Source organism: Triticum aestivum, chromosome 1D, assembly GCF_018294505.1.
Source record: "Triticum aestivum cultivar Chinese Spring chromosome 1D, IWGSC CS RefSeq v2.1, whole genome shotgun sequence".
NCBI lineage: Eukaryota > Viridiplantae > Streptophyta > Magnoliopsida > Poales > Poaceae > Triticum > Triticum aestivum.
Window position 1 is genome coordinate 259,971,805 of NC_057796.1, and position 72,089 is coordinate 260,043,893.

The following is a 72,089-nucleotide window of genomic DNA, read 5'->3' on the forward strand; positions in this document are numbered from 1 at the left end:
CTCTCTGGCGGTAGGTTCCTGGATAAGGTTGTGAGGGCAGGGGGATGTGCTGCTCCCCACCCACTCATTCACCCCACTCTTCTTTTCGAGCTCAAGCTCTCTCCCCCTCTTCCCCCCCCTACCAAAACACCCACTAGATCCCCCTCCATTGCTTGAGATTTCGCAGATGGATTGAGGTCATTTGCATCACCCAAGGTATCTCCCCCATCCCCCCTTCATTTGGTTGGTTCAAATCATGCATTTTGCTCATTTTGTTGGAATCACTAGTTCATGATTTTGTTGTGGTGAAATCAATATATATGATGCATTTAGGGTAATGTTTGTGTTTTGACAATGTATTGTGTCACTAGCATTGTTTGGGTAGTAAGAAATATCATTTAAGGTTTTGTTAGGGTTAGGTATAATGACATGGTTAGGGTTAAGGTTATGGTTATGGTTATGGTTAAGTAAATGCCTATATGACAAACATTATGGTTATAGTTTAATTAGGGTTTTGTTAGAGTAGTTACCTCTCGAATTATAGCTCGATCTACTTCTAGGGTTATAGTTTTTGTCAAGAGACGGTTATGATTTTTGCCTTGGATGACCGTTATAGTAATCCCTCGACTTGTAGGATGGGATCGATCATCTTTGTTGAGACTTCCGCGGAGGCGGCGGCGAAGCGTGAACGTGCAGTCATTGAGGAAAAGATGGACTTGTGGGTCAAAGCCGTTGATGCATTGAATGCGGCTTGTAGAGATTTTTCAAAGTATTATGTGTCGAAGTGCGACGATGCCAAAGTTAAGTTATACCAAGCTAAAGAGAAAAACATAAGCAACCTCAAGAAGCAAGAGAAAATTCATAGACGCGCTCTTGCAAGGCAAATTGCATTGTGTGGAACAAGGGATGAAGTGAATGAGATGGACTTTAACAACCCTGGCCAGATCATTGATTGGCTAGTTAGGCAACCATCATTGGCGATACTTAGTCGGGAAACTCATTGGGCTTGGGTCCGTGAAAGAAATGATATCATTTGTTGCAACCCCGGGCCGTACGACAAAGATGTCTTGTTGATGGAGTAGTAGAGGGGGTTGAAACAAATGACGTTGTAGTGTCATTTGGACTGTAATGACATGTACCCTTATCATTTATGTAACCTATGTCATTTGAACCAGTGAGAACATTATGTAACCTAGGTCATTATAAATAAGTTATGCTTTGTGTTTGTATTGTATCATTTGATTTGAGTTATGGTTTGTTCAATTTCATGTAGCATGGAAAACATGACCCCGGAGCAGATGAAGAAAGTATATGAGAAGTGTTGTGACATTGCATCTAAGAGTCTGGCGGTAGCGTCTGAGAAGATTGTAGCGGAGCGAGAAGTTGGTATCAAGAGGGAGCTTGAAGCATGGTTCAAGAGCAATGATGAGGTGTTTGCTGCCATGATGGATTTCAACAAGTATCCATTCATGGAGGAACCTTCTGATCTTAAGGAGAGAAAAGTTTTCCGTAGGCTTGTGAAAGAAAAACAGAAGATACTTAATGAGCTACATGAGAAGGAATATGCTTGCAGACATTCTGTGGCAACGGAGATCTTTTTCTCTGTGAACATAGAAGAATTCCGCGAGCTGGACTTGAGGAAACCCGGACAGGTCATTGGATGGGCAATCACACAAGGCAAGTCAGAGATTCCGAAACGCCGTGCTCGATGGGCCTGGTTCGGCGAAACGAAAGGTGTGTTGGAGAATTGGGCGGGATCGTCGGATTATCAACTGAAGCCTAATCCTGATCGTGATGCACAAATTGAACGTCTTATTTAGATCTTTTTTTCTGAAGTAGAAAATGTATGCTCGAGCTTGAGCTTTGTAGATTGAACTCATGTCATTCGAATCGCTAGATGTTTTAAGTGAGTTGAACAAGTGTCATTTGTGGATGTAATGAACTATGCTCAGTTATGTATGTCTTTGCTACTCGATCATTTGTGGATGTAATTTGTGGATGCTTAGTTCATAAAAGTTTGTAAGAAATGGAAAGGCAAAGGGCTATAAAATAAATGAAGGACATGGATCAGCACCCTACCGCCGTAGGCTCCGACGGTAGGGTGACCAACCCTACCGTCAAAAGAATGGCCTACTTGGTCACAGAGAAAAATGGCTGTTAGGGTGGCCAATCCTACCGCCAGGGCTTATGGCGGTAGGTCGCTACCACCAAACGTGACGGCGGTAGGGTGGCCAACCCGCCAAAAAATGCCCGATTTGGTCATAGGAGAAGCAGCAGAGCAGGCGTTTGGTTGGCCACCCTACCACCGTCGCCCTTGGCGGTAGGATAGCCAACCCTACCGCAAAACAGGGGGGACAGTTTGCGTTCTAGCAGTTTTGCTGTTGGGATTCGTCGCTTACCACCAGGCCTTATGGCAGTAGGGTATCATAACCTACCGCCAGGGTTTAGGGTGGTAGGGTGCAAAGCAGAGCAAAAGTTTACTCTGTTTTCCATCGTGTTCAACATTTCTAATTGACAACAAAAACGGCAGCATAACAGATGTAGTTCATGACATAGTTTCATCACAAGTTTCACAAATCAAAGACACAGTTCATCACATGTTTCTCGAATCGAAGGCATTCTTCATGACTAGTTATTCGAAAGTAAGGCCTTATTGGGTCACACGAGGCCATTTTCCTTTCTTGTCGCGTGCCTCATCCTCCTCTTGGGCTTTAAGAGCCCTTGCAAGCTTTCTTGCTCTCTCCTCTTGACGAGCAATCTTCTCCTTGCGTGCCCTCTCCTCTTCACGCTTCTTTCGCTCCATCCTCTCCTTTTCACGATGCTCTTCATCCAAGCCTCTCTGAAATGCTTCTTCAAACAACCGCTGCCTCCTTAGACAATCTCGATGTTGATCTTTCTTAACATCTTCTGGCACATCTTGATCTATCCATGTGAAGTACTTACAAAGTGGAGGCGGTGACTACGTACGAATAAAGAACAAATGTGGTCATTAGTAAGATGGATTCAATGGTTGAATTCTCTTTGAACTTGAACATGTTGGAAATATGCCCTAGAGGCAATAATAAATGGTTATTATTATATTTCTTTGTTCATGATAATTGTCTATTGTTCATGCTATAATTGTGTTATCCGGAAATCGTAATACATGTGTGAATACATAGACCACAACGTGTCCCTAGTAAGCCTCTAGTTGACTAGCTCGTTGATCAACAGATAGTCATGGTTTCCTGACTATGGACATTGGATGTCATTGATAACGGGATCACATCATTAGGAGAATGATGTGATGGACAAGACCCAATCCTAAGCATAGCTCAAAGATCGTGTAGTTCGTTTGCTAGAGCTTTTCCAATGTCAAGTATCTTCTCCTTAGACCATGAGATCGTGCAACTCCCGGATACCGTAGGAGTACTTTGGGTGTGCCAAACGTCACAACGTAACTGGGTGACTATAAAGGTACACTACGGGTATCTCCGAAAGTGTCTGTTGGGTTGGCACAGATCGAGACTGGGATTTGTCACTCCGTATGACGGAGAGGTATCTCTGGGCCCACTCGGTAATGCATCATCATAATGAGCTCAATGTGACTAAGGCGTTAGTCACGGGATCATGCATTGCGGTACGAGTAAAGAGACTTGCCGGTAACGAGATTGAACAAGGTATTGGGATACCGACGATCGAATCTCGGGCAAGTAACATACCGATTGACAAAGGGAATTGTATACGGGATTGATTGAATCCTCGACATCGTGGTTCATCCGATGAGATCATCGTGGAACATGTGGGATCCAACATGGGTATCCAGATCCCGCTGTTGGTTATTGACCGGAGAGGCGTCTCGGTCATGTCTGCATGTCTCCCGAACCCGTAGGGTCTACACACTTAAGGTTCGGTGACGCTAGGGTTGTAGAGATATGAGTATGCGGAAACTCGTAAGTTGTTCGGAGTCCCGGATGAGATCCCGGACGTCACGAGGAGTTCCGGAATGGTCCGGAGGTGAAGAATTATATATAGGAAGTCCAGTTTCGGCCACCGGGAAAGTTTCGGGGGTTATCGGTATTGTACCGGGACCACCGAAAGGGTCCCGGGGGTCCACCGGGTGGGGCCACCTATCCCGGAGGGCCCCATGGGCTGAAGTGGGAAGGGAACCAGCCCTTAGTGGGCCGGGGCGCCCCCCATGGGCCTCCCCCCTGCGCCTAGGGTTGGAAACCCTAGGGTGGGGGGGGGGCGCCCCACTTGACTTGGGGGGTAAGTTACCCCCCTGGCCGCCCCCCCCTCCAGATGGGTTCCAGGCCGGCCCCCCCCCCTCCCAGGGGGCCTATATAAAGGGGGGAGGGAGGGCAGCAACATTACAGCCTTGGGCGCCTCCCTCCTCCCCTGCTACACCTCCCCCTCTCGCAGAAGCTCGGCGAAGCCCTGCCGAGATCCCGCTACGTCCACCACCACGCCGTCGTGCTGCTGGATCTCCATCAACCTCTCCTTCCCCCTTGCTGGATCAAGAAGGAGGAGACGTCGCTGCACCGTACGTGTGTTGAACGCGGAGGTGCCGTCCGTTCGGCACTCGGTCATCGGTGATTTGGATCACGGCGAGTACGACTCCATCAACCACGTTCATTGGAACGCTTCCGCTCGCGATCTACAAGGGTATGTAGATGCACTCCTTTCCCCTCGTTGCTAGTATACTCCATAGATGGATCTTGGTGAGCGTAGGAAAATTTTAAAATTCTGCTACGATCCCCAACAGAACAACTTACCGGCGGTACACCATCGGTGTGAGCTGGACGAGGACGATCGTAGGCATAGTTGGGACAAACAAAATATCTTCTTCCTTCCGTCCATGATTTCTTGCGGTCGGTGGATACTTAACTTTGCAAACATCTCCACACCAACATGATGGAGTTCTCATATCTTTGTCCTTCACCTTATCCAACTCGGCGTCTGTCCACCTGTCCGGCATGTCCTCGCGGTTAGCACATGGTGGCCTCGTCACGGAACCGGAAGAAGCCATGCCTATAAAGACAAATTTGGTAGTTAGTAAAGTAAAATAACATGTATGTATGCAAGAAAAACAAATAAACAAGACCAAATAACAAGTACCATTCACATTATTTCAACCATCTGGGTTAAGCAAGATGTCAATAGGCCTTCCTCTATCATCCCTTCTCGTCCTACGACCACGGCCACCGGTACCCGACCGTTCCCCACGCCCTCTAATATTGTCTCCTCGTCCACTACCGCCAAGATTCGTCCGTCCTCCACGCGCACCACTCCTGGCTCCTCGTCCACTACCACTCCTACCTCCTCGTGTGCCACCGGTACCTCCTCTTCGGGCACCACTTTGACTAGTGGGATCTGGAGTGTTGGCATCGGTCCGTGGCTTTTTGGCGCATTTCCTAACATTGTGTCCCGGCTCGTCACATTTACCACAACTATTGATGTCCGGTGCCTCCATGAAATGGCCGCTACCAAATTGTTTCATTCCGGTGTATCCAGCTAGGTCATCCATGTCACCCCTAAACCTCTTCTTTCTTCTTCTTCCCTTTGTAGGCACCATGAGTTCGGGGTCGGGGACGATGTGTGGCCCATCATACTCAGGCCACTGTGTCTGATCTAGGAAGGGATGAAACCTAGGAGCCCATGTCAACCTCGTCCGTTCCAATGTAACTCATGCAACCGCAAGGTGGTACCATCGGATACTTTCAAGTTTCTGAACCTTGCGGCGGTCATCACATGCGAGCAAGGCCAATGATACTTGTGAGGTCTCTCGCACTGACACCACTGGGTCTTGAGGCGTACCTCATACGCTACTCCACCGTACGTCATGCCGTCCCTTGTTGTGCCACCCGGCTCATTGACTTGGTAGATTTGTTCTTTTTCATTGAAACTAATGATTTGTTGACGCCACGACTTGCGCGCTTGATGCTTCAACCAATCCTCAACTTTGAAGGGAATTTACATTTTCTCACCTATTCATTTGGCCGTCTCTTCGTAATGCCTTAGAAAATACTCGTTGAGCTTGAAGAAGGTATATTTCACTATTGCAGTGACCGGCAAGGAACGGACACCCTTGAGCACATTGTTGAAGCATTCCACCGTGTTACTTGTCATGTCTCCGTATCGGAAACCTCCTTCGTCGTAAGCACGTGACCACTTATGCTTCTCCGGAAAATACCTTGTCAAGAATTCTCTCCCTCATTTGTTCTTCTCCAACGCCTTGAATAGCTTATCATAGCGGCTTTGGAATGTGTCGGTGTTGAATGCCACACAAACATGGGTAAGATCTTTGCAAAACTCCTTACTCTTGCATGCACGGTAAAAGTTTGCCACGAAATGTCTCATGCACCAACGGTGCTGGAGCTTTGGATAGCCTCGAATGTCAACTTCTATTGCTTTGAGAATACCATGATGGTGATCCGATATGATGCACACCTCTCTTTTGGGGCCAATCACCTTCGTCCTCACATGATCCATAAACCACTCCCAATTATCATCGTGCTCGGAAGGCACCAATGCAAATGCCACTGGCAACACATTGTCATTGGACGAGTGGGCCATTGCTACCATGCATCAACGTGCCCTTGTACTTTCCGGTCAAGAACGTGCCATCAATTGACAACATGGGGCGGCAATGCCTAAATGCATCGATGCATTGCCCAAAGCTCCAAAAAGCTCGATGAAACACTCCCTCGATTGACTCGACCCTATGGCGCATGCCCGGGTTCCGATGAGCAATGGCTCCCAACATTCTCGGAAGAATGTTGTACGCGGCGACATAATCACCATGCAACATCCTTATAGCGTTTGCCTTGGCCATCCACGCCTTTCCATACTTGACCGGGTACCCGAATCGTTCGAAGACCGAACTCATGAGGAACTTCACCTTCACGGTTGGATCATGGGATATCTCATTCAACAATTTATAGCCTAGATACTCGGACGTGAGTTGGCGGTGTCCCTTGCTTCGGTCCGCTTTCTCCGGCGGTATGCACTTGTGGGTGGCCACACAACTCTTGAACTCCCATTGCCCGGTTTCCTTGATCTTTCTTCCATGGACCTTCCATGGGCAACCTTCTTTGTCACATTTGATGGTGTAGCGCAATTTTTTGTTGGAATGACCAACAACGAACGGCCTATGGTTCCGAATGGCATAGTCACTCAACCATATCTTGAACTCTTGCAAACAACCAAACTTGATCCCTTTCTTCAAATGAGCATTCTCATCCTCACCCGGTGGCCTTGGATCACCCATCCTCGGGCAAGGTGATGGTTCGACCAAGCCCAACCTCATGCCACCATCAACAACGGCATTGCCGGCAAGACTAAGATCAAGAAACAAAGAGGGTCCTCTTTCCTTGCCATTGACCTTCTTATAAATTTGATTTTCTTGTGGCATGAATCCATCCTCATCCAATTCTTCCGGTGGACCCTCATCATCCGACTCATACCTACACATACGGCTATAAGGGAGGTTCCGGTCCATGTCTTGTTGATGCACAATGACATCCAAGTCACCAATGGGATGTAATGAATCTCTTCTTCTTCTGCATACACATCATCTTGAGCAATAGCATCTCCATCAACATGAGCAATGGTATCTTCATCAACATGAGCAACGGCCTCATCTCCAACATGATCATCACCTAGAAGAACTATGGCTCTAGCATTGATGTCCTCTTCATTTGGTTGGCTACTTGGTGGTTGGCTAGCCGCACTGTGGTCATACACCACGACAACATCATGTATTGGGAAGGACACATTCCGGTTCAAGTCGAGTAGTGGCCGAGGAACTTCAACCTTTGTGGCAAATAACTCTAATGACTTGTCTTGTGATCCCTCAACTTTCTCCTTATACACATCCCAATGCAATTGAGAGGTGATGGACATACTCTTTAATCGGGATTTTACTCCCACTCCCACATCATATCGCCCAACAAGCTTCACACCATCACTTGGGTTAATCCAATCGAGGACGCTTCTCACTTTCACGACAATATCATCATAGCTCGGGCTTGTGTCAAAAACCATGGCCTCCTCCCCTTCGTCGGCATTTCCATCCATGAAAGCCGCCTTGTCCAAATAATGCACATTCACTAGTTTATCCATCTAAAAACAATGGAAAAAAATTGAGTCATCCATGGACCGGTCATTTCATATGGATGAACTATCTAAAATATAAGATTTTGAATCTAACAACTAGTATACCTGAATCATAGCACTAACCCTAACCCTAACCTAACTAAACCCCTAACCCTAACACTTACGCTAGCTTGCCACAACAAAGAGTGACACATATTACTTAGGTCAACCATAAATACACCATAAATGCACAATAAATGCTAAACTAGAGGAAGAACTAGGGGGTTGCAAAACTTGTTGATTCCAACAAAAGTAGATGATTTGAACCAACCAAATGAAGGGGGGATGGGGGAGGTACCTTGGGTGATGCAAATGGCTTCGATCCAAGGGGCAAATCTCAAGCAATGGAGGGGGGGTCTAGTGGGTGCTTGGGTGGGGGAGAAGAGGGGAGAGAGTGAGAGCTCGGGGAAGAAGATGAGTGGAGTGGGTGGGTGGTGAGTGGACCCCACCAAACCTTATCCTCCAGGACCCTACCGCCAGACACCTCAGCGGTAGGGTGTCGGAGCCTACCGCCAAGGCTGGCGGCGGTAGGTCCCTTTGCCACGTCAGCGCCCGTTAACGGCCAGACGGCCGTCAACGGAACCTACCACCATGAGGGGCGGCGGTAGCCTATACGTACCTACCGCCAGGGCCTTCGGCGGTAGCTAAAAGGGTCAAATCTCAAAAAATTTCCATACCGGGGTCAGATCCTGATTTTATACGCCAAAAGGGTCAAAACACGAAATTTTGCCACCATGGACGGATGACATATGATACGCTGGTCAGTGGTGACGGCGCCTGCTTTGCGTTGTTGGACGTGATGAACAATGGAAGCGAAAAAAGTCATATGCTCGATCAAACATGTAGGCGTGGGAGAATTGAGGCTATTGCTCACATACGTTTAGTCCAATGATGGCTATGGTGGTGCCGCCTCACACGCATCATCCTTGGTCCCCATGTGTTCATCTTTTTCTTTCTTCATCCCCTTCTTTTCCTCTCCCTTCTTACTTTTCCTTCTTTTCCATTGAAGAGCCAACCTCCTCTGCAAGCTTCACCTGATGCATGCAAGCAACGGTCCTGCTGCCACCGTGGCATCCGAGCCTAGTTGCCGTATGGGGCATCACCTTTGAGGCCACGCAATGGCCTTGCCCTTAGACGGCCTGATCACGTCAGTTTTTCTTTAGAGCAACTCCAACGGGCCGACCCAAACAGACGGCGCATTTGTCCGTTTTTTGTCCGTTTGGGTCGGCCGCCCGCCCGGCGTCCGCCCAGTTTTGCATTTGGGTCGGCAGTGCGCCCAACGCGCCGACCCATTTCATGTCCGCATTCAACTTTTAAAAAAAAGGCCCGCGACCGATCATGCCAGCGGCCATGTCTCATGCCGGCACCATGCCAGCGCTGGCATACAATGGCGGCTTCAGAAAATATCACCACAGTTCATGCTGGCGCACTCGCCAGCCAGCCGACACACATGCCAGCACACAAAAAAGGGGCGGGACTTGAGTTTGACCACGCCGTGGTCATGCCGGCATACAAAAAAGATGGCACTCGCCGCCATAGATCACTCGTCGTCGAACTTGAGCATGTCGGCCTGCATCTTCTCGAATCATGGCTTCTTCCTTGGTGACACGGTGTTGAGATCCACCTTCATGATCTCCACCCCGGTCATCATGCTCACGAGAGCCACTTCTTTCTCCTTGGTGTTGGCGTTGGCGGCCTCGATCTCTAGCATCTTGGCTTGCTTCTCCACCTCTAGATCGAACATCTTGGCTTGCTTCTCCACCTCTAGATCGAACATCTTGGCTTGCTTGCCGGCGTCCAGCTCAAGCCTCCTCCTTTGGATCTCCATGAAAGCGTCCATTTGCTCCGCCTTGAAACGTCGGCGCTCCTCCTCCCTTGAGTCCTTCTTATTCATCATGCCATCCACGCTTGCGATTAACTGATGTCTACTATGCAACCTTCCTCTTGTAGACGTTGTTGGGCCTCCAAGTGCAGAGGTTTGTAGGACAGTAGCAAATTTCCCTCAAGTGGATGACCTAAGGTTTATCAATCCGTGGGAGGCGTAGGATGAAGATGGTCTCTCGAGCAACCCTTCAACCAAATAACAAAGAGTCTCTTGTGTCCCCAACACACCCAATACAATGGTAAATTGTATAGGTGCACTAGTTCAGCGAAGAGATGGTGATAAAAGTGCAATATGGATGGTAGATATAGGTTTTTGTAATCTGAAAATATAAAAACAGCAAGGTAGCAAGCGATAAAAGTGAGCGTAAATGGTATTGCAATGCTAGGAAACAAGGCCTAGGGTTCATCTTTCACTAGTGCAAGTTCTCTCAACAATAATAACATAATTGGATCATATAACTATCCCTCAACATGCAACAAAGAGTCACTCCAAAGTCACTAATAGCGGAGAACAAACGAAGAGATTATTGTAGGGTACGAAACCACCTCAAAGTTATTCTTTCTGATCGATCTATTCAAGAGTTCGTACTAGAATAACACCTTAAGACACAAATCAACCAAAACCCTAATGTCGCCTAGATACTCCAATGTCACCTCAAGTATCCGTGGGTATGATTATACGATATGCATCACACAATCTCAGATTCATCTATTCAACCAACACAAAGAACTTCAAAGAGTGCCCCAAAGTTTCTACCGGAGAGTCAAGACGAAAACGTGTGCCAACCCCTATGCATAAGTTCACGATGTCACGGAACTCGCAAGTTGATCACCAAAACATACATCGAGTGGATCACGTGAATATCCCATTGTCACCACAGATAAGCACATGCAAGACATACATCAAGTGTTCTTAAATCCTTAAAGACTCAATCTGATAAGATAACTTCAAAGGGAAAACTCAATCCATTACAAGAGAGTAGAGGGGGATAAACATCATAAGATCCAACTATAATAGCAAAGCTCGCGATACATCAAGATCGTATCGAATCAAGAACACGAGAGAGAGATCAAACACATAGCTACTGGTACATACCCTCAGCCCCGAGGGTGAACTACTCCCTCCTCGTCATGGAGAGCACCGGGATGATGAAGATGGCCACCGGAGAGGGTTCCCCTCTCCGGCAGGGTGCCGGAACGGGTCTAGATTGGTTTTCGGTGGCTACAGAGGCTTGCGGCGGCGGAACTCCCGATCTAGGTTATGTTCTGGGGGTTTCTGTATATACAAGAGGTTTTGGCGTCGGGAACAAGTCAGGGGGGTCTCCGGGCTGTCCACGAGGTAGGGGGCGCGCCCAGGGGGGTGGGCGCGCCTCCCACCCTCGTGGGCAGCCCGGGACTCTTCTGGCCCAACTCTTTTACTCCATGGCCTTCTTCTGGTCCAAAAATAAGCTCCGTCAAGTTTCAGGTCAATTGGACTCCGTTTGGTTTTCCTTTTCTGCGATACTGAAAAACAAGGAAAAAACGGAAAACTGGCACTGGGCTCTAGGTTAATAGGTTAGTCCCAAAAATCATATAAAATAGCATATAAATGCATATAAAACATCCTAGATGGGTAATATAATAGCATGAATACTTCATAAATTATAGATACGTTGGAGACGTATCAGCGATCAAGGCGTTGGTGGCCGCATCTCGCTTGTCCTCCTTCTTGGAGTTGGTCTTCCCCCGCGGCCGTGCCGGCTCGCCCTCCCCAACATCCGCCACGGCTTTCTTCCCCCCACGCGACTTGAGTGCGGCATATTGCGCCTTGAACTTCTCCTCGTCCTTGATGAACTGATAGCAATGGGAGAGGTTGAAGCACTTGCCATTGTGTTGAACCTTGAATGCCTCCAAAGCTTGAAATGCCTACAAAATGTTTCCATGCAAGCATATGGGCAAGTGATATGCAAATGAACACGCAAAGGATGAACTTGAGGACACAAAAGAGGGCGGCTTGCTAGCATACCATGTCTTGCATGCCGATGCCGCTCACGGGGCGGGCCTTGACACTCTCAAGAGTAGCGCAAAACTTGTTGCACTCTTGTTGGATCACCCTCGACCGCTTGAAAATGGAGACCCACTCGCGCGTGCTCACAAATTGGTAAGGCGGAAACTTCTTGCGCTCATGAAACTCTCGGTGAACATGAATCCAAAAGGCTGAATGCTTTTGCTCGGCGCCTGTCTTGGGGTCTTGTCCAATGTCTTGCCAACACTTGCAAAGAAGCTTGTCCTTGGCCGCCGTGTATGCCTTCGTGCGCTTGCTCTTGCACTTTGGCTTAGGACCGGCGGCTCGGTTCGCGAGCTTGTCCTCGAACAAAGGCTCCACTTCGATGTCGCGCTTGTCCTCTTCCTCTAGTCCGTAGTCGTCCGGGAACTCGTGGTCGAGGGGGAAGCCGTCCAGGTCGATGCCGACCTGATCACGCATGAAGGCCGCCTGATCGGGATCATAGCCAGCGGCCGGCGTGAACGCGCCGCGACTGTCCTAGCTTTGTGTCTCGTCGGGATCGTAGCCAGCGGCTGGCGTACCACCCTCGAAGATGAGGTTATGCATGTAGTCCTCGTCGACGGCGGGCAACATTTCCTCGAACAGGTTGCGGGAGCACGGCGGCTGGCATCTGCCGCGCGCGTTTCCTCGCGCCGCCGGATGACGAGCCACCGGCCACCGGGGTGGCGTTGAGGTCGATGGGCGCGAGCGCGGGCATGGAAGGCGTGACCACGCTCACGTCGGGCGAGCACTCCCCGGAGAGGCGGGAGGCCTGCGGGTAGACGTGGAAGCCGGGGACCGGGTTGCAAGCCGACGCGCAGGGCGAGTTGGGCAGCACCATCCGAGGAAACGCCGACGAGCCGGTGCTGGCCGCGGTGACGGCGGCTTGGGCGAGGCCGTGCTGGCTAGGGTTTAACCCTAGCATGTAGAGCGCCTCCCTCGTTGTCGCCGCGACGCGGGCGTTGGTGACCTCCTGCTGCGCGGCGGCCTCATCCCTCGCGTTCGCGACGTGCCTCCAGCCCTTCCTCTTGGCCGACTCCCTTGCCCGCGGTTCAGGCATCAGCGCCTTCTTTGGCTTGGTCGCGGGGGCGGTCTTGCGCGGGCACGGGGCTTGCCTTTCCCGGAGGGGGCGGGGCCGCCGGACGAGGCGAGGGAGGCGAGGCCGGCGGCATCGTCGAGGTCGATGGCGTCGTCCATGGCTGGTTGGGCCGGGAGCGCACACGGGCAGGAGTGTTTTTGGGGAAAAGGGGGGGGGGGAATGGTGATGGCTGCCACCGACCAGCGGGCCCGAGGAGAAGAGTAAGCGCGCGCGCGTCCGTCTCGTGTCCGCGCCGATGCAAATCCGGCTCAAAATTGGGCCGGGAATGGGTCGCCATGCGGACGCCAAGCGGACACGCGTCCGTTTGTGTTGGCACATTGGGCCGTCTTTTCTGTCCGCGCCGACACAAACGGACGGCGGCGGACAAAATAGGTCGCCCCATTGAAGTTGCTCTTACACACAGTACAATCACACATGTTAACAGACATGCACATGCATCCACGTACATTCTATCATTATAAGCACTTATAACATACTGAGACGGCACACCATCTTAAAATTAACAAAGTTATTGCATGCACCTTGTAATCGTTGAGAACATACAATATATGTAGATTCGAGTAGTACAATGATGAAGATGAATTACAAAAGGAAAAAACTAACGCCCACACGTGTGACATCTTGCACATTGGGGCTGTTTGGTTGCTACCCTGAGAAAAATCTGCCTGGCCAGAGGAAAGCCGGACACTAGCCTGAACCTTGTTTGGTTGGCAGCCTGAGCATTCTTATAGCTAGCCTGACCTGAGCACACAGGCACACAATTAGCCGGAGTCAGGCCGCCAAAATCGGAGGCCTGAGCTTCAGGCACGCACATGCAAATATATTTTAATGGTTGATCAGTGGTTCACCCATGTTGCATGCAGCTAGCAATCATTGCACCTACCATTCTTTATTGAGTCAATTACATTGTTGGTGTCACAACTTGTCCTAATGTTCACTTTGGTACTACACGTTGTGAGATACGTCAAAGTGGTGGAAAAACTTGGCTCAATCGTTCGCATACGGTGCTTTTCTCAGCTTCGTACGAATCAAGCGCTGACTAAGCAAGACAGCGTGGCGCGGGTCCCATTGGCAGTGACCAGAGGCCGTGGGCTGATGCGTTTGGCATGAGTTATCTCATAAACCCCCTCAGATTTCACGTCTTTGACAAATAAGCCCCCGGGTTGGCTGTACACAGGTGGCCTTTCCTTATAACTGACAGACAAACAACAAAATATCTTGTTTTAACATAAGAGAGCTTTCAAAGTTGTTCAGAACTTGCATAGTAGCCCACTGGCTACAAACAAAACAGTACCACCTACAGATTCTTGGTTCGAGTCCTAGAACCACCATTTTTTTTATTTCTCATACTGTTAAAATTGTTCTAAATAGAATTTGCATAGCAAGGTTTCTGCACAACAGTTTCACAGAAATCATAGAGCAGAATATAGGATCATATAAAAAACTCCACATTTTTATTTCTCATACTGTTAAAATCGTTCTAAATAGAATTTGCAGAACAGTTTCACAGAAATCATGGAGCAGAATATAGCATCATATCAAAAACTCCACAGGAAGCATTTCTATATGAAATGAAGTAAAATTTCAGAAAAGAAAACAGTTTCACAGAAATCATAGAGCACAGGATAACATCATATCATCTTCACACTAATCATAGTGCAAAGGATAGCATCATATCATCTTCAGAGAAGTCATACATGAACTAATTTAGAGAGGATAGCATCATATTCATTTGAGCATCCTACCAAAAGATATGTTCAGCTCCTGACATGTTTCAACTTAAGCAAAGGGCTAATTTAGTTCTAACAATCCAAAAAACAAAAGTTCATACATGAACTTGATTGCATTTTTTTCCAGTTCATTCATGAACTAATTTGATATGCAGCTTGCTCTATAAGGTCTGGAAATCATCAAGCCACTCCTCTTGTGGTGCATTTTGTGTCACTGGGACCTCCTCGGCTCGCACATATGATCTAGGTTCATCTGGTGGAAACATGATGTTCCACAACCCAGCTCCTGGTCCCGTCCTACCTCCTATGTGACCTCTCCCAGTCCCGCTGGAACGACCTCTCCAAGTCCCTCTCCCACTAGTTGTCCCAATCCCTCTCCCATTTCCTCTCCCAGGTGCTCTGCCTACTCCTGTGACATTTCCCCTGCCTCTTCCAATTGCTCTCCTCTTTCTCCCTCTTGCATTTTCAGCTGCCTGGTAGCTTGCTTCAGGGACATCTTCAGGAATGTCTTCTGTCACCCCTCTTCTTCTAACCCTGCCTGTTGCCATTGTTGTGGTAACCCTGGGAGGGGGTATGCTATCTCTAGCATTTGCAACAAAAGCTGATTCTGGAAGAGGTCCATGATCCATAACTGGCACATATGCTCTCCTCTCCTAAGTATGAAACAATGCAGCAATTTTCAGATAGAGTTTTGCATGGTGAAATCAGAATTTAATGTTTTGTAGAAAAATCCTTACCATTTGTTGCATGAGAAACACCATTGACCCTGGTGTTTGAGTAGGATCCATGTGTGGGTGCACTGTATGTGGCATTATGTTCTTCAAAGAGTGCAAACAAAGTGTCAACGCTACGAGGTAGGGAGTAAAATTTAGAAAACATTATAGTAATTTTAGTTGCTTCCATCTTACTGAAATGATTGAAGGATCGTCATAATACTCTGCATCATCATCATCTCCATCATCTTCTGCAGGCTGAGGTGCATCCCTATTGTTCTCCTCCCACTTGTTGTGCCCTTTCTTATTGTGATCTGCTCTTCCACATAAAGAGCAATGCATGGACACACCATGCTTTGACAGCCTCTTCCCTCCATCTTTCATCTGCTTCTCCTCTGGATCTTTCTTCCTATTCCTCCTTGGTCTTCCCATGACCTTAGTGTACACAGGTGGATATACATCAACTCCATACATCTTTCTCCAATGCTCCTTGTCTCTCACTGGCTTTATGTTAAATCCATAAGCATTTTTGTAAGAATCCAGAGAGTAGCATTCATGTACTAGAGTTGCAGGATCTATTCTCTCCTCTCTAGCACAAGCTATTGCATGGTGACATGGAATTCCGGACAAGTCCCATCTTTTGCAGTCACATGTTTCCATGTTCAAGTCCACAATGTAAGAATGGTTCATTGACACAACTTTGAAAACCTTCTGGCCAGCTCCAAATACCATGCAATTAGCAGCCCAGTCAGTAAATTTGTCAAGTTTTTTCTTAATCTTAGGGCACAATCTACCACTCCATTTCCTATCCAGGGCCACTTCCTTCTGCTTGTTGTAAATCCTTGCTGTTATCTTGTTGTTTATGTTATCCACCATAGATAAAATTGGTAATTCTCTTGCTGGCAATATCCAACTGTCATAAGAAGAAGAAAAAACATGTTAATGCAGTACAATAGAAACTGAAAAAAGGAATATTGGAAAATTACTATTGAAGCACAATACTAAATTAGAAGCTAACCTATTAAATACTTCAGACATGTTATTCAGTAGAATGTCACATTTTGGAAAAGGGTTAAAAAAGGCTTTAATCCATGTCTTTGGAGGCCATTTCTCTACCCATTTGTATGCACCCACACTGTCGGCCAACATCTTTTCCATAGCTTTCATGTATGTAGGATTGTTTGTGGCTCTTGCAATTGCCCAAAGATTGTTCTTCAACTGTTCCCCCTTGTGTAGCTTATGGAAATTCTGGTACATATGCCTGACACAGAACCTGTGTTCAGCATCTGGCCAAACCTTTGCTACTGCTGCAATGAGACCCTGAACATCACATACAAGATTGACTATCAGATCAATATATGGTTTACAAACTTCTAAATTAATAAAGTACATGTAAAGTGAATGAACTCAGGAGCATACCTTCTGCTTGTCACTCATTATTGTGTATGGAGAGGTGTTACATATGTTTAGATCATCCTTTAGGCTTGCCAAAAACCACTCCCAGCTGCTAGTAGACTCAACTTCCACAATCCCAAATGCTAGGGGGTAGATGCAATCATTAGGGTCAATACCCACAACTGTTAGCAAATTTCCTTTGTACCTGGTCTTAATGTGACATCCATCTACAAATATGATGGGTCTGCCTCCCAATAGCCATCCTCTCTTGCAAGCATCCAATGACCAGTATAGAGTTGAAAAGTGTTCTCTTGTCTGCTTAGTCTTGTCATCAAAAATTTCCTTTGTGCATAGGTAAAACTTGCTGCCAGGGTTTGTGGTCCTCAACTCCTCTCCATAATCCCACAAGTGCTTGAACTGGTCATCATCTTCACCTCTAATCTGCTTCACTGAATCTCTTCTAGCTCTTCCTAATTTGGTCCTAGTTGGTATGAGATTGTACTCTTGCTGAACCTTCTCCTCAAATTTCTTCAAAGGCATCTTCTCATTGTCCCTGAACTCATCTCTGAATTTTTTGGTTAAAAATGGAGCAGTTAGACCTTTAAGGTTCCATGACTTAGGGCAAGTGTGCTCATCACAATACTTCTTTATAATGAAGCTGTTTTTCCTGCTGTCCTTCACTGCTTTCATGTACCATGGGCAAGCATTACTGCATATTGCTTCAACTGTAGTGCTTGTGTTTCTTGTCTTTTTTATTGCAACTCTGTTTCTTATGCTATAAGAAGTTATAGCATGTCTGAGCTCCTGCACACTACCAAACACCATTCCTAACTTAAATACAGGAGCATTCAGATCTGTCTCTGGATTGAAACCTTTGAAATGGTACTTCAACTTGTCCCTCTCTTCTTTGGATAACAAGATGTGAGGGTCATCTAGAGCATCCTCTGCTAGCTCTGTTTCATAGTCACATGTTGTAACTCTTTCTCTGTGATCATCCACTTCTTTGTCTACATGATCTTCAAATAAATCATCATCCCCATCCTCTACATCATAGTCACTGTCAAAAAATTCCTCATCAGTCTCAGAATCTACTGCAGGTTCTACGTCTTCTTCGTCAACATCATCATCAGCACATCCCGAAGATGATCCTTCAGAAAACAATCCCCTTGCCCTCCTCTTACTCCTCTTACTTCTCACAGTTGCAACTTTAGGTGAGGTGGCTTGTTCTTTTCCCTTGTCTTTCCCTGGAGTTATGACCTTTGGCAATTCAGGAACCCCTTGAACTACAACATCATCTCGTACCAAATTGTTCAGTGTATCTCCATGGTCTATGATCAGCAATAAGTTCTTGTGTTGTGTACTAGCTGCTATCATTGCAAGGCTGTCAGCATCACATTTCATTTCTTTCATTCCTTCACTAAGTGTCCTTCCAGGCTGACACCAAAACACTTCATGTTGTCCACTATCTCTGTCATACCCAGCTGCTTAAGAAAATCTTCAATCCACAATATAGACCATGTGTCAGTATCATAGCTATCAAACCAATCAACTTGATAGTCCATGTATGTCCTGTTGCTGCCAGCTCCACAGAAAAATCCCTTGTGATGAATCTCAACAGTGAACAATCCATCAAAATCACCTACAGTGCATAAACATATTCGGATAACAAAGAACAGTCCATTACAATTATAATTCTGTTCAACAAGGCAATGCAAATATCTAGTTTTCAATTAACAGAGCAGACAACAAGCCCTGTCAAGTATTTAATTAAAAATGCACATGTTATTTACAGTTAACCTGCTCAAATATTCAGTTAAAACAGTGTCGAAAAATTCAGTTATAGCAGTGTCGAAAAATTCAGTTATAGCAGTGTCGAAAAATTCAGTTAAAGCAGTGTCGAAAAATTCAGTTATAGCAGTGTCGAAAAATTCTGTTAACATGTGTCGACAGATTCAGTTAACAAGTGTCGACAAATTCAGTTAAGTACAGATTGGCAAATACAATGTAGGGTTGTGCGCACATACACTGACTTGACTGAAGCACTCAGATTTTAACTAATATCCGATTTGTTCATGCAGAAAAGAAGGGGCCTTCTAAGCCCGTGCTAAACCATAGAGACAAACGACACTACGGATGAATGCGAGGGGGGATTTTAACGTCACGCCATCTAAAAAGCATCCGCGGACGAAATCAACACAAAACTCAACATTCGTCATCGGCGAACCAACCGATGGAAACCCTACAAAAAAACAGGGGCTACAGAGGGGGAAAGTTGGGGCTGTGCTTACTGTATACAAGGGCTGCCTCGCCGGGAGCTCGCCGGCGGGGTTCCATCGTCGTCGACGTCGCCGATCAACGCGTCCTACAGATCACCGCCACCGCCGCCTTCAAACGATTGACAGGAGGAAAGCTTGAGGCGAGGGAGTCGAACAGGCAAGTCAATAACGCAGAAAGGAAAGGCCACCTGTGTACAGCCAACCCGGGGGCTTATTTGTCAAAGACGTGAAATCTGAGGGGGTTTATGAGATAACTCATGCCAAACGCATCAGCCCACGGCCTCTGATCACTGCCAATGGGACCCGCGCCACGCTGTCTTGCTTAGTCAGCGCTTGATTCGTACGAAGCTGAGAAAAGCACCGTATGCGAACGATTGAGCCAAGTTTTTCCACCACTTTGACGTATCTCACAACTTGTAGCACCAAAGTGAACATTCAGGACAAGTTGTGACACCAACAGTGTAATTGACTCTTCTTTATTTTCTCAGGCTCAGGCACGAACCAAACAACACTTGGCCGGAGCTGCCTAGTCGGGTTAAAAGCACAGCAATCTCAGGCTACACTCAGGCACGTAATTTTCTTAGGCATGGTGCTCAGGGCACCAACCAAACAGCCCCGTTGTCCACACGCCTTCTTTATCACTCATTTTGGTACATGTGAACATATGACATCAGTAGGAATTTTTTTGGTTTTGGCTTAAAAATATTTTATTTCCTAATTAAAAATCCGTTTTCACTATTAAATCTGTCTCGACGAGATCTTTAAAACTAGACCCCATGTTGATATGTTTCGACGAATCTTTTTTCCCAAAAGTTTTCATGATGTTTACACTGTAGTTGCCATAATACTTAAACTAAAGTTGCCATGTGGCAATTTCAGTTTGTAGAGCATGGTAATTTTAGTATTTTGATGATGGCAACTCCAGTACTTTGACCATGAAAATTATTTTTTCTGTGAACCATGGCAATTTTAAGTGCATGTATCATGGCAATTTTAGTTTATGATTCATGGCAAGTCTAGTTTCTTAATCTCCGTTTTATAAATGTCAAAATTTACTTTTAAATGTAGAAGAAAATAGCTGAAACATATCATGGCAACTTCAGTGTAAACACCCTGGCAATTCATGTGCAATAGACATGGTAACTTTTAACCCTAAAAAAATTCGTCGAAATATATTGATATGAGATCTAGTTTCGAAGATCTCGTCGCGATGGATTTAATGATGAAAACGAATTTTCAATGGGATTTTTCATTTAAGAGATAAAACATTTTTAAAAAACTAAAAATCCAAAAAGATTCCCATATGGATGCATGTGGTGACGTGGCAGTAGCCTGTGCTTTATAGTGCGTGTGGGTGGGTTTCGCTTCCACCACACGTGCGGGCGTTATCGTTGTCCATTACAAAAATATAGTATGTTCACCTAGATATCGGTCGTATCCATGTGGGATTGGTCTTTTCTTTTTCCTTCTTTAAATGATAAACATTTTTTTTAAGATGAATTACTAGAAGCTCTCCTAATTTTGTATGGTTTCTTATTTCTTTTAGCTTTTTCAGTCAGTGCTCATTCCGTCTGGATTACTTTTGAAAGATTTTTTTCAAGATTTTTATCCACGGTATTTTCTAGGGACGGGGCTTGCCTGCTCCCAAAACGTTAATTTTGCATCCAACGACCACATGATTTCCCTTCCCCCGTCTTTTCTTTTCTGGCCCAAAAAAGAGACAACGACCCCCTATTTTTGTATTTTCCTCTCCCTAAGGTAATACATTATACAGGCAAAATGTCCGCCAATCCCACTATTTTGTGCTCCAATGTAAATGGAATTTCCGGTGGAGCGGTGAAATGCATTGAGATCGGAAAGAACACCAACGGCGAAAGCACTCTGCTGGGCTGAAGATGACGCGCGGTCAGCGAGGAATGAATTCGAAAACCCGTACTTGGGTAACGAGTACTCAAGGAATCCTCTTGAATTCCAGTCATGATGATCAGGTACCCGGAGTACATCACCCTCATCAGGAAGAATAGAGAACAGGGACATCCATAAAATAGGGGTATGCTAAATCACAGGTGGAAGAAAACTTACAATCTGAAGGCTTACCGCATGGAATAAATTAATTAGAGGCAAAAAGTAAACCCTGCAACTATCAAGCAGACTCGGGCTTTAGTGTCCCCTATGGCTTCTTCAAGCACTAACCCCATGGAACCATGAACGCGGCAATGGATCTCAAGGACCAAAAGTAAGAAATTTGACTTGTATTCTTCTTGATCTCTTTTCGTTGTTCTTATCTTTCTTGTTGAACTGGTTGCTTTTCCTTTTTTGCAAAAAACTTTCGTTCTATACATCTTTAATCATGCAGTAGAACAAACAAAAAAATAATGAAAAATAAATTCAGATCCATATACCACCTAGCGACAACTACAAGCACTGAGCGAGCCGAAGGTGCACCGTCGTCATCGCCCCTCCCTCGCCGGAGCCGGGAAAAACTTATTATAGTAGACAGTCGGGAAGTCGCCGTGCTACGGCCCCATAGGACCATGGCAACAGAACAACAAGCATCGTTGATGGAGAGTACTGTAGATTGGAATGACCCAACCTGAAGACACACCAACGTAGACGAACAACGACCAGATCCAGGCAAATCCACAAAGACAGATCCACCGAAGACACACCTCCACATGCCCACATACAATGTAGACACACCACGGGAATGGGGGATAGGCGGGGAGAACCTTATTTCATCTTCAGAAACCCGTCGCCATCTCGTCTTGAGCAGGACACAAACTCTAACAAAACTCAAAGGAACATCTAAAAACAAAATCCCTCCCGTCAGCAAGGGTCGGGATCCACCACGCCGCCATGGCCCTATGGCCACCAAAGATGAGGCAGACCGGCGGCGGCGCCGGCGGGAGGCACAGATTGCTTTACTTAGGAGATAAAGAAACGATGGATTAGTACATAACTAGTTGCTTTTCCCTACTTACAAACAAATCAAAGACTTTGATCATGATTGTTTAAAACATATTCAGATCCGATTCAAACAACTGTAGAACCATGTAGACACACTAGTTTGTTAGGTGTTTCATGTTATTTCGCCCTTATATACAAGAATCTGGTATTTATTCAAGGCGTATAGTATGTAATACAATTAGATGTCTAATTGTTTTTTATCCATAATCTATATTAGTGTCACAAAATTAACATCATGTCCTTTTCCAGTTGATTTAGATTTTGACAACTGTAGAATAATCTAGTTTACACGTTGTATTCCAGTAGTGCGGCCATGTACACATGGCATGTAGTATGATTATTAGGATTAAAGGGTTACCCTACAAATTTGTAACATCATTTGGTTCCTTGTGGCAAGGGCGACTACAAGGTAAGCTGTCTGTGAACCTTGTTTCATAAATCTAAGTGTCAAGCATATGCATATAAACTAATGTGAATATTGATTCATATAGGATTTACATGAACCTACTCCTAGAAATGCAACAAATTATATTAATCAAAAGGGTACCAAAGCTTGGCCTGTCATTTTTAACTAAAGAGGAAGCTTACGTCCAATAACAAGTATGCAAAAGCCATTGGTTTTAGCATCCGAAGAGGGAGACAACACAAAGTAGAGAATTCTCCTGTGATACAACAACAAACATTTACATGCTCCCATGAAGGTATGGGTTGCTTGTATTTTGTTTCGTTATTTTACTTTTGGATTTACTAAGATACTTGTTTTAATTGACAGGATTCCATGCAGAAGATACGAGAGATGATTCTTTGAATTACAATAGGCCTAAAGCACGATGTGGTTGTGAAGCCCGTATGAAGGTATGTCTAAAAAATGGATTATATTATGTGTACGAATTTGAGGCTGCACGTAACCATAATCTTGCTATCGGAGACATGGCCTTATACTTAAGATCCCGAAGGAAAGTGACGGAAGCACAAGTAGCAAACGCTAAGGTCGCAAAGTTTGTAGGCATTTCAAACAAAGCAACAATTGATCTTATGGCCAAACAAGCATGTGGACTTCCAAATCTTGGGTTTGCACCCGAAGATATGAAAATCGTTTGTACTCTAAGAGAACACTAGAAGCAAAAAAAGGTGACACGTGGGGAGTGTTAGAATACATGAAGAAGAAGGTGAAATAAGATACCAACTTTTTATATTCAATTCAAATTGATGAGGATGATGTGATAACCAATATTATTTGGGCTGACCCCAAAAGATCTCAAACTATGCATTATTTGGTGATGATATATGCTTTGACACCACATATAGGAAACTATATGATGGGCGTCCATTTGGTTTGATTGTTGGGGTGAACAATCACAAGAAAACTATTGTCTTTGATGCCACACTTCTCTATGATGAAACTTCTGAAAGTTTTGGTTGTCCTTTTAGAACATTTCTAACAACTATGTCAGGGAATGACCAAGGACGATTCTGATTAACGAGGATGCAACAATGGCTAAGGCAATCAATATAGTATTGCATCAGTCTCGCCATAGACTTTGTGTGTGGTATATGAATCAAAATGCTTGCAAGCACCTTGCTTGAGTTGTTGAAGAATGTAAGAAGTTCAATGCTGATTTTCAGCATTGTATCTATGATATTGAGGAACAAGATGATTTTATAGATGAGTGGAATAGAATGATAGACAAATATGGATGACAGACAGTACGAAGTTTAGTGCTAATTTTCAGCATTGTATATATGATATCGAGGAACAAGATGATTCTATAGTTCAATGGAATAGAATGATAGACAAATATGGACGACATGACAATCAGTGGCTGCAAAGGACTACCCAAAGAAGTGAAAGCATGAACAAACAACTAAAGCAGTACATTAGTATTAAATATGACATGCTTACCTTTTTTTAGCATTTTGAGTGGCTTGGTGCCGATAAAATATTTGTAGAGGTCAAGTGTGACTTCAAGGCGTCACAAAACTACTCCCAAGATGAAGGCAGAAGATAGCTATTGAAGGAAATATGCCCTAGAGGCAGTAATAAAGTTGTTATTTACATTTCCTTATATCATGATAAATGTTTATTATTCATGCTATAATTGTATTATCCGGAAACTTAGTACATGTGTGAATACATAGACAAACAGAGTGTCCCTAGTATGCCTCTACTTGACTAGCTCGTTAATCAAAGATGGTTAAGTTTCCTAGCCATGGACATGTGTTGTCATTTGATGAATGGGATCACATCATTAGAGAATGATGTGATGGACAAGACCCATCCATTTGCTTACTATAATGATCGTTTAGTTTTATTGCTATTGCTTTCTTCATGACTTATACATGTTCCTCTGACTATGAGATTATGCAACTCCCGAATACCGGAGGAACACCTTGTGTGCTATCAAACGTCACAATGTAACTGGGTGATTATAAAGATGCTCTACAGGTGTCTCTGAAGGTGTTTGTTGGGTTGGCATAGATCAAGAATAGGATTTGTCACTCTGTGTATCGGAGAGGTATCACTATAAGCCTTGCAAGCAATGTAACTAATGAGTTAGTTGCGGGATGATGCATTACGGAACGAGTAAAGAGACTTGCCAGTAACAAGATTGAACTAGGTATGATGATACCGACGATCGAATCTCGGGCAAGTAACATACCGATGCCAAAGGGAACAACGTATGTTGTTATGCGGTTTGACCGATAAAGATCTTCGTAGAATATGTAGGAACTAACATGAGCATCCAGGTTCCGCTATTAGTTATTGACCGGAAATGTGTCTCGGTCATGTCTACATAGTTCTCGAACCCGTAGGGTCCGCACGCTTAATGTTCGATGACCACCTGTATTATGAGTTACGTGATTTGATGACCGAAGTTTGTTCAGAGTCCCGGATGAGATCACGGACTTGACGAGGAGTCTCGAAATGGTCGAGAGGTAAAGATTCATATATTGGAAGGTTATATTCGGACACCGGAATGTTCCGGAATGATTCGGATATTTTTCGGAGTACCGGGTGGTTACCGGAAGCCCCCCCCCGGGAAGTAGTGGGCCTTCATGAGCCTTAGTGGAAAGGAGAGGAGGGCCGCAAGGGAGGCCACGCCCCCCCATGGCAAGTCTGAATTGGACTAGGGAGGGGCGGCGCCCCCCTCTTTCCTTCTCCCCTTCCTCCTCCTTCCCTCTCTCCCTCTCTTGGAAAGGAAGGGACTCCAACTAGGATTGGCAATCGTAGTTGGACTACCCTATGGCTGATACGTCCATTTTGCATCATGTTTTCTTACTGTTATTTATAATGTTTTTAACCATAATAATACTTTTTGGAGTAATTCTAATGCCTTTTCTCTCATAATTTGCAAGGTACACACCAAGAGGGAGAATTCTGGCAGCTGGAAATCTGGACCTGGAAAAGCTACGTCAGGCCACCTATTCTGCACAACTCCAAACAAGGTGGAACTTCAAGGGGATTTTTTTATGGAATATTTAAGAATTATTGGAGCAAATAACTACCAGAGGGGGCCCACCAGGTGGGCACAACCCACCTGGGCCCGCCAGGGAGCCCAGGCGCGCCCTGGTGGGTTGTGCCCTCCTCGGCCCACCTCCGGTGCCCATCTTCTAGTCTATAAGTTATTTTTACCTAGAAAAAATAGGAGAAGGCTTTCGGGACGGAACGCCGCCATCTCAAGGCGGAACTTGGGCAGGAGCACTTTTGCCCTCCGGCGGAGCGATTCCGCCGGGAGAACTTCCCTCCCGGAGGGGGAAATCATCGTCATCATCATCACCAACAACTCTCCCATCTTGGGGAGGGAAATCTCCATCAACATCTTCAACAACACCATCTCATCTCAAACCCTAGTTCATCTCTTGTATTCAATCTTGTTACCGGAACTATAGATTGGTGCTTGTGGGTGACTAGTAGTGTTGATTACATCTTGTAATTGATTACTATATGGTTTATTTGGTGGAAGATTATATGTTCAGATCCATTATGCTATTTAATACTCCTCTGATCATGAGCATGTTTATCATTTGTGAGTAGTTACTTTTGTTCTTGAGGTCATGGAAGAAATCATGTTGCAAGTAATCATGTGAACTTGATATGTGTTCGATATTTTGATAGTATGTATGTTGTGATTCCCTTAGTGGTGTCATGTGAACATCGACTACATGACACTTCACCATATTTGGGCCTAAGGGAATGCATTGTGGAGTAGCAATTAGATGATGGGTTGCGAGAGTGACAGAAGCTTAAACCCCAGTTTATGCGCTATTCCCTAAGGGACCGATTGGATCCAAAAGTTTAATGCTATGCTTATAATTTATTCTTAGTACTTTTCTCGTAGTTGCGGATGCTTGCGGGAGGGTTAATCATAAGTAGGAGGTTTTTTCAAGTAAGAACAGCACCTAAGCACCGGTTCACCCACATATCAAATTATCAAAGTAGTGAACACAAATCAAGCCAACATGATGAAAGTGACTAGATGAAATTCCCGTGTACCCTCAAGAACGCTTTGCTTATCATAAGAGACCGTTTTGTCCTGTCCCTTGCCTCAAAAGGATTGGGCTACCTTGCTGCATACTTTCTACTATTATCATTACTTGCTCGTTACAAATTATCTTGCTATCAAACTACCCGCTACTTACAATTTCAGCACTTGCAGAGATTACCTTACTGAAAACTACTTGTTATTTCTTTCTGCTCCTCGTTGGGTTCTACACTCTTACTTATCGAAAAGAGCTACAATTGATCCCCTATACTTGTGGGTCATCAAGGCTATTTTCTGGTACCGTTGCCGGGGAGTGAAGCGCATTTGGTAAGTGGAATTTGGTAAACAAACATTTATAGTGTGCTGAAATTTATTGTCACTTGTTACTATGGAAAACAATCATTTGAGGGGTTTGTTCGGGGTACCTTCACCTCGTCCGGAACACAATTAGGTACCCCTCAACCTACTACACCTACTGAAAATATTTAATATGAAATTCCTTCAGGTATGATAGAACAACTGCTAGCTAATCCTTATGCAGGAGATGGAACCGAACATCCTGATATGCACTTGATATATGTAGAACAAATTTGTGGATTGTTTAAGCTTGCAGGTTTACCCGGAGATGAGGTGATGAAGAAGGTTTTCCCTTTATCTTTGAAGGGAAAAGCATTGGCATGGTATAGGCTATGCGATGATATTGGATCATGAATTGGAATCGTCTGAAATTGGAGTTCCACCAAAAAATTTATCCTATGCTTCTAGTTCATCGTGATCGGAATTATATATATAATTTTTGGCCTCGTGAAGGAGAAAGTATCGCTCTAGCTTGGGGGAGGCTTAAGTCAATGTTATATTCATGCCCCAATCATGAGCTCTCAAGAGAAATTATTATCGAGAATTTTTACGCTCGGCTTTCTCGTAATGATCAAACCATGCTGGATACTTCTTATGCTGGTTCTTTTATGAAGAAGACTATTGAATTCCGGTGGGATCTTTTGGAAAGAATTAAACGCAACTCTATAGATTGGGAACTCGACGAAGGTAAAGAGTCAAGTATTAAACTTAAGTATGATTGTGTTAAATCTTTTATGAATACCGATGCCTTTCAAAAGTTTAGCACTAAATATGGGCTTGACTCTGAGATAGCAGCCTCCTTTTTTGAATCATTTGCTACTCATGTTGAACTCCCTAAAGAGAAGTGGTTTAAATATCACCCACCTGTTAAAGAAGAAATTAAAGAACCGGTACCAGTTAAAGAAGAAACGATACATTATAATGTTGACCCAGTTGTCCCTTCTGCTTATATTGAGAAGCCACCTTTCCCTGTTAGGATAAAGGAACATGCTAAAGTTTCAACTGTGGTTAACAAAAGCTATATTAGACCACCTAAACCTGATGAACAAATTAAAGTAGAACCTAGCATTGCTATGGTTAAAGATCTCTTAGAAGAAGATATAGATGGGCATGTTATTTACTTCTGTGAAGAAGCTGCTAGAATTGCTAAACCTGATAGAAAAGATAAACATAGACCTGTTGTTGGCATGTCTGTTATTTCAGTTAAAATAGGAGATCACTGTTATCATGGTTTATGTGACATGGGTGCTAGTTTGAGTGCTATTCCTTACACTTTATATCAAGAAATTATGAAAGACATAGCACCTGCAGAGTTAGAAGAAATAGATGTTACTATTAAACTTGCTAATAGAGACACCATATCACCAATTGGGATTGTTAGAGATGTTGATGTCTTGTGCGGGAAAATAAAATACCCTACTGATTTTCTTGTTCTTGGTTCCCCACAAGATGACTTCTGTCCCATTATTTTTGGTAGACCTTTCTTGAACACAGTTAATGCTAAGATAGATTGTAAGAAAAAAACTGTCGGTGTTAGCTTTGGTGATGAGTCTCATGAGTTTATTTTTTCCAAGTTTAGTAGAAATCTTCATGAAAAAGAATTGCCTAGTAAGGATGAATTAATCGGTCTTGCTTCTATTGTTGTGCCACCTACTGATCCTTTAGAACAGTATTTGCTAGACCATGAAAATGATTTACATATGCATGAAAGAAATGAAATAGATAAGATTTTGTTTGAACAACGTCCTCTACTTAAACACAATTTGCCTATTGAAACTCTAGGAGGTCCTCCTCCACCTAAAGGTGATCCTGTGTTTGAATTAAAACAATTGCCAGACACTTTGAAATATGCTTATCTAGATGAAAAGAAGATATATCCTGATATTATCAGTGCTAACCTTTCGTAACATGAAGAAGAAATATTATTGAAAGTTCTAAGGAAGCACCGAGCTGCTATTGGATATACTCTTGATGATTTAAAGGGCATTAGTCCCACTCTATGTCAGCACAAAATTAATATGGAACCTGATGCTAAACCCGTTGTTGATCACCAACGTCGGTTAAATCCGAAGATGAAAGAGGTGGTAAGAACGGAAATATTAAAACTTATGGAAGCAGGTATAATCTATCATATAGCTGATAGTAGATGGGTAAGTCTTGTTCATTGTGTCCCTAAGAAAGGAGGTATAACTGTTGTTCCTAATGATAAGAATGAACTTATTCCACAAAGAGTTGTTACAGGCTATAGAATGGTAATTGATTTTAGAAAATTGAACAAAGCAACTAGAAAAGATCATTTCCCTTTGCCTTTTATTGATCAAATGCTTGAAAGATTATCTAAGCACACACACTTTTGCTTCCTTGATGGATATTCTGGTTTTTCACAAATACCTGTTTCTCAACCTGATCAAGAAAAGACCACTTTTACTTGTCCTTTTGGAACCTATGCTTATAGACGTATGACTTTCGGTTTGTGCAATGCATGTGCTACCTTTCAAAGATGTATGACTGCTATATTCTCTGACTTTTGTGAAAATATTGTTGAGGTTTTCATGGATGACTTCTCTGCTTATGGGAAGTCTCTTGATGATTGTTTAAGCAATCTTGACCGAGTTTTGCAGAGATGTGAACAAACAAATCTTGTCTTGAATTGGGAGAAGTGCCACTTTATGGTTAATGAAGGCATTGTCTTGGGTCATAAAATCTCTGAAAGAGGTATTGAAGTGGATCAAGCTAAGGTTGATGCAATTGAGAAAATGCCATGTCCTAAGGACATCAAAGGTATTTGTAGTTTCCTAGGTCATGTTGGTTTCTATAGGAGATTTATCAAAGACTTTTCTAAAATTTCTAGGCCTCTTACTAGTCTTTTGCAAAAGGATATTCCTTTTGTTTTTGATGATGATTGTCTTGAAGCCTTTGAAACACTCAAGAAAGCCTTAATTTCTACACCTATTGTTCAACCACCTGATTGCAACTTGCCTTTTGAAGTTATGTGTGATGCTAGTGATCATGTTGTTGGTGCTGTTCTAGGACAAAGAGTTGATAAGAAATTGAATGTTATTCATTATGCTAGTAAAACTCTAGACAGTGCTCAACTAAACTTTGCTACTACTGAAAAAGAACTCTTAGCAGTGGTGTTTTCTTGTGACAAATTTAGACCTTATATTGTTGATTCCAGAGTAACTGTTCACACAGACCATGCTGCTATTAAATATCTTATGGAAAAGAAAGATACTAAACCTAGACTTATTCGTTGGGTTCTCTTGTTACAAGAATTTGATTTACATATCATTGATAGAAAAGGAGCTGAGAACCCCATAGCTGATAACTTGTCTAGGCCTGAAAATGTGCTTGATGACCCACTTCCTATTGATGATAGTTTTCCTGATGAGCAGTCAGCTGCAATAAATGTTGCTAGTAGTACTCCTTGGTATGCTGACTATGCTAATTACATTGTTGCTAAATATTTACCACCTAGCTTTACTTACCAACAAAAGAAAAAATTCTTCTATGATTTAAGACATTACTTTTGGGATGACCCACATCTTTATAAAGAAGGAGTAGACGGTATTATTAGACGTTGTGTACCTGAGCATGAACATGGATAAATCCTACGAAAATGTCACTCCGAAGCTTATGGAGGGCATCACGTTGGAGATAGAACTGCTCATAAGGTATTGCAATCTGGATTTTATTGGCCTACTCTCTTCAAGGATGCCCGTAAGTACGTCTCATCTTGTGATGAATGTCAAAGAATAGGTAATATCGGTAAGCGTCAAGAAATGCCTATGAATTATTCACTTGTTGTTGAACCATTTGATGTTTGGGGATTTGATTACATGGGACCTTTTCCTTCCTCTAATGGGTATACACATATTTTGGTTGCTGTTGATTATGTTACTAAATGGGTAGAAACTATTCCAACCAGTAGTGCTGATCACAACACCTCTATTAAAATGCTTAAGGAAGTTATTTTCCCAAGGTTTGGAGTCCCTAGATATTTAATGAATGATGGTGGTTCACACTTTATTCATGGTGCTTTCCGTAAAATGCTTGCCAAGTATGATGTTAACCATAGAATTGCATCACCTTATCATCCTCAGTCTAGTGGTCAAGTTGAACTTAGCAATAGAGAAATAAAGTTAATTTTGCAAAAGACTGTCAATAGGTCCAGGAAGAATTGGTCTAAGAAATTAGATGATGCACTTTGGGCTTATAGGACATCATATAAAAATCCTATGGGTATGTCTCCTTATAAAATGGTTTATGGAAAAGCTTGTCATTTGCCTCTTGAGTTAGAACATAAAGCATATTTGGCAGTTAAAGAACTCAATTATGACTTCAAACTTGCTGGTGAAAAGAGGTTATTTGATATTAGCTCATTAGATGAATGGAGAACCCAAGCTTATGAAAATGCAAAGTTATTCAAAGAAAAAGTTAAAAGATGGCATGACAAAAGAATCCAAAAGCGTGAGTTTAAAGTCGGAGAATATGTTCTTTTGTACAACTCTCGTTTCAGATTCTTTGCAGGAAAACTCCTCTCAAAATGGGAAGGCCATGTCATCGAGGAGGTTTACCGGTCTGGAGCCATAAAAATAAATAATTCTGAAGGTACTAACCCGAAGGTTGTCAATGGGCAACGAATAAAGCATTATATCTCAGGTATGCCTATTAATGTTGAAAGTAATATTATCCAAACTTTGACACCGGAAGAACACATAAAAGAGTCCTTCTGGAACACTCCAGAATTGTGAAAATAAGGAGGTACGTGATATGCTAAGTAACGGACTCCGAAAAATCCGCAAAAATATTTTTTATCAGTTTTGGAATATTTTAGAATTTTGGAAATAAAGAAACTTCCAGGAAGCATCCCCTGGTGGGCACAAGACACCAAGGCGCGCCAGGCACGCCCAGGTGGGTTGTGCCCACTTGGGACACCTTCCGTGCTTTGTTTTTCCTCCGTATGCTTGTCCTCCAAGATAAAAAATCTATATATACTTCCCGAATCTGTTGATCACCGTATCGCCGAGAAATCTTCTGTTCTCTTTTCTTGCTGTTTTCTGCGTAGTTCTGAAAATATGTCGTCCCAAGATTCCGACGGAGAGAGCTATGTCTCACATCTCATTGCTGATCCAAAGACCTATGGGGACCTATCCCCTTATGGTAGAACTACGGATGATGAGGAGGATACTCATTTGATGAGGGTTGATGATTCAAGCTCGGAGGAGGAGGGTATTCCTCTACCTCAACCTAGGGATATGCACGTGGAGTTCAAGAAGTCCAGTCTCCCTAAGAGAGCTAACCGGTCTAATAACCGATATATTCCTCTTTGTTTTAGGCAGAAAAGAAAAAGGGATTTATGTGATAAGATCTTGAAGCTGGAGTTGGAAGTCGATGATTTAAAAGAAGAAATTGCTCTCCTCAACTACAATATGAAAAAGCTAAAGGCACAGTTATCACCACCACCATCTTCTTCACCACCAAAGGAGAATTGAGTATCGGGTATGGGCACTCCCCTTGGCTTCCGCCAAGCTTGGGGGAGGTGCCCCGGTATCGTATCATCCCACTATCTTTTTGCCTTTACTTATTTTAGTTCGATCTTTTGCTTTATATAAAATAAAGTCTAGTCCGATCCTTTCTTCTTTGAGAGTTTGCTTAGTGATCTATCATTGTAATCGTGTGCAAGTTATATAATAAAGTTTAGTTTGAGTTTTTGTTTTCTTTACTTTCATGTTGCAAATAAAGAAAAGAAATAAGAAAGAAAGAAAAAGAGAAAGGAAACAAATGAAATAAAGGAAATGAATCAATAAGATCATATACTAATCCTATGGTAGGTGATAGCACCACATAAGGAAAAGTATAAGTAGGAAATTTTATTAGAGATAGACAAACATAGCATTAGTCAATGATGCAACTCATGAAAGAATTAATAAGGGAAGAGAAGATTCACATATAAATATACTATCCTAGAAATCTTTTGTGATTGTGAGCCCTCATCAAAATATTGTATGCCAAAATTGTTGACGTTGGACAAGGAAGACAACTTAATGGTTTATGTTTGTTTATATTCACATAGAAGTCATATTGTCATAGATCCTTTAACATGTGATGCTTGCTCCCTATCTTTGCTAGCCAAAAATTCCGCACTAAGTAGAGATACTACTTGTGCATCCAAAAACCCTTAAACCCAAATCTTTTTCAAGTGTCCACCATACCTACCTAGGGATTGAGCAAGATCCCTCAAGTAAGTTGTGATCAGTGCAAAAAGGCAGTAAAAATTGCTTCTAAAAATGTGAGATTTAGTGTAAGAGAAAATTGAGCGTTGTACGAACTTGGATGACAAAGAATAAAAGCGACAGACTGCATAATAAAGGTTGTCATCTTAAGGGGCAATACAACGTGACCTTCTCTTGCACTAAGGGATTGAGCATACAAACAAATAAGCGCATGGCAACCTCTGCTCCCCTCTGCGAAGGGCCTATCTTTTACTTTTATGTATTTACTTTTATGCAAAGAGTCAAAATTTTCCTTCTATTCCTTTTTAATTTTCTCCTTTGGCAAGCATCATGTGGTGAGGAAAGATCTAGGCACATATGTCCAGTTGAATATAGATAGCATGAGTTATTATTGTTGACATCACCCTTGAGGCGAGTACGTTGGGAGGCGAAACTATAAGGCCCTATCTTTCTATGTGTCCGGTTGAAACGTTTTGCTCATGGGTACGAGGTGAGTGTTAATTAGCAATCATAGAAGACTATATGATGGTTGAGTATGTGGACTTGCCTAAAGGCTCCGATACATGACCCTTCCTGAAAAGATGATGAATTTTAGTTGCAAAGTTGACTGAGAACATAGTTTGTTGGTTTCTAATAGAGTTTTTGCTTTGTACTTCGATTGTGTGATGAACTGTTACTTATTCATGAGAAGTATATGATAAAAGTCCTATGATAAAATTCCTATGTTTAATTTTGTTGATGTTACAATAATCAACATGATGCTTCTATGTTCGTATTTTCTTTTTATCGACACCTCTCTCTCAAAGCATGTGGACATGTTTTTCGATTTCGGTTTTCGCTTAAGGACAAGCGAGGTATAAGCTTGGGGGAGCTGATACGTCCATTTTGCATCATGTTTTCTTACTGTTATTTATCATGTTTTTATCCATAATAATGCTTTTTGGAGTAATTCTAATGCCTTTTCTCTCATAATTTGCAAGGTACACGCCAAGAGGGAGAATTCCGGCAGCTGGAAATCTGGACCTGGAAAAGCTACGTCAGGCCACCTATTCTGCACAACTCCAAACAAGCTGAAACTTCACGGAGATTTTTTATGGAATATTTAAGAATTATTGGAGCAAATAGCTACCGATGGGGGGCCACCAGGTGGGCACAACCCATCTGGGCGCGCCAAGGAGCCCAGGCGTGCCCTGGTGGGTTGTGCCCTCCTCGGCCCACCTCCGGTGCCCATCTGCTGGTATATAAGTCATTTTGACCTAAAAAAATAGGAGAAGGCTTTCGGGACGGAACGCCGCCGTCTCGAGGCGGAACTTTGGCAGGAGCACTTTTGCCCTCCGGCGGAGCGATTCCGCCGGGGGAACTTCCCTCCCGGAGGGGGAAATCATCATCATCATCATCACCACCAACTCTCCCATCTTGGGGAGGGCAATTTCCATCAACATCTTCAACAACACCATCTCATCTCAAACCCTAGTTCATCTCTTGTATTCAATCTTGTTACCGGAACTATAGATTGGTGCCTGTGGGTGACTAGTAGTGTTGATTACATCTTGTAGTTGATTACTATATATTTTATTTGGTGGAAGATTATATGTTCAGATCCATTATGCTATTTAATACTCCTCTGATCATGAGCATGTTTATCATTTGTGAGTAGTTACTTTTGTTCTTGAGGTCACGGGAGAAATCATGTTGCAAGTAATCATGTGAACGTGATATGTGTCCGATATTTTGATAGTATGTATGTTGTGATTCCCTTAGTGGTGTCATGTGAACGTCGACTACATGACACTTCACCATGTTTGGGCCTAAGGGAATGCATTGTGGAGTAGCAATTAGATGATGAGTTGCGAGAGTGACAGAAGCTTAAACCCCAGTTTATGCGCTATTCCGTAAGGGACCGATTGGATCCAAAAGTTTAATGCTATGGTTAGAATTTATTCTTAATACTTTTCTCGTAGTTGTGGATGCTTGCGGGAGGGTTAATCATAAGTAGGAGGTTTGTTCAAGTAAGAACAACACCTAAGCACCGGTCCACCCACATATCAAATTATCAAAGTAGTGAACACAAATCAAACCAACATGATGAAAGTGACTAGATGAAATTCCCGTGTACCCTCAAGAACGCTTTGCTTATCATAAGAGACCGTTTTGGCCTGTCCCTTGCCTCAAAAGGATTGGGATACCTTGCTGCATACTTGCTACTATTACCGTTACTTGCTCGTTACAAATTATCTTGCTATCAAACTACCCGCTACTAACAATTTCAGCACTTGCTGAGATGACCTTACTGACACCTACTTGTTATTTCCTTCTGCTCCTCGTTGGGTTTGACACTCTTACTTATCGAAAAGAGCTACAATTGATCCCCTATACTTGTGGGTCATCAATGGCGCGCCCCTCCTAGGCCGCCGGCCTCCTCCTCCCCTCCTTTATATACAGGGGAGGGGGGCACCCAAAGACACAACAAGTCTTCTCTTAGCCGTGTGCGGTGCCCCCTCCACAGTTTAACACCTCGGCCATATCGTCGTAGTGCTTAGGTGAAGCCCTGCGCCGGTAACTTCATCATCACAGTCGCCACACCGTCGTGCTGACGAAACTCTCCCTCGTCCTCAACTGGATCAAGAGCTCGAGGGACGTCATCGTGTTGAACGTGTGCTGAACACGGAGGTGCCGTACGTTCGGTACTTGGATCGGTTCAATCGTGAAGACGTTCGAATACATCAACTGCGTTACTAAACGCTTCCGCTTTCGGTCTATGAGGGTACGTGAACACACTCTCCCGTCTCGTTGCTATGCTTCTGCTAGATAGATCTTGCGTGATCGTAGGAATTTTTTTGAATACTGCGTTCCCCAACAGCTATGTATTCAGGCACAACGCAACTACATATACTCCAGCAATATTCAAGATGTTTCAGGAGCAAGTGCTTCAGACCCTGAACTATGGCACATTCCTTTGTGATGGTATTGAGAAAGAGCAGAGCGTATATAGAGTTAAACTTCATGGCACGCAACATGTTATCAGATTTGATCCAAGCAAGCGAAGAAAGGGTTAATTGCAGTTGCAAGAAGTTTGAATTTGCTAGAATCCTCTGCTCCCATTGCTTAAAGATACTTGATATTAGTAATATCAAGCATATACCTGAATAGTATATATTGAAAAGATGGACAAATAATGCCAAAGTGCTCAAGATACCAAGCAATCACAATCTACATGAGGATCTAAAAGCAAGAATGTCAACTTATACAAAGACTTGTGCAAAATATTTATCCACATAGCTGCTCGTGCCACAAATCTGAATCCATGTCCGGATTTGGGTAACTCCCTTGTTTCGAGGTATATACTATACTACTAGTTGCATAGAGTATTTTTCAAACTAACACTTACATTTTACTTTGCGGTTGAAGGTCTGAACATTGACTCTAGTAGAGTTTCTAAAAAGAATGAGGGGCTTGAAAGACCAAGAGGTATCAAGGTCAAGGAGAAGACGTATGAGGAGGACCAGCAAGGCACGTTGGTGGCTTGGAAAAAAGCAAAAAAAACAAGGAAGAAAAAGAAGATAGATGATTCTTTACAACTACAACCTGAAATGCCTTTCACAAATCAAATGTATGTGTATAACCCGATCTTATGATACAAGAAGTCTACCCTTTTTAACTTTCTCTCATTTTTCAAACTTCAATGAACTTTGCTATTAATCTCCTTAGGGTCATTTGGGAGAAAATATTATACGAGGACCAGCAAGAGACGTTGGTGGTCTAGTTGGCATGCATGATACTATGATACTCCCATTGTGACCACCTCAAATAAGTTCTAAAAACGGACCTTCTAGTTTTTTATGTAGTTCCTTGGTTGTCATGTACTATATCTTTGTTCGTCTCGCATTATTCCATGAGATATTCTCATGTGAACCCACTGTATATATTCCATGTTTGCATGTGTTTTCAAACTGGCAACTTTCAGTTGATATACTTATGAGCCTCTTCAACAGATTCCAAAAAAATCTCCCACATAAATAATTATTGGGGCTTTCCCAATAATTTTGTTGGGGTTTGTAGGTGTGATGCTTTCTCATATCTCAGTAATCCTTCCCTAGCATCAAATCTGGCATATGGCCACCACTTGTCAATGATCTCTCTCACTCTCTCTCTCCCTCCCCCCTCTCTCTCTCCCCCTCTCTCCGTCTCTCTCTCCCTCGGTGGCTATGTGCGGGCAGTTGGGCGGCAGCGCGGTGGTCCCACAACACGATGGTCCGTCGAGGATTTGAAGGGCGACACAGTGGGCAATGGCGGCTGCGTGCTGACGTGGCAAGGATTGGGAGTGGTATTGGAAGAGGCCAAGAATTTCTAGATATTGAAAGAGGCATGCAGATTTATTGGGAGCCACTAATAATTTTTTTGAGAAAAGGTGTATGTTGGGGCACATTTTCTTGTTCCTACTCCCCCAATATCAGAATTTTATTGTGGAAGTGGTTCTCTCGGAGATACTCTTAGGCTTGTTTTCTTCGCTTTGTGAAAATCACCTCTTAGCCTTGGGTTTTTTTTCTGCGGGGATGTGAAAGTCCTAGTTATCGACTAGAGGGTGGGTGAATAGGCGATTTTTACTAAAGTCTTCAAAACATGGGAGTTTCAAAGACAAACGATAGAAATGAACCTATTGACATGCAGCGGAAGGTAGACTACACTAGACAAGCCATAGTCAAGCAAGTAATGAAGCTAAAGCACGAAGACTATTAGCAGCTAGGTAGTATGGATCAAGATGGAAGATAGTACGAAGCCAAACAACAATAGTCGTCACACAGTGAAGTTAAACAGATAAGACAAGCAAGCAAAAGACTTCACGAAGACAAACTATAAATAAGTGAAGGAAGAGATAGAACCAGTTGCTTGGTGAAGACAAAGGATTTGTTGGACCAGTTCCAGTTGCTGTGAAAACTGTACGTCTAGTTAGGGAGGCTGAGATTCAACTCAGAAGACCGCGTCTTCACCTTATTCCCCTTGAGCTAAGGACACTTAGTCCTCGCCCAATCACTCTGGTAAGTCTTCAAGGTAGACTTCCAAACCTTCACAGACTTCGTTCACCGGCAATCCACAATGACTCTTGGATGCTCAGAACGCGACACCTAACCGGCTAGAGGATTCACAGTCCTCAAGTGTAACAAGTCTTCAGGTCACGCATACAGAAAGACTTCAGTGATGCCTAACACTCTTTGGCTCTGCGTGTTTTGGGATTTGTCCTCGCAAGGGTCTTTCTCTCAAAGGCTTCGAGGTGGGTTGCTCTGAAACAACAAAAGCCGTGCACTAACTCTGAGCAGCCATCAATTTATGGTGTAGGGGGTGGGCTATTTATAGCCACTAGGCAACCCGACCTGATTTGTTCGAAATGACCCCGGGTCACTAAGGAACTGACACGTGTTCCAACGGTCAGATTTCAAACACACGCGACAACTTAACTTGGGCTACAAGTAAAGCTGACTCATCCAGCTCTGGATAAGCTTTGCTCTCATTGTCTTCGCTCGAAGACTTAGGATTTGGTTGAGCATCACTTCAGTCACTCTGACTTTGTTCACTTGGACCCCACTTAACAGTACGGTGGTTCCTGTGACTCAACAAAGAAGAAAAGGGAACTACGAAATAGCTATGTCTTCGCACTCCATAGTCTTCACGTGAATGTCTTCTCGAGTCATAATCTTCGTTGTGAATATCTTCACATACCACCATTGTCTTCAATGTCTTCACACATTTTTAGGGGTCATCTCCGGTAGGTAAACCGAATCAATGAGGAACTACTACCTGTGTTATCCTACAATTCTCACAAACACACTAGTCCCTCAACCAGGTTTGTCGTCAATACTCCAAAACCAACTAGGGGTGGCACTAGATGCACTTACAATCTCCCCCTTTTTGGTGATTGATGACAAACTGGTTGAAGTTTTCAACGGGGATAAAAGTATGTGAAATTGTAAGGGTTAAGATATTGTCTTCATAAGTAGAAAAAGGCCCCCTGAAGATGTGCATATAAGTAATTTGCGTTTGAATGCAAATGCACATGGCAGGTTTTACTTGTGGAGATCCTCTTCAAATATTGAAGGCAATTCATCATGCATGAAAGGATATAACGAAGGTAATGACATGCATAATGGAAAATGGACATCTGTGGAATGACTTCGTGCGGGATTTATCATCGCACATGCGGAATTTATCATCACATCACATAGTTGACAGAAAGGTAGCAGACGACCATCAAGTTTAAGTGTTACAACTCAAAGAACCAAAAGTATCAAAAGCGAGAGTTGTAAACACTTGGCAAAAAGTATAGCGACCACCCATAAAGACCCGCTTGAAGACTGTCAACTCATATGCTTCTCCCACTGTTATCAGTAAGGACCAAAAAGGTTTGAAGACATAGAGCATCTACTCGTCCCCATGAGGAGTAGGTGAAGAAGCAGGGTCATCGTTGAGGTTCGGTGGTGCAGAAGAACTTGGCGCAGTATCGATACGAGGCGAAGTTGTAGTTGGTGAAGTAGCATTGTCTTCGTCATCAATGACTCTGACATTGACAGTTGCTGCTGAGGAGGAGTATTCCGAGTCTTCAAGTGAGGGAGTCCGACGCAAGACAGCGTTCCTGGGAGGAGTGGAATCAAACTTGAATCTCTCTGTGAAGCCATCTTGTTGAAGATCATCTTCAGAGCTCAGCAATGTCAGACCCTTCCACGACCGCCTACAGGCTTCATGAGTGACAAAAGCATTCTTGGTGGCAAGATTGCGAATGCGATTGACATCCATCAAGACGCTTTGCATTTGACGTTTCAGCCAGTCATGATGCTTATCTTGTTTTTGATGTAGGGCGACGAGAAGCTCTCGGTCATTGAGAACACGAGATCGCTTTCGAGGTCTTTGCACAATGGTGCTTGCAGTGGCTTCAGTATGGGCATGATGAGGCGCACGTGTATTGCCAGCCAAGGGATAAACACGAGTTGCAGCAAGAACTCCTTCAATAGGTTGAGTGAAGCTTTGGTGATCGGCGTTGTGAAGATAAATTGGCTCCTTGGTAGGCTCTGGGTAAATGGCTTTGACAGACAGATCAACCTCTTGCAAGAATACGAGATGATTGTGTGCAGAAGGCTGATAGTTGATAGCAGAGTGAAGCTTGATGAGGCGCATTACCCATGGAGCATAAAACTTCAGACCAAATAGATCAGATTCGGATGCAGCCAATTGCCTGATGAAGAAGTCTTGAGCATTGAAACCGATGCCATTGAAGATATAGAAAACCAATGTCTTCATTGCGCCTTCTAGCTTAGCTACTGGAGAATGTCCTTTGACAGGCCATAGAGTTCGCCTGATGATATGATAGATAGTGCGGGGAAGATACTCAAGGTCTTCAACAAAGAATTCTGTAGGATAGTCAGCATCTCTAGGCAGTGGCTTCATCATACTCAGCATTTGGCTCATATTCGGCTCAGGCTTCTGGAATATGCTCTCCAAAGCATTGCGGTGAAGCCGACAACCAGGTTCAAAGAGTTCAACTGGAGTGGGCAGGGCAGTAAGCTCAATAATATCAAGAGCTTTGGCTTCGTGGTGTACATTGCCTGACATCCACTCAAGGATCCAAGTCTTCGGATCCCTGTTGTAGCCGCGAATGTGAAGAGTTGCATAGAATTGCAGAAAAAGTTCTTCATTCCAATTTTCCTTGTCGGTCACAAACTGTAGAAGGCCTGCATCTCTGAAACAGTCGAGGGCTTCTTCCAAGCATGGCAGGCCAGCAATGGCTTCGCAGTCTAGACGCATATGAGGGAAAATGCGACCATGATTGTATAGTATACAGGAATAGTAACTACGTTGCTAATAACTCCAGAACCGATCAGATGAGATTCTTGGCTTGGAATATGGGTTCTTGGCGCTATCAAAGAAGGTGTTGTGTGCCTTGAAGCCATTAACATTGAAGGATCCGGGCGAAGATGCAGTACCTGGAAACCTTGGCAACCTTGGTTTAGGCTTCTAGACCTGAGGCCTGTGCTCCACATGATAGTCAAATTATGGTCCGGGAGCAGGAGGAGGAACCAGAATAGGCCATCGAACCATGACAGGTTGACCGCGATCGAATGCCAGCTCAATAGTGTGAGGCCTTGGAGGTGGCACAGGAGCATCGGCATTGACATGGGCTTCGAGCTGCACAATGACTTCAGTAGCTTCAGGTGCAGCATTGGCTTCAGGTGCATTAGTAGCTTCAGGCACCATATCCACTTCATGCACCACATTAGCTTCAGCCATGACAACGTCATTGGCTTCAGTACTGTTGTTGGTGGCCGCCTCAGTATTATCAACCTCCACTTGACTAGCTGGAGGGTCAGTTACAGACTCGTTCTCCTCGAGAATAGCTTCTTGTCGGGGTTCTTGTTGATCATCGGCTGATGCAACCGGAATGTCTTCAGCAGCTCTGGCTTCAGACGCAAAGATGTTCATAGTTGGAGTGGCGTTAGGAAACAGTTGGCGTGCCACTGAGTTGTGTTGCTCTTCTCCTTCTGGAACACTCGATAGAGTGACTTGTGGCCTTGGTCCTTTGCGAAGCCTACGAAATGCGGGCGACGCTTTTGGAGAGGGAGTTGGCTGGACCACATATTCGTCATCGTCAAGCACCGTAGTGGTGACTTGAGGTGGGGGAGTGCTTGGTGATTCTTCTTGACGGGGGAGTCTTGAGGGTGATCAGCCCATGAATCATCGTGAGCAATTGGCGTCAGAGGACGACCAATGCTGATGAGTTTGTTGTTCGTGAGAACAGGCGATGATACCATTTGGTGCTCAATCTGAGGAAGGACTTCATCATCATCTACATTGTCTTGGGGACCAATGTCTTCAGCTGCGGTGTGGTCAACAGCTGGATCTTCTTCAGCTTCAGGAGCCTCTGTGGTAGCAGGCTCGTGAACAATTAACTGACGCTCTTGGTGTTCGGATGCAGGACGAGCAACAGAGATTGGCTCGACGACAAGGGGCTCTGTGGTAGCAGCCCGATCTTTCTTCTTTGTCTTCCTCTTCTTGGCCTGAGGAGCATCGTTAGTGGCATTCTTACTCTTGCGCTTTCTGGCTTCAGCCTCAGCTGCCCTTGTCTTCTTTAGTTCAGACGCAGCTGTGGAGACCTTTGGCTTCGCGCTTGTCATGCTGGCAGGGAAGACAATGCGAGGTGCTTCCCGCCCTGATGCTTCAGCTTGGGCCATAGCTGGCTTCTTCTTGGCAGCCATCTTGGGGTCGATGCCTGGACGCCCAAGAGCCTTGCACTTTTCTGCTTCGTTGTGGGCTTGAACACATTTTGCAGCGAGATGTTTCATTCGCTCTCTTGAACCTTTTGCTTCCTCTCATTTCTTATGAAATGCCTCCTTGAGGTCATGCAGCATCTGCTTGAAGTTTTGCACATCAGCCACGCTGAGCTTGGTCATGTGCTTCTTGAATTGAGCCTTCTCATAGTCAATTTTGTTCTTCAGTTCAACAATCTTCTGGGCCAGAGCCAGTTCATGAGCAATGGCTCCATGGAAGGAGATACTGATGCCAATTGGGAGCTGAAGATCATCGATACTGAGGCTTGGGTTGTCAAACCACTCATCAATGAAGTTGTTCAAGATGTCCACATCAAAGAGGGGCAGATCGTTGAAGATCTCCGCCTCTTGCTTGCTCTTTATCAACAGCTCAAGAGCATCATCGCCAAGATCTTCGTCACTTGACAGATCAATGGCGTCATTCTCGTTCCTCAGAACATCAGTTGGGGTCAGTGCTTGACCAGAACTTTGGATGGGCTTCTTCTTCTTCTTCTCGGTCTTGGAGATGCGAGAAAGATCTTCAGACTGCACACTGGCTTCAGGAGGTGCAGTGGCCAGAGGCTTCGCACGTGAAGCTTTTGGTGCAGTGGAGGGCTTTAAAGCCTTTGGTTTCTTCTGCTTCCGTGGCTTTGGTGGAGCAGGCGCTTCATTAGAATCAGCGTCGTCTGCAGAGTGCTCCACGGCTGTGCCCTGAACAACAATGTGTGTGATGAGACCTTTGAGGTTATAGAAGGGCCCGACGATATTGGGTTCAGCATCACGGGTGCCATCAGCCCGAGGAGCAGGTGGACCGGGGTTGAAGTCGAGTCCAAATGCTTTCTTGTTTTTCACAGCAGAGTCCTTGGCAAACTTGTAGTTGCGCTTGAACAGATTGTCGTCACGACACCATAGCAGAGAAGATGGGTCAGCATTCTCTGGCTGTGGTCCGCGAACCATGCAAGGATAGAAGCCTTGAGCAATGGCTTCATTTCTGGACCTGGGTGGAAGATTTTTGAAGAGAATATCTCCCCATGGTCGTTTGATGGCATTCTTCTCAGCATACTCTGCAGTCACAAATCCGTACAGAAACCATTGTTCAGCCCAGTATCTGCGAATCCATTGGATTCGAGTCTTGCGTTCGCCATAGGTTTCTTCAGGGTCTGCCTTGTATAGCTCATAGAGATCTGGTGGTAGATCTTTGGAAATGTTCCCACGACGTTGTTTGCCGCCCTTTCTAGCTGACTTTTCAGTGGCCATGAATTTTAAACTAAATGGCTTCAGAACTTGCAAAGGCTTCCGTCTGCTGGTCAGACAGGAACTGGCTTCGGGAGAATTGATGTGACGCTGTAAGAGTTCTGCAAATGAATGCAGACTATGAGAACCAAGGGATTCTCCCACGGACATGTACCTGTGATAGCATTAGAGATGCGAGGGAAGGGGAAGAGGTCATATGCATTCTCAAAAGATTTTGAAGATAAATCAGTTTGAAGACATTGACCTCATAGCGCGAAGACATTCACTTATATATTGAGAGTTGGTTCTAGATTTGTACGAATCCAAGAATAGATACAAGTGAGGAATCTAACTACGTGTGAAGCATAAGTGAATATACTAGGAATGTTATGAGATGCAGAACAAGATACATCCAAATTTGTAGGCACAGAAACCACTATTGGTGGAGAAGGATGAATCTATCGGATCAAAAAGGCAGTAAAAGTAAGCTTTAATTACCACACGAAGAACTACTAGACGGAGTAGAGAGGAGGCCGAGCAGTTCGATCTTCCGTGCCCTAACTTGGCGACGGAAGACACCTACGGCAGTGGCGGAGGAGACGAGGTCCGCGGCCAGCGTGAGGACGGCGTCGGTGAGGTCGCGGCAGCTAAGCGCTTCGTAGAATGCATATGATTTGGATAGATATAATTTGAGGTAGAAGCATAGAAGAGGTTGGGGTCCGATCACATTCACTTAGATCAAAATATTCAAGCAAGAAGACACAGCTATAAGTGAATGCTATAGAGGACAGAGCACAAATCTATGAATATGTCTGAGTAAGACCAAATCAATATGACGAAGATAAACATGAGGACAAATCAATGTTGAAGACAAACCAAATGTGAAGACTTTGCAAATGTAACGCCAAATGAAACACTTCCAAACAAAAGTTTGGTGGTGGCGTTACCCACCGTATAGGAAATATTAGACCCAGACACGGCGCACAATTATCGTGGTGCTCCGAAGTCAAATTCCACATTAATGTATTCACACTTAGAGTGTATGTCTTCATTGATTGAAGATATACTTTACTTCATGTGTTGCACATCCAAGTCATCAACATGCATAAGTGTTAGGATGTGTGTCCAATTACAGGACATTTGAGGATTCTAAGATATTTAGCTCACACTGTGATGTCTACTACACAACCTTCTTCTTGTAGACGTTGTTGGGCCTCCAAGTGCAGAGGTTTGTAGGACAGTAGCAAATTTCCCTCAAGTGGATGACCTAAGGTTTATCAATCCGTGGGAGGCATGGGGTGAAGATGGTCTCTCTCAAACAACCCTGCAACCAAATAACAAAGAGTCTCTTGTGTCCCCAACACACCCAATACAATGGTAAATTGTATAGGTGCACTAGTTCGGCGAAGAGATGGTGATACAAGTGCAATATGGATGATAGATATAGGTTTTCGTAATCTGAAAATATAAAACAGCAAGGTAACTAATGATAAAAGTGAGCACAAACGGTATTGCAATGCTAGGAAACAAGGCCTAGGGTTCATACTTTCACTAGTGCAAGTTCTCTCAACAATAATAACATAACTGGATCATATAACAATCCCTGAACATGCAACAAAGAGTCACTCCAAAGTCACTAATAGCGGAGAACAAACAAAGAGATTATTGTAGGGTACGAAACCACCTCAAAGTTATCCTTTCTGATCGATCTATTCAAGAGTCCGTAGTAAAATAACACGAAGCTATTCTTTCCGTTCGATCTATCATAGAGTTCGTACTAGAATAACACCTTAAGACACAAATCAACCAAAACCCTAATGTCACCTAGATACTCCAATGTCACCTCAAGTATCAGTGGGTATGATTATACGATATGCATCACACAATCTCAGATTCATCTATTCAACCAACACAAAGAACTTCAAAGAATGCCCCAAAGTTTCTACCGGAGAGTCAAGACGAAAACGTGTGCCAACCCCTATGCATAAGTTCACAAACGGAACCCGCAAGTTGATCACCAAAACATACATCAAGTGGATCACGTGAATATCCCATTGTCACCACAGATAAGCACATGCAAGACATACATCAAGTGTTCTCAAATCCTTAAAGACTCAATCCGATAAGATAACTTCAAAGGGAAAACTCAATCCATTACAAGAGAGTAGAGGGGGAGAAACATCATAAGATCCAACTATAATAGCAAAGCTCGCGATACATCAAGATCGTGCCGAATCAAGAACACGAGAGAGAGAGAGATCAAACACATAGCTACTGGTACATACCCTCAGCCCCGAGGGTGAACTACTCCCTCCTCGTCATGGAGAGCGCCGGGATGATGAAGATGGCCACTGGTGAGGGATCCCCCCTCCGGCAGGGTGCCGGAACAGGGTCCCGATTGGTTTTTGGTGGCTACAGAGGCTTGCGGCGGTGGAACTCCAGATCTATTCTGTTCCCCGATGTTTTTAGGGTATATGGATATATATATATATATATATATATATATATATATATATATAGGCGAAAGAAGTCGGTCAGGGGAGCCACGAGGGGCCCACGAGGGTGGGGGGGCACGCCCAGGGGGGTGGGCGCGCCCCCTGCCTCGTGCCTTCCTCGTTGCTTCCCTTACGTACACTCCAAGTCTTCTGGGTTGCTTCCGTTCCAAAAGTAACTCTCCCAAAGGTTTCATTCCGTTTGGACTCCGTTTGATATTCCTTTTCTGCGAAACACTGAAACAAGGGAAAAAACAGGAACTGGCACTGGGCTCTGTGTTAATAGGTTTGTCCCAAAAATAATATAAAAGTGTTTAATAAAGCCCATAAACATCCAAAACAGATAATATAATAGCAGGAATACTTCATAAATTATAGATACGTTGGAGACGTATCACACTGCAACTTGCAAAATCTTTTCTCATCCGAGGGCTTTGTGAAGATATCTGCCAATTGCTCTTCGGTGTTGACGTGAATGATATCAATATCTTCCTTCATGACATGATCTCTGAGAAAGTGATGACGAATTTCGATGTGCTTTGTCTTCGAGTGCTGAACTGGGTTGTTGGCAATCTTGATGGCGCTTTCATCGTCGCAGTAGAGTGGTACTTGCTTCAGATGGATGCCATAGTCCTTGAGAGTTTGCTTCATCCATAAAAGCTGAGCGCAGCAAGATCCAGCAGCAATGTATTCAGATTGAGTAGTGGAGAGAGACACACAGTTCTGCTTCTTTAAAGACCAACAGACAAGTGATCGTCCCAGAAAGTGACATGTGCCTGATGTAGACTTGCGATCCACCTTGTCACCAGCATAATCAGCGTCTGAGAATCCAACTAGATCAAACTCTGAGCCCTTTGGATACCATAATCCTAGTGTTGGGGTGTAAGCCAAATATCGAAGAATTCGCTTCACTGCTAAGTGATGCGATTCCTTTGGTGCCGCTTGAAATCGGGCACACATGCAAACACTAAGCATGATATCTGGCCTAGATGCACATAAATAAAGTAAAGAACCAATCACGGAGCGGTATACCTTTTGATCGAACTCTTTACCATTGGCGTCGGGACTCAGATGACTCTTGGTTGGCATTGGCGTCGTGTAACCTTTGCAATCTTGCATTCCAAACTTCTTCAGGCAGTCTTTGAGGTATTTCTCTTGAGATATGAAGATGCCGTTGCTTTGCTGACAAATTTGAAGACCAAGGAAGAACTTCAGCTCACCCATCATGGACATCTGATATTGCTCTTGCATCATGTGTCCAAACTCATCACTGTATCTCTTGTCAGTGCAGCCGAAGATAATGTCATCCACATAGATTTGGCACACAAATAGTTCTCCATCATATGTCTTCGTGAAGAGTGTAGGATCTAGAGAACTAGGTTTGAAGCCTTTGCTCTTCAGGAAATCTTTGAGTATGTCATACCAAGCACGAGGGGCTTGTTTGAGGCCATACAGTGCCTTGTTAAGCTTGTATACCATATCAGGATGTTTTGGATCTTCAAAGCCAGGTGGTTGTGCAACATACACTTCTTCTTCAATCTTGCCATTGAGAAAGGCACTTTTCACATCCATTTGATACAGAAGGATGTTGTGATGGTTGGCATAGGCTAGCAGTATGCGAATGGCTTCAAGCCTAGCCACGGGAGCAAATGTTTCATCGAAGTCAATCCCTTCAACTTGAGTGTACCCTTGGGCAACGAGACGAGCCTTGTTTCTGACAACTTGACCACGCTCATCTTGCTTGTGATATATCCATTTGGTGCCTGTGATGTTGTGCTTGCGAGGGTCAGGACGCTTGACCAATTCCCACACATTGTTCAGCTCGAACTGTTGAAGATCTTCTTGCATAGCTTGAATCCACTCAGGTTCCATGAAGGCTTCAGCAACTTTCTTGGGTTCAGATATAGAGACAAATGCAAAGTGCCCACAGAAATTTGCTAGTTGTGTTGCTCTTGAACGAGTGAGTGGACCAGGTGCATTGATGCTATCAATTATCTTCGCAATCTGTACTTCATTTGCAACACGAGGATGAACTGGACGAAGATTTTGCTCTTGCTGATCATTGTCTTCATTTTGAGCATTGACTTCAGGCTGAGCATTGTCTTCAGGTTGATTAGGCGCAGAAATGATAAGTTCCTCTTCAGCCTGTACCTCAGAAGGTATGATTTCTCCAGTTCCCATGAGCTTGATGGATTCACTAGGTGGAACTTCATCTAACACATTTGGCAGGTGCTCTCTTGTGAGCCATTAGTCTCATCGAACCGCACATCTACAGTTTCAACCACTTTATAGTGAAATAGGTTGAAGACTCTGTAGGAGTGCGAATCCTTTCCGTAACCAAGCATAAAACCTTCATGTGCTTTTGGTTCAAATTTTGAAGTGTGATGTGGATCCTTGATCCAGCACCTAGCACCAAATACTCTGAAGTAACTGACATTTGGCTTCTTACCAGTTAGGAGCTCATAGGATGTCTTCTTCAGAAGCTTGTGAAGATAAACACGGTTGATCACATGGCATGCAGTATCAATGGCTTCAGGCCAGAACTTCCTTGGTGTCTTGTATTCATCAAGCATCGTCCGAGCCATCTCAATGAGTGTCCTGTTCTTGCGCTCCATGATGCCATTCTGCTGAGGTGTGTATGGAGCAGAGAACTCATGAGTGATGCCTAATGTATCAAGGTAAAGATCGAGGCCGGTGTTCTTGAACTCTGTGCCGTTGTCACTTCTGATGTGCTTGATCTTGATGCCATAGTTCGTCATGGCACGATTGGCAAGCGTCTGAAGACATCCTGCACTTCATTCTTGTAGAGGATTATGTGCACCCAAGTATATCTTTAATAGTCATCAACAATGACGAAGCCATAGAGACACGCAGTGGTAGTAAGAGTAGAGTAGTGAGTAGGACCAAATAAGTCCATGTGTAGTAGCTCAAAGGGTTGAGATGTCGTCATGATTGTCTTCGAGGGATGCTTGGCCCTCGTCATCTTTCCAGCTTCGCAGGCACCACACAGATGATCTTTCTTGAACTTGACGCCCTCGATGCCTACGACGTGTTTCTTCTTTGCGAGAGTGTACAGGTTCCTCATGCCAGCATGCCCTAGCCTCCGATGCCAGAGCCAGCACTCTGAAGCTTTTGCTAGAAGACATACGGCTAACTGTGGTCCTGCTGAGAAATCTACCATATATAGATCATCTTTTCGGTACCCTTCAAAGACAAGAGACTTGTTAGATTCTATTAGAACAAGGCAACGATATTTTCCAAATATCACAATCATGTTCAAGTCATAAAGCATTGAGACAGACATTAAGTTGAAACCAAGGGATTCAACAAGCATCATTTTATCCATGTGCTGATCCTTTGAGATTGCAACTCTACCTAGACCCAATACCTTGCTTTTACCAGTGTCAGCAAATGTGATGTGACTCTTGTCAGATGGACGTAAGGTTGAGTCCATGAGAAGACTTCAATCACCAGTCACGTGATTAGTGCATCCACTGTCCATAATCCATTCTGAAGCATGTGGTGTCATACCCTACAGTACAGTTAGGGGGATAGGCTTCACCAAGAGTATTGTGAAGCATAAACATTTGACGAACAAGAGGATTATCAAAGCTCTGATCAAGGTTAGGACTGGTAGGATGAATGGCAAGCGATTCAGGAACAAAATACATAGTAAGACCATTTGGGCATTTTATCTTGCGCCCCACAAGATGTTTTAGGTCCCCAGCATAAGCATCAGACGCCGTTGATTTCTGGCTGGAGACCTTTCCCTGCAAAGAAAGTTAATTTTTCTTAGCCACCCACATCTTCAGGGGTGGCTTAGAAGCAATGAGTCTAAGTGCAGCATCTGAGAACTTCGGCTTTGGAGCCCTAGCAAATAGCCTTGCAGGAGGTGAATAATACTCATATGAATAAGCAGAATAGTTCTTAGTCTTATGAACATGGCGGTTTGATGATACGTGCTCATATTCATAAGTCTGAGTATGATTTACCTGCAAAACATTGGCGTTAGGGTGACTCTTGTGAGTCCTCTGTCTGTATGAAGCCTTTGGACCATATGAAGCCTTCGGTCTAGGGTTTGTCTTCTTCCCCGGTGGTGTCATGATGACATTCACAGGAAGATTCTCAAGACAGCTTTTGGGCACCCAGATCTTCTTCATAGGTGATCCATTCCTGCAGTTAGTACCAATATACCTGGCAAACACTTCACCATTCTGATTCTTAAACAACTTATAGTTTGCATCAAAGGATCCATCAATGACAATCGGGTTAGCACAAGTGAAGCTAGATAAGGTGGATGGGTCTACTGAAGGTCCCTTTGTAGCAACCCATGTGGTTTTGGGGTACTGCTCAGACTTCCAGTAAGAACCATCAACATTCATTTTCCTCTCGAGCCCGACACCCTCTTTTCTAGGGTTTCGGTTCAGAATCTGCTTTTTGAGGACATCACATAGTGTATGATGCCCTTTGAGACTTTTGTACATCCCAGTCTCAAGCAATGTCTTCAACCTAGCATTTTCATCAGCAATAGTAGTGGTATCCTCAGCAGAGAGGTTAATTACCACATCAGCAGTTGAAGATATTGTGACAGTAGCAGCAGTAGAACATTCAGCAACAGAAGTAGCGTTATCACGCTCAAGGCATTTTAGACATGGTGGTTCAAATCCATCCTGAGCGGGACTTATCTGTTGAGCGCGAAGTGACTCGTTCTCTTTTTGAAGATCTTCATGAACTGCTCTCAATTTCTGAAGTTCTTGCTTCCTTTGAAGATAATCATAGGAAAGCTTTTCATGAGTTGTTGAGAGCGTTTCATGACGACTTTCAAGTTTCTTGTACTTAACATGAAGATTTTTTATGTCTTCAATTAAGGACTGAGATTGGGTCATTTCCGCGTGCAACAGGTCATCGCTTTTGTCTAATAGTTTTTGAATATGTTCCATAGCTTTATGTTGTTCAGTTGCAATTTTAGCAAGTGTTTTGTAGCTGGGTTTGGATTCACAATCAGAGTCATCTTCACTTGATGTTTGAAAGTAAGCATCGCGTGAGTTTACCTTGGCACCACGTGCCATGAAGGAGTAGGTGGGGGCAGAGTCGTCCTTGTCATTAGCATCAGCGTTGGTGACGGAGCCGTTGTCTTCAGTGTTGAAGATGGACTTGGCAACGTAGTCTGTGGCTAGAGCCAGACTTGCAACGCCAGAGTCGGATTCCTCCTCAGACTCCACCTCTGCCTCCTCAGAAGCAGACTCCTCCTATGAATTCATCTCCTTGCCAACAAAAGCACGAGCCTTGCCAGATGAGCTCTTCTTATGTGATAAAGACTTGGAGGAAGACTTGGAAGAAGACTTTGAGGATTTCTTTTTCTTCTTGTCATCAGAATCATATTCCTTGCTCTTCTTCTTGTTCTTGTTCTCATTGTCCCACTGAGGACACTCAGAGATGTAGTGACCAGGTTTCTTGCACTTGTGGCATGTTCTTTTCTTGTGGTCATGAGTGAAAGCTTCATAATTTCTTGAGCTGGATCTTGAAGACTTTTTGAAGCCTTTTTTCTTAGTGAATTTCTGGAACTTCTTCACAAGCATAGCAAGCTCCTTTCCAATGTCTTCAGGATCCCCAGAACTGCAGTCAGATTCTTCTTCAGATGAGGAAACAACTTTTGCCTTCAAAGCACGAGTACGTCCATAGCTAGAACCATAGATCTCTCTTTTCTCAGATAACTAGAACTCATGTGTGTTGAGCCTCTCAAGTATGTCAGACGGATCGAGAGTCTTGAAGTCAGGGCGTTCTTGGATCATCAAGGCTAGGATGTCAAACGAGCTATCAACATATCTCAGGAGTGTCTTGACGATTTCATACTTAGTGATCTCAGTGGCGCCAAGAGCATGAAGCTCATTTGTGATGTCAGTGAGGCGATCAAACGTGAGCTGGACATTCTCATTGTCGTTTCTCTTGAAGAAGTTGAAGAGGTTGCGAAGAACACTGATCCTTGAGTCTCTCTGGGTTGAGACGTCTTCGTTGACTTTGGACAGCCAGTCCCAGACTAGCTTCGAAGTTTCCAAAGCACTCACACGGCCATATTGTCCTTTGGTCAAATGACCACAGATAATGTTTTTGGCAGTAGAATCTAGTTGAATGAACTTCTTGACATCAGCAGGGGTGACACCTTCACCGCCCTTGGGAACACCGTTCTTGACGACATACCAGAGGTCGACATCAATGGCTTCAAGATGCATACGCATCTTATTCTTCCCGTAGGGGTAATCAGTGCCATCAAAGACAGGGCACGCATCGGAGACTTTGATTATCCCTGCAGTCGACATAGCTAAAACTCCAGGTGGTTAAACCGAATCACACAGAACAAGAGACTTTGATTATCCCTGCAGTCCACATAGCTAAAACTCCAGGTGGTTAAACCGAATCACACAGAACAAAAGAGTACCTTGCTCTGATACCAATTGAAAGTGCTAGTTATTGACTAGAGGGGGGTTGAATAGGCGATTTTTATGAAAGTCTTCAAAACATGGGATTTTCGAAGACAAACGATAGAAATGAACCTATTGACATGCAGCGGAAGGTAGACTACACTAGACAAGCCATAGTCAAGTAAGTAATGAAGCTAAAGCACAAAGACTATTAGCAGCTAGGTAGTATGGATCAAGATGGAAGATAGTACGAAGCCAAACAACAATAATCGTCACACAGTGAAGTCAAAGAGATAAGACAAGCAAGCAAAAGACTTCACGAAGACAAACTGTAAATAAGTGAAGGAAGAGATAGAACCAGTTGCTTGGTGAAGACAAAGGATTTGTTGGACCAGTTCCAGTTGCTGTGACAACTGTAAGTCTGGTTAGGGAGACTGAGATTCAACTCAGAAGACCGCGTCTTCACCTTATTCCCCTTGAGCTAAGTACACTTAGTCCTCGCCCAATCACTCTGGTAAGTCTTCAAGGTAGACTTCCAAACCTTCACAGACTTTGTTCACCGGCAATCCATAATGACTCTTGGATGCTCAGAACGCGGCACCTAACCGGCTGGAGGATTCACGGTCCTCAAGTGTAACAAGTCTTCAGGTCACGCAGACAGAAAGACTTCAGTGATGCCTAACACTCTTTGGCTCTGAGTGTTTTGGGCTTTGTACTCGCAAGGATCTTTCTCTCAAAGGCTTCGAGGTGGGTTGCTCTCAAACGACAAAAGCCGTGCACTAACTCTGAGCAGCCACCAATTTATGGTGTAGTGGGTGGGCTATTTGTAGCCACTAGGCAACCCGACCTGATTTGTCCGAAATGACCCTGGGTCACTAAGGAACTGACACGTGTTCCAACGGTCAGATTTCAAACACACGCGGCAGCTTAACTTGGGCTACAAGTAAAGCTGACTCATCCAGCTCTGGATAAGATTTGCTCTCATTGTCTTTGCTCGAAGACTTAGGATTTGGTTGAGCATCACTTCAGTCACTCTGACTTTGTTCACTTGGACCCCACTTAACAGTACGGTGGTTCCTATGACTCAACAAAGAAGAAAAGGAAACTACGAAACAGCTATGTCTTCGCACTCCATAGACTTCACGTGAATGTCTTCTCGAGTCATAATCTTCGTTGTGAATATCTTCACATACCACCATTGTCTTCAATGTCTTCACACATTTTTATGGGTCATCTCCGGTAGGTAAACCGAATCAATGAGGGACTACTACCTGTGTTATCCTGCAATTTGCGCAAACACATTAGTCCCTCAACCAGGTTTGTCGTCAATACTCCAAAACCAATTAGGGGTGGCACTAGATGCACTTACAGGATGTATTAGCCTTGGTTGGTTTGACCAGATTGCACAGATGTGAGTTTTCTTTTGAACACAGTACAACCGCATACTCTCATATATACGTGTATACACTAATCTCTATGAACACACACACCCTATCCCTATGAGCACCTCCGAGAGATTGAGCCGACATATCATCTTGAGATTAACGAAGTGACCAAAGACACCTTGTAAGTTGATGGGAATGTCTTCTCGCAGTGAACGGGCATCATCGAAAATTCTGAATATTTCAGAAACAAATGCGAGCACCAGAACTTGAACCTTGCTGGGCTGGGATTCCATTATCCTCCTAACTATCCAACCACATGTTAGTTTGCGCCTAGCTGTGAGTTGAGCGAGAGAATCATAAGAAATCAAATCACGTGGTCCACACAAAATCACGGAGACAGCGTGATGCAATACCGCAAGAACATTATATAACATCGAACCTGAAAAAAGAACATTATATAACATCGCAAGAACATTTAGTTCGACCGTAACCCAACTGACTTAGCTGCATGGCAACATGCCAACATGTGGATTACTAGGGACTTGTAGGTAGGCACCATGTCCGCTACGTGACATGGCAGATCAGACCCTCGGACCTTGGACTTTGATCACATACACCGACGTGCTGCTTCGGAAACTCGTGTGAAAACTTGTACTCCACCACGCTCCTAGTTTGGAGACAAAAACGACATGCGGCAAAAACGGCATGGCTTTCTAGTACTGCGTACGAAAAACACGTCCGCGCCATGTCGTTTCTGCCGACACTTGAGCATCTACGTGCCCACGGACGCGGGACGCCACCGACGAGATGCTGCACGCCAATGCCGGCGAACGAAGATGCTATAACACGTTGGCCGGAAGAACGCTAGGAAGGGAACTGAACAGAATGGCCGGGGCAGGCGGGCAGATGATTTCCGTGTACGAAAGACCTGCGCATTCATGATGGGATTCTCGCTCTCCACGAGATTGTTCATTAGGTGGCGTCATAGGGGTCTTTCTTAAGTTGGACTTTCAGAAGGCGTACGACCGCCTGGACTGGTCTTTTTTGCGGCCAATGCTTCAGCGTCGGGGCTTTGATGAGAGATGGTATTCTTGGATCATGGAGTTGGTTCGGATTGGTAATATGGTGATTAATATTAATGGCAAGGTACCATAATTTTTCAAGGGGAGTGAAACAAAGGGACCCTATCTCCCCTGTTCTTTTCAACCTCGTTGTCGATGCCTTGGCACACATCCTAGACAAAGTTAGGATGGCCGGTCACCTCTCGGGGGTAGTGGGTCACTTGATCCCTGCGGAGGTGCCACTCATTTACAGTATGCAGATGACACCATGATTATAGTGGAGGAGTTGGATCTTGACATCGTTAATCTTAAGTTACTCCTTTTATGTTTTGAGGGCATGTCGGGACTTAAGATCAACTTTGACAAGAGTGAGGTCGTTGTCTTGATACTCTGTGGCCGAGCAACAACGGATCGCGGACAACCTAAACTGCAAGTTGGCGGTCTTCCCCATTGCATGTTTAGCGATGCTGATGTCCGACTCGAGGACTCTGATGCGTGAATTCGACCCTCTGGTGGGCGAGTAGCATCTCGGGCAGAGCGGTGGTGTGGGCGGTTCACTTCCAAGGGGAGTAAATCTGTCCTTATAAGCTCTAACCTCGCAAGCCTCCCCACGTATATGATGGGGATGTATATCTTACCAGAGGACGTTCACAACTTCTTTGATAAAGGATCTGGCTAGGTCTTTTGGTAGGCGACAAACGGCCGTCAGAAATATCTACCTAAGAGGCGAGCCTTTCCTGGCATGCTCTCGCTCGGATGGCTCCCGGTTATGGAGATACATCCAACGGATCAAGGAGAACATTCGTCTAGGGGTTTCCTTCACTATAGGAAATGGGGAAGGAACCCAATTTTGGCTGGATCCATGAGTTGGTGGCGAGCCACTTTGGGTGGGCTTCCCTATTCTGTTAGCTATCAGTGTTGATCCAATGCTCTTGGTTTCCGTGGCCTCACAAGATGGGCAATGAGATATCTTGTTTCGTCGCACATTTGGGCAGGACAAAATTGTGGAGTGGGCTAGATTGCGGGCAGCCCTTCCGCCGGTGTTGCCAGATTATCCGCACACCGTTGCTTGAAGTCTTACACATTCGGGTGAGTTCTCCGTGAGCTCGGCGTATCTTGCACTATGTCCTTCGCCCACTATTTATTGGCTTTCTTCTCTGTGGAAGGCCCCATTGCCTTTAAAGATAAAGATTTTTGTGTGGCAACTATTGCATGACTGTCTACCCTCTGTGATGAGGTGCTTAAGCAGCACGACACGGGTAATGGTGTATGCCCCCTCTGTGTTGTCTCGAAAACCAGGACCCACATCATGTTCTCGTGCACCGCGGCGCGGCCCCTTTGTATTTTTGTACACGAGGCACTGGGGCCTGACTGAGAGGCCCTAGACTTTGTGGAGTTCCTTGAGACCAGAGCTATCCAAACCGAGTGTAATCGTCGATTATTCTGGCTTATCTTTGCGGGACGACACGTAATAAAATGGTGACTGAACGGGTCTTTTCGTGGCAGGCCTCTGTTTCGTTCTTCAAAGTTCTTGCTTTCGTGCAGCACTGTCACCCGCTTTCTAGGCAGAGTGACCGCAACCGGCTTGGGTGCATGCTGGATGCGCTTCTGGCTACCGCGGGTCGCTTATCCTCTTCGTAGGGCTGCCTTGTCTACTGCCACTCGGTGTTTTTTTTTTCATAATTTTAATGCTTTTTTTGACGTGATTGTGCAGTTGCCCCAGCCGTTTTATTTGCTATGTTAGTGGGATTTGGTTGTATGGATGATTGCTTTATTTATAAAAAGCGAGACAAAAGCCTATTTCGAGAGATCATTTCTGTGTGAGGCGTGAGCACGGCCAAGTCCCACCCCGTTTCCTTTCCGCTAGTGTATGTTGCAAACTCAGATTGATAGGTTCATTGTAGTGGAACCAATCCATCGGTCTCAAGTCTTAGACTTGACACTAGTGCTTACAATTTCTTATTTTTATTTCAGGTTTTTTGACGATGTTCGTTTAGTGAGAGGATGTGTTCTCGTCGACTATGAGGATGTTTGTGATGACTTTGTCAATTTTAAGATGTTGTGTGATTACTCATCCATCCCATAATGTAGGATGTTTTTTAACACTAGATGGAATGTCAAAAAATGTTCTACATTATGAAACGGAGGGAGTAAATTTTAAGATGATATCCTAAAGAAACCGGCACAAGCCTAACATGATAGTGTGAGGCGCGGTAGGGTATTCGAGAGCCTCCTAACATTGACACGACTGGTCACAACCAATGGACTAGAACAAGACGACTGAACGACAACACCGACCACCTCTTCAACTACGTACGAGTACAAGACCATGGCCATTATGGGCAACAATGATGTTGCCACTTGCCAGAACTGTGAGCGTCGCAGTCACTCCGATCAACACGGCCTCCTGTTTAGATTGAGATTATGCTTTCATGCCTATGCTAATGAGAAAGACACGCTAGACTTTCCTTTGGCTTGCTGAATGTATAGTTTGCCTTTCCGCAAAAAAAAAAAGGTGTAGTTTGCCTCTTACGACAGATTCCATAAGCACTATGCATGCCTTGTTGTTTTCTTAGATTAAACTAATTCGAGTGTTGCTGATTACTTCAACAGGTTCATGCTTAATTATTTTAATATAAAAAATGCTTTATTATTTGATGTTTTTCTAGGGGGGGAAGGGTTCCATTACTCATCCATAATCAGAACGATCCAACTGAGAGTTTTACAACCCCATCCGGGCCAGACCGCATGGGGTTGGCAAATCAACAATCAGAATTGTTTAATATCAACGAGGAATGGGAGGCGATGTACTTTGTTACTGTTCAGTTGTATGTAAACTGGCCAATAAACTCAGTTGGGTTTAGTATTGTGCTTTGGCGTGGAGACAAGTCAAATTGACACGCTTTCAGTATACATATTCTGAAACACACAAATAAATACTGCACTTGTTTTTTAGCAATTTAAGAAAAAAAACTGGGAGGGCGTGAGCGTGAAGCACTGATTGGTCTAAAACACCTAATCCTGGCAGAATTATCATAATCAAATGCAAAGCTAAACGAGAACAAATTTCGTATATATAAATGTGGTGACGCAAAGGAAATTATCATGAAGTTGTATCACACTAAATAATAATTGAGATAAAGCAGCAAGGAATGACCTGTGGGGGAAAAGAACAATACTCGAAACAACTGCTAATATTGTGAGAATTCGATTTAGCTCTCTCTAAAGGCAAAGAAAAACAGGTTTGTATATTTGCCAAGTCTGTTTTCATGTAAAAAACAGGGAATACATCAAAGGACATTATGACAACAGCCATTCCTTGGACAGTGGAAATACCAGAATTACACTTATTCACTATGCATAATATAGCAGTAGAGTAGCAGAAGAACCCTGACAAAAAATTGCAGAACAAGCACAGCACCACTGTAAGTAGCAAATCATGCTCCATGATTGATTGGACATTCAGTACCAAAAAAAAAAACAGAAACTATTACAAAACCACTGAGCAGTAGCAGTTTAAGCTCAACAAAACTGTTGCTTAGGAGAAGACAAATAGTACATGCGCAACTAGACATTAAATGGAGCCGTTTCCACATCATATTGTAGGTTACTTATCTAGTTATATTAATATCGCTGAGATGCTATCTCCTGAAAAAGGGAACACTGCATACTCAGGTGTGATCAGCAGCCGGATTATACACCATGCTTCACATCAGTGCACCAGCGCCGCATTTCAGTAGCAGGCTACGCATCTTGAGCTACTGGTGTGTATCAGCAAGCTAGCAGAGTCAACCTAGCTATCAGGTTCTATTAGCACGGACCCTGAGAACTTCCAAGTCCATGTCGTCAGGGTCAGTTGCCTGGATCTCAAAGTGCACCCCGTCGAGCTCGTGGCGGAATTGATTCCTGGACACAGCATATATGGTCTTTGCACGGATGCGAGAATCATCAGGAGACCTGAAAAGAAAGAGAACAGCTGTAATATTGTTATCTTCTTAGGAATTAGCAGCAGCTACTTGCGACAACTGACAAGAATACCCTACAAAAACTGAAACAAAAAACCAGGTATTCAGTACCATGAATGGAAAATCCATGGATAGTCACGCAGTGCAAGTGATGTGTATCCCACATGGACATTTCATCGAATTTTAAAAACGCTATCCCATGAAATCTACCATTTAATTAATATCTTACCAAATATCAACGTGCAACTAATACATCTTACCTAATATAACGTGTAACTAATATACACGTGCATGGCACGCACACGATTACTAGTGTACTGTGTAGACAAACATTCTTGTCTAAAAAACATTCTAACCACTGAAAACTGAAAGGGTTGTCAAGTGCACTGCCGTCAGCTAGCCCCATTGTTACTGAATTGCACTTTTGTGTTCATCCCTTTGCTGTTACCTTTGCGAGGTTACACGGAAAATAAAATGTTTCCTTTGTAGGATATGAGAGAATTAAGTTGGTCGTTGAGTGAGCTTGAAACATAATGCTTATTGGACAGAGTATCATGTAACGCGTATGAACATCCTAACCACTAAAAGCTGAAAGGATTGTACAATGACTGGGGTCAGTCACCCCCAGTTTTACTGAAGCTGTGCTTCTGTACCCACCCCTTCGCTGTTTAAGTGTTTAGCACAGCAATAAATCTTTTTGGAGAATTATCATAGCAATAAATCTTTTTCCACAATTAACACAACCATAAATCCTTTTGAACAATTATCACAGCAAATAAATACATCTATCTTAGACAGAATCTTCAACTCTGTAACCAAACTGAATTCAGTCACAGGTGACAAGAAACAGGGGGCAAGAAAGACGAGGCTAACCAGGAGATGAAGAAAATCTTGCTCTTGCGGCAGTTGTCGTCGCTGACGAAATCCAGGTCGTAGACGGCGTAGCGGCAGTCGTCCACAGGCAGCGAGGCCGTGAAGTCGTCATAGCTCTCCCCGGGCGCGCCGGTCTTCTCGACCACGACCTCCTCCGTGATGTCGTCGATCTTGAATATCACGTACCGGTGCACCTTCCTCCTCTTCAGCTCCATGAACGCGCTCTTGCTCCGCTCCGGCACGTCAATCCACGCCGGCGAGTTCCCACCCTACACAAACAACCGGCCAGCTCCCCCGTCAGCCACAGAACAACAGACATTCCCGCCCGCTCGGTTGCCAAGATCGGCGGAAAAGAAAGGAGAAAACAACAACCATGAGCGTAAACCCAAGAAACTCCATGGCGCTGTTGCTATTGCCGCCGAGGAAGCCCGGCGGAGGGGTTAAAAGGGGAGGGGCGGACAAGGGCTGGGGGTGGGAACTCACCAGGCATGGCCACGCCAAGGCCGCCGCCGCCGCCAGCGCCATGTGCTCTCGCTCGCCAAGATCCTGGTCTCGCGGCGGGGTGGCGCTGGTCGATCCGAGGGAGGCGGGCGGGCCGAGGGATCGATCCCACGGGCGGTGGAGGAGATTGGGTTGAGGTGGGATTAGTTTAGTTTTCCGATGGGAGGCGGGATCGAGAAAGCGTATTGATGATGGGATCATGGGATTCGTGCGCGGCGCCCCGCCGCGTCCAGTTGAAAAATCCGCGCCTTCAACCTAGATTTGGGCCATCAAAGAGGCCCAGTCTGTGAACTAAATAGTAGCCGGCGCTATAAAAGAGCCTATAGATGGCCCTGCTAATAAGGAGAGCCCGGCCCAATAGAAAGATTATTTTCTTTCAAAAAGTGGTTTCAAAGCTTGACCATTATAAAGTTCGTTAACCTTTTGTAAGGGCATATTTCTCCCTAAGTGGTTTTGGTGATTAATGACAATGCATTTGCGGACTAATTGTGTGCATTGAACATTTCAGATATCTCATGTCTAGGCATAAGACGATTCAGTGCCCCTCAGAGCCTATCGAAGACGGCGTTTCTCTACGTTTCTTTTCGGTGGATTTGAGTCGTAGGAAAGCCGTAATATTAAGAGGGGGTCCGCTTTGAAAAGGTTAGGGTGGAATCAACACGTACATATCTGTTTCTTTGCACCACCTTTCCTTCGCTTCATTGGAGCACCGGTCGCTTTCCCTTGTCTTTGCGAAGATGAAGGCCTCCAAGTGCTATAGTTTCTGTGGCGTGCGGTAGTACTGCTCAAGGGAGCAGTAGTACCGCAGCGGTCCACGGTAGTATCACCCAGGATAGCGGTAGTACCGCTCCTCGCAAGCGGTAGTACCGTGGCCTCTAGCCCAGAACGCTGACACACACGGAAGAAGGTGCGGTAGTAATTTTTTACTTCCGCGCCCTACGTGGTAGTACCGCTCCCTGCGAGCGGTAGTACCATGCCGGATTTTTGCACAGACCGAAACTTAGCGGAAGTAGCCACGGATGTAATTTTATTAGTCCATGCCTTCCCAGCCCAGTTGAACCCTGCCTTGCGGTAGTACCGCTCCGGCGGTTCTACCGCTCGTTGCTATACGCAACAGGGCCTCGTCTGGTCTCTGCCGCGTGAGAGGTAGTACCGCACCGTCTAGCCGTAGTACCGCAAGCCCTTACAGTAGTACCGCGTGTCTGTGCGGTAGTACAGTATGTTGTGGGCTGAATAAGTGGGTAACGGTTGGATCTTTCCCCCACTATATAAAGGGGGTCTTCTTCCCCAAGTTGACCACCTCTTCTCTCCCCAAGCTCCATTGTTTCTCAGAGCTCCATTTTCGCCCGATCTCTCTCCCTGGCAAATCAAACTTGTTGATTTTCTAGGGATTGGTTGAGAAGGCCCCGATCTACACTTCCACCAAGAGAAATTTGATTCCCCCCACTAATCCCTTGCGGATCTTGCTACTCTTGGGTGTTTGAGCACCCTATACGGTTGAGGTCACCGCGGAGCCATATTCCATTGTCGTGAAACTTCGTGGTGTCGTTGGGAGCCTCCGATTAAGTTGTGGAGATTGCCCCAACCTTGTTTGTAAAGGTTCGGTCGCCGCCTCCAAGGGCACCAATAGTGGAATCACGGCATCTCGCATTGTGTGAGGGCGTGAGGAGAATACGGTGGCCCTAGTGGCTTCTTGGGGAGCATTGTGCCTCCACACCGCTCTAATGGAGACGTACTTCCTCTCAAAGGGAAGGAACTTCGGTAACACACCCTCGTCTCCACCGGCTCCACTCTTGGTTATCTCTTACCTTTACTTGTGCAAGCTTATATTGTTGGGAATCGTAGCATAATTTAAAATTTTCCTACGCTCACCAAGATGCATCTATGGAGTATACTAGCAACGAGGGGAAAGGAGTGCATCTACATACCCTTGTAGATCGCGAGCGGAAGCGTTCCAATGAACGTGGATGACGGAGTCGTACTCGCCGTGATCCAAATCACCGATGACCGAGTGCCGAACGGACGGCACCTCCGCGTTCAACACACGTACGGTGCAGCGACGTCTCCTCCTTCTTGATCCAGCAAGGGGGAAGGAGAGGTTGATGGAGATCCAGCAGCACGACGGCGTGGTGGTGGATGTAGCGGGTCTCGGCAGGGCTTCGCCGAGCTTCTGCGAGACGGAGAGGTGTAGCAGGGGAGGAGGGAGGCGCCCAAGGCTGTAGGTTGCTGCCCTCCCTCCCCCCTTTATATAGGCCCCCTGGGGGGGCGCCGGCCCTGGAGATGGGATCTCAAGGGGGGGCGGCGGCCAAAGGGGGGAAGGGGTTGCCTTGCCCCCCGAGGCAAGTGGGAAGCCCCCCCACCCTAGGGTTCCCAACCCTAGGCGCATGGGGGGAGGCCCATGGGGGCGCCCAGCCCACTAGGGGCTGGTTCCCTTCCCACTTCAGCCCACGGGGCCCTCCAGGATAGGTGGCCCCACCCGGTGGACCCCCGGGACCCTTCCGGTGGTCCCGGTACAACACCGGTAACCCCCGAAACTTTCCCGGTGGCCGAAACTTGACTTTCTATATATAATTCTTCACCTCCGGACCATTCCGGAACCTCTCGTGACGTCCGGGATCTCATCCGGGACTCCGAACAACTTTCGGGTTTCCGCATACACATATCTCTACAACCCTAGCGTCACCGAACCTTAAGTGTGTAGACCCTACGGGTTCGGGAGACATGCAGACATGACCGAGATGCCTCTCCGGTCAATAACCAACAGCGGGATCTGGATACCCATGTTGGCTCCCACATGTTCCACGATGATCTCATCGGATGAACCACGGTGTCGAGGATTCAATCAATCCCGTATGCAATTCCCTTTGTCAATCGGTATGTTACTTGCCCGAGATTCGATCGTCAGTATCCCAATACCTTGTTCAATCTCGTTACCGGCAAGTCTCTTTACTCGTACCGCAATGCATGATCCCGTGACAAACGCCTTAGTCACATAGAGCTCATTATGATGATGCATTACCGAGTGGGCCCAGAGATATCTCTCCGTCACACGGAGTGACAAATCCCAGTCTCGATCCGTGCCAACCCAACAGACACTTTCGGAGATACCCGTAGTGCACCTTTATAGTCACCCAGTTACGTTGTGACGTTTGGCACACCCAAAGCACTCCTACGGTATCCGGGAGTTGCACGATCTCATGGTCTAAGGAAAAGATACTTGACATTGGAAAAGCTCTAGCAAACGAAACTACACGATCTTTTATGCTATGCTTAGGATTGGGTCTTGTCCATCACATCATTCTCCTAATGATGTGATCCCGTTATCAATGACATCCAATGTCCATAGTCAGGAAACCATGACTATCTGTTGATCAACGAGCTAGTCAACTAGAGGCTTACTAGGGACACGTTGTGGTCTATGTATTCACACATGTATTACAATTTTCGGACAATACAATTATAGCATGAACAATAGACAATTATCATGAACAAAGAAATATAATAATAACCATTTATGATTGCCTCTAGGGCATATTTCCAACAGTCTCCCACTTGCACTAGAGTCAATAATCTAGTTACATTGTGATGAATCGAACACCCATTGCGTCCTGGTGTTGATCATGTTTTGCCCTAGGGAGAGGTTTAGTCAACGGATCTGCTACATTCAGGTCCGTATGTACTTTACAAATATCTATGTCTCCATTTTGAACACTTTCACGAATGGAGTTGAAGCGACGCTTGATATGACTGGTCTTCCTGTGAAACCTGGGCTCCTTCGCAAGGGCAATGGCTCCAGTGTTGTCACAGAAGAGAGTCATCGGGCCCGACGCATTGGGAATCACCCCTAGGTCGGTAATGAACTCCTTCATCCAGACTGCTTCCTGTGCTGCCTCCGAGGCTGCCATGTACTCCGCTTCACATGTAGATCCCGCCACGACGCTTTGCTTGCAACTGCACCAGCTTACTGCTCCTCCATTCAAAATATACACGTATCCGGTCTGTGACTTCGAGTCATCCAGATCTTTGTCGAAGCTAGCGTCGACGTAACCCTTTACGACGAGCTCTTCGTCACCTCCATAAACGAGAAACATATCCTTAGTCCTTTTCAGGTACTTCAGGATATTCTTGACCGCTGTCCAGTGTTCCATGCCGGGATTACTTTGGTACCTTCCTACCAAACTTACGGCAAGGTTTACATCAGGTCTGGTACACAGCATGGCATACATAATAGACCCTATGGCCGAGGCACAGGGGATGACACTCATCTTTTCTCTATCTTCTGCCGTGGTCGGGCATTGAGCCGTGCTCAACTGCACACCTTGCAATACAGGTAAGAACCCCTTCTTGGACTGATCCATATTGAACTTCTTCAATATCTTGTCAAGGTATGTACTCTGTGAAAGACCAATGAGGCGTCTTGATCTATCTCTATAGATCTTGATGCCTAATATATAAGCAGCTTCTCCAAGGTCCTTCATTGAAAAACACTTATTCAAATAGGCCTTTATACTCTCCAAGAATTCTATATCATTTCCCATCAACAGTATGTCATCCACATATAATATGAGAAATGCTACAGAGCTCCCACTCACTTTCTTGTAAACACAGCTTCTCCATAAGTCTGTGTAAACCCAAACGCTTTGATCATCTCATCAAAGCGAATGTTCCAACTCCGAGATGCTTGCACCAGCCCATAGATTGAGCGCTGGAGCTGGCATACTTTGTTAGCACTCTTAGGATCGACAAAACCTTCCGGCTGCATCATATACAACTCTTCCTTAAGGAAGCCGTTAAGGAATGCCGTTTTGACGTCCATCTGCCATATCTCATAATCATAGCATGCGGCAATTGCTAACATGATTCGGACGGACTTCAGCTTTGCTACGGGTGAGAAAGTCTCATCGTAGTCAACCCCTTGAACTTGTCGATAACCCTTAGCGACAAGTCGAGCCTTATAGATGGTCACATTACCATCCGCGTCTGTCTTCTTCTTAAAGATCCATTTGTTTTCTATGGCTCGCCTCTCATCGGGCAAGTCAGTCAAAGTCCATACTTTGTTTTCATACATGGATTCTATCTCGGATTTCATGGCTTCTAGCCATTTGTCGGAATCCGGGCCCGCCATCGCTTCTTCATAGTTCGAAGGTTCACCGTTGTCTAACAACATGATTTCCAGGACAGGGTTGCCGTACCACTCTGGTGCGGAACGTGTCCTTGTGGACCTACGAAGTTCAGTAACTTGATCTGAAGCTTCATGATCATCATCATTAACTTCCTCCCCAGTCGGTGTAGGCACCACAGGAACATTTTCCCGCGCTGCGCTACTTTCCGGTTCGGAAGGGGTGACTATCACCTCATCAAGTTCCACTTTCCTCCCACTCAATTCTTTCGAGAGAAACTCCTTCTCCAGAAAGGACCCGTTCTTGGCAACGAAGATCTTGCCTTCGGATCTGAGGTAGAAGGTATACCCAATAGTTTCCTTAGGGTATCCTATGAAGACGCATTTCTCCGACTTCGGTTCGAGCTTTTCAGGTTGAAGTTTCTTGACATAAGCATCGCATCCCCAAACTTTTAGAAACGACAACTTAGGTTTCTTCCCAAACCATAATTCATACGGTGTCGTCTCAACGGATTTCGACGGAGCCCTATTTAAAGTGAATGCGGCAATCTCTAAAGCATAGCCCCAAAATGAGAGCGGTAAATCGGTAAGAGACATCATAGATCGCACCATATCCGATAGAGTGCGATTACGACGTTCGGACACACTGTTTCACTGAGGTGTTCCAGGCGGCGTGAGTTGTGAAACGATTCCACATTTCCTTAAGTGCGCACCAAATTCGTGACTTAAATATTCTCCACCACGATCTGATCGTAAGAATTTTATTTTTCTGTCACGTTGATTCTCAACCTCACTCTGAAATTCCTTGAACTTTTCAAAGGTTTCAGACTTGTGTTTCATTAGGTAGACATACCCATATCTACTTAAATCATCAGTGAGAGTGAGAACATAACGATATCCTCCGCGAGCCTCAACACTCATTGGACCGCACACATCGGTATGTATGATTTCCAATAAGTTGGTTGCTCACTCCATTGTTCCGGAGAACGGAGTCTTGGTCATCTTACCCATGAGGCATGGTTCGCACGTGTCAAATGATTCGTAATCAAGAGACTCCAAAAGTCCATCTGCATGGAGCTTCTTCATGCGCTTGACACCAATGTGACCAAGGCGGCAGTGCCACAAGTATGTGGGACTATCGTTATCAACTTTACATCTTTTGGTATTCACACTATGAACATGTGTAACATCACGTTCGAGATTCATCAAAAATAAACCATTGACCAGCGGGGCATGACCATAAAACATATCTCTCAAATAAATAGAACAACCATTATTCTCGGATTTAAATGAGTAGCCATCTCGAATTAAACGAGATCCAGATACAATGTTCATGCTCAAAGCTGGCACTAAATAACAATTATTGAGGTTTAAAACTAATCCCATGGGTAGATGCAGAGGTAGCGTGCCGACGGCGATCACATCAACCTTGGAACCATTCCCGACGCGCATCGTCACCTCGTCCTTCGCCAGTCTCCGTTTATTCCGTAGTTCCTGTTTTGAGTTACAAATATGAGCAACCGCACCGGTATCAAATACCCAGGAGCTACTACGAGTACTGGTAAGGTACACATCAATTACATGTATATCACATATACCTTTGGTGTTGCCGGCCTTCTTCTTGTCCGCTAAGTATTTGGGGCAGTTCCGCTTCCAGTGACCACTTCCCTTGCAATAAAAGCACTCAGTTTCAGGCTTGGGTCCATTCTTCGACTTCTTCCCGGTAATTGGTTTACCGGGCGCGGCAACTCCCTTGCCGTCCTTCTTGAAGTTCTTCTTACCCTTGCCCTTCTTGAACTTAGTGGTTTTATTCACCATCAACACTTGATGTTCTTTTCTGATCTCTACCTCAGCTGATTTCAGCATTGAATATACCTCAGGAATGGTCTTTTCCATCCCTTGCATATTGTAGTTCATCACAAAGCTCTTGAAGCTTGGTGGAAGCGACTGAAGGATTCTGTCAATGACCGCGTCATCCGGGAGATTAACTCCCAGCTGGGATAAGCGGTTGTGTAACCCAGACATTCTGAGTATGTGCTCACTAACAGAACTATTCTCCTCCATTTTACAGCTGAAGAACTTGTCGGAGACATCATATCTCTCGACCCGGGCATGAGCTTGGAAAACCAATTTCAGCTCCTCGAACATCTCATATGCTCCATGTTTCTCAAAACACTTTTGGAGACCCGGTTCTAGGCTGTAAAGCATGCCACACTGAACGAGGGAGTAATCATCAGCACACTGCTGCCAAGCGTTCATAACGTCTTGGTTTTCTGGGATTGGTGCATCACCTAGCGGTGCTTCTAAGACATAATCTTTCTTGGCTACTATGAGGATGATCCTCAGGTTCCGGACCCAGTCCGTATAGTTGCTGCCATCATTTTTCAGCTTGGTTTTCTCTAGGAACGCGTTGAAATTGAGGACAACGTTGGCCATTAGATCTACAAGACATAGTGTAAAGATTTTAGACTAAGTTCATGATAATTAAGTTCATCTAATCAAATTATTTAATGAACTCCCACCCAGATAGACATCCCTCTAGTCATCTAAGTGAAACATGATCCGAGTTTAACTAGGCCGTGTCCGATCATCACGTGAGACGGACTAGTCAAGATCGGTGAACATCTCCATGTTGATCGTATCTTCTAGACGACTCATGCTCGACCTTTCGGTCCTCCGTGTTCCGAGGCCATGTCTGTACATGCTAGGCTCGTCAAGTCAACCTAAGTGTATTGCGTGTGTTCCGAGGCCATGTCTGTACATGCTAGGCTCGTCAACACCCGTTGTATTCGAACGTTAGAATCTATCACACCCGATCATCACGTGGTGCTTCGAAACAACGAACCTTCGCAACGGTGCACAGTTAGGGTGAACACTTTCTTGAAATTATTATAAGGGATCATCTTACTTACTACCGTCGTTCTAAGCAAATAAGATGCAAAAACATGATAAACATCACATGCAATCAAATAGTGACATGATATGGCCAATATCATCATGCTCGTTTGATCTCCATCTTCGGGGCACCATGATCATCTTCATCACCGGCATGACACCATGATCTCCATCATCATGATCTCCATCATTGTGTCTTCATGAAGTCGTCACGCCAACGATTACTTCTACTTCTATAGCTAACGTGTTTAGCAACAAAGTAAAGTAAATTACATGGCGTTATTCAATGACACGCAGGTCATACAAAATAATAAAGACAACTCCTATGGCTCCTGCCGGTTGTCATACTCATCGACATGCAAGTCGTGATTCCTATTACAAGAATATGATCAATCTCATACATCACATATATCATTCATCACATCTTCTGGCCATATCACATCACATAGCACTTGCTGCAAAAACAAGTTAGACGTCCTCTAATTGTTGTTGCAAGTTTTTACGTGGTTTGTAGGTTTTCTAGCAAGAACGTTTCTTACCTACGTATGAGCACAACGTGATTTGCCAATTTCTATTTACCCTTCATAAGGACCCTTTTCATCGAATCCGTTCCGACTAAAGTAGGAGAGACAGACACCCGCTAGCCACCTTATGCAACTAGTGCATGTCAATCGGTGGAACCTGTCTCACGTAAGCGTACGTGTAAGGTCGGTCCGGGCCGCTTCATCCTACAATGCTGCCGAAACAAGAAAAGACTAGTAGCGGCAAAAAGAATTGGCAAACTCAATGCCCACAACCGCTTTGTGTTCTACTCGTGCATAGTAACTACGCATAGGCCTGGCTCTGATACCACTGTTGGGAATCGTAGCATAATTTAAAATTTTCCTACGCTCACCAAGATGCATCTATGGAGTATACTAGCAACGAGGGGAAAGGAGTGCATCTACATACCCTTGTAGATCGCGAGTGGAAGCGTTCCAATGAACGTGGATGACGGAGTCGTACTCGCCGTGATCCAAATCACTGATGACCGAGTGCCGAACGGACGGCACCTCCGCGTTCAACACACGTACGGTGCAGCGACGTCTCCTCCTTCTTGATCCAGCAAGGGGGAAGGAGAGGTTGATGGAGATCCAGCAGCACGACGGCGTGGTGGTGGATGTAGCGGGTCTCGGCAGGGCTTCCCCGAGCTTCTGCGAGACGGAGAGGTGTAGCAGGGGAGGAGGGAGGTGCCCAAGGCTGTAGGTTGCTGCCCTCCCTCCCCCCCTTTATATAGGCCCCCTGGGGGGGCGCCGGCCCTGGAGATGGGATCTCAAGGGGGGGCGGCGGCCAAAGGGGGGAAGGGGTTGCCTTGCCCCCCAAGGCAAGTGGGAAGCCCCCCCACCCGAGGGTTCCCAACCCTAGGCGCATGGGGGGAGGCCCATGGGGGGGCGCCCAGCCCACTAGGGGCTGGTTCCCTTCCCACTTCAGCCCACGGGGCCCTCCGGGATAGGTGGCCCCACCCGGTGGACCCCCGGGACCCTTCCGGTGGTCCCGGTACAATACCGGTAACCCCCAAAACTTTCCCGGTGGCCGAAACTTGACTTCCTATATATAATTCTTCACCTCCGGACCATTCCGGAACCTCTCGTGACGTCCAGGATCTCATCTGGGACTCCGAACAACTTTCGGGTTTCCGCATACACATATCTCTACAACCCTAGCGTCACCGAACCTTAAGTGTGTAGACCCTACGGGTTCGGGAGACATGCAGACATGACCGAGACGCCTCTCCGGTCAATAACCAACAGCGGGATCTGGATACCCATGTTGGCTCCCACATGTTCCACGATGATCTCATCGGATGAACCACGGTGTCGAGGATTCAATCAATCCCGTATGCAATTCCCTTTGTCAATCGGTATGTTACTTGCCCGAGATTCGATCGTCGGTATCCCAATACCTTGTTCAATCTCGTTACCGGCAAGTCTCTTTACTCGTACCGCAATGCATGATCCCGTGACTAATGCCTTAGTCACATAGAGCTCATTATGATGATGCATTACCGAGTGGGCCCAGAGATACCTCTCCGTCACACGGAGTGACAAATCCCAGTCTCGATCCGTGCTAACCCAACAGACACTTTCGGAGATACCCGTAGTGCACCTTTATAGTCACCCAGTTACGTTGTGACGTTTGGCACACCCAAAGCACTCCTACGGTATCCGGGAGTTGCACGATCTCATGGTCTAAGGAAAAGATACTTGACATTGGAAAAGCTCTAGCAAACGAAACTACACGATCTTTTATGCTATGCTTAGGATTGGGTCTTGTCCATCACATCATTCTCCTAATGATGTGATCCCGTTATCAATGACATCCAATGTCCATAGTCAGGAAACCATGACTATCTGTTGATCAACGAGCTAGTCAACTAGAGGCTTACTAGGGACACGTTGTGGTCTATGTATTCACACATGTATTATGATTTCCGGACAATACAATTATAGCATGAACAATAGACAATTATCATGAACAAAGAAATATAATAATAACCATTTATTATTGCCTCTAGGGCATATTTCCAACATATATTGTGTTGTATCCCTTGCTTGCTTGTGTGCTTGTTGTTGTTGCATCATATAGGTTGCTCACCTAGTTGAATATCTAGACAACCTACTTTGATGCAAAGTTTAATTTGGCAAATAAAAGCTAAAAATTGTTAGTTGCCTATTCACCCCCCCTCTAGTCAACTATATCGATCGTTTCAATTGGTATCAGAGTCTCGTCTCTTTATTAAGGACTTTACCGTCCGAAGAGTATGGTTGACACCGTAGACGATGGGGAGGAGCACTCCGGTGTGAATCCGTTCTCATCTATGGCCGATGGAGGATCCTCGGTCTCTCATGAGGAGTTCAATGCGGCTTTGGATACATTGAAAACCTCCATGACAACCAAGGTTGAAGGCATGTTCAACAATTTTCTAGAAGGCCTTAAATTATCCACGGCACCGATGAAAGTGGGTGATCCCGCTAACAAGGTGACAGATGCTAACTCCAATAAGGGGGAAGCTACTAGTGAACAAGTTCCTTTGCCTAGTGGTAGAAGTGGAAATGGCATATTTGCCCATGTTGAACCTCCAATCACTTATGGAGGACCGGTTCCCTCCACGCATATGAATCATGTTAGCCCTCCTCCCAAGCTTGTGAAAAATGAGGATTTTGCCGCTTGGGTCTATCGCTTTAAACGTCATTTAAATCATAGTTCTACTAATCTTTGGAGAATTATTGAGCAAGGTTTCTACCCGCACGACCCAAGCAACTTCACTCCAAGACAAGCCGCGGATCATCAATTCAACGAGTCCGCTCTCTTCATTCTCCAAGAAGCAATACCACCCAAAGATATTGCGCATCTCCGTCCGTTCACCATTGCCAAGGAAGCATGGCAACATGTTGTTTCCATTTACAAGGGAAGCGCAAGCATTCAACGCTCAAACTTTGAAGTGGTACAAGATGAAGCCGATGAGTTTGCAATGAATGAAGATGAAGAACCTCGAGAGCTTTACCGGAGATTAACCACTCTCGCGGTCTCACTCCGA

At 44.8% G+C, this 72,089-nt stretch overlaps 1 protein-coding gene and 1 pseudogene across 2 annotated transcripts; one reads left to right on the top strand and one right to left on the bottom strand.

Annotated features, from left to right (window-relative positions):
* The first annotated feature begins 22,091 nt into the window (after positions 1–22,091).
* Positions 22,092–37,042, top strand: LOC123158843 (protein FAR1-RELATED SEQUENCE 5-like; annotated as a pseudogene).
* A 21,547-nt stretch (positions 37,043–58,589) lies between these two features.
* Positions 58,590–60,764, bottom strand: LOC123168182 (actin-depolymerizing factor 10). Of its 2 annotated transcripts, none has more exons than XM_044586064.1 (3): positions 60,481–60,764; positions 59,998–60,266; positions 58,590–59,116 (listed from the first exon to the last, which is right to left on the bottom strand). In XM_044586064.1, exons 1-3 carry the CDS (start codon positions 60,697–60,699, stop codon positions 58,960–58,962), a joined length of 645 nt encoding a protein of 214 aa, XP_044441999.1. In that variant the 5' UTR covers positions 60,700–60,764; the 3' UTR covers positions 58,590–58,959. The 2 variants fall into 2 exon arrangements, with proteins under 2 accessions (XP_044441999.1, XP_044441989.1); XM_044586054.1 differs by having other exon boundaries at positions 60,370–60,757.
* Positions 60,765–72,089: the final 11,325 nt, after the last annotated feature.

What these genes read in the sequence shown, in the direction of transcription:
- LOC123168182 (XM_044586054.1), bottom strand. Translation starts at nt 60,699, where the DNA reads ATGATCCCATCATCAATACGCTTTCTCGATCCCGCCTCCCATCGGAAA. An exon ending in TTCTTGGGTTTACGCTCATG is followed by an intron (nt 60,267 to 60,369) that starts GTTGTTGTTTTC and finishes TTGTTTGTGTAG; the next exon opens with GGTGGGAACTCGCCGGCGTG. An exon ending in AAGATTTTCTTCATCTCCTG is followed by an intron (nt 59,117 to 59,997) that starts GTTAGCCTCGTC and finishes CTTTCTTTTCAG; the next exon opens with GTCTCCTGATGATTCTCGCA.